The sequence below is a fragment of the Lactuca saligna genome, chromosome 4 (genome assembly GCF_052625555.1).
Source record: "Lactuca saligna cultivar CGN05327 chromosome 4, ASM5262555v1, whole genome shotgun sequence".
Classification (NCBI taxonomy): Eukaryota; Viridiplantae; Streptophyta; class Magnoliopsida; order Asterales; family Asteraceae; genus Lactuca; species Lactuca saligna.
This window is the reverse complement of record NC_136420.1, coordinates 79,479,751-79,546,417: the sequence shown is the minus strand read 5'-3', so window position 1 is coordinate 79,546,417 and position 66,667 is coordinate 79,479,751. Positions and strand designations below refer to the sequence as shown.

The window sequence follows — 66,667 nt, the reverse complement described above, 5'->3', positions numbered from 1 at the left end:
ATATATATATATATATATGTGGATATAAGTATCCTAAATTATAAAGCTCATGAGTATTTCCCATCGCAAAATGTGCCACAAAACATTTTTATGGATTGTGACAAATCAACAAGTATCGTTAAAATCTTGAAATGTGTAACTAAATGTAGCATCAATGCTTGAATCAAATTAGCCTTTATTGGGACAAAATATGTGCCACAAATAACTTTTTTCTATTGTGGCAAATGAAAAAATGCTACTAAAAACTGCAGCGGCAAAAACAAAAAGTGTCACTACAAGCTTTTAGTGGGAGCATTTCTAGTGGCACTTATTATGTGTGCCGCAGAATCTCTGAAAAGCCTTTAGGGGCATTTTTTTAGAGTTTTAGTGGTACTTTTTGTGTGCCACTAAATGACATATATTTTGTAGTGAGGATGCTATCAGAATTAAATTCTAGCTCTATTTTAAAAGGTTGAATCCAATCAAGTTTTGATCTGTATGATATCTCTTTGACTTTTTCTCCTATCTGTTTACCTGCAAATTAGACCTGTCTTCTTCTTCCTTACATTTCACCAGAACATCAGATGCAGATGAAAAAGAAACACCCAAAACATAATATAAGTAAATCAATATGGTGATGGCAATTTACATCGGTGGAAGACTCAAACACCCAAATCAAAAAATGTAAATCAACAAAAATCAGTTGCAATGGTGATTGTTGTTGTAGTAGTGGTGGTGTTCGATGCTTCGTGGACACGATGATTTAGGTCATTTCCAGTGGTTGAGGAAGAACCCAAATCAAAACTGAAGTTGTAGGTGGTTGAGGAAGAAGATGACTAGGTATTTCAATTTGTTGAACTCATCAGTGGCATCAACTTAGATTCACCGTAAATCCCCAACTCGTCAATGGTTGTTGGAATTGTTTTGTGTCTTGAGGAAAAACAAATGGATGAAGTTGGTTCCAATTGTCCGCTAAAACTTCTCTTAATTAAGTCAAACCCCTTTGAGGAAAAGAAAGTTCAAAATGAATCTTTGAAGGGGTAGTGTTAAAATTTTAAATTATAGAGTTGAGAGAACAATGGAAGCAATAAGGGAAAATCAAGAGAGGTGGGTGGTATGATATTGAAATGGGTGGGAGATAGAAGGAGGTGGAAACATGAGGGTTTGGTGAAAGGAAGTGTGTGAAGTATGTGTTGGATTTTAGTTGCGGAGGACGAGGGAGAAAGAGAGAACGAAGAAGATGAAGAGAAAGAGAGAAAGGGATAGACACTTTTTATTTTTTCTATTTTATAAATAATCAATAAATATTAAAATAATATGAAAAAGAAATTAAAAGGGCAAAATAATCCTTTCAGTTTTTTCAGGGACCAAAACCACAAAAAGTTTCTGATTTTGAACTGATTGTACAAATTCAAAAGATTTTGAACTATATCCAATTTTTTTACTAACTACATGGACCACATTTACACTTTAGTCTTCGTCACATATATTACGAAAATAAAACTAAAACATTAAAAATGATTTTCTTCTATAATGAGGTAGACTTAAATTAAAACATCATTAATGTTAAATCCGTCTTATTACTTAATAAAAATTGGAAGACTTATCATTAAATTAATTTTAATCTTTAATTATATTATATTTTCGATACTAAAATTGTCATAATATCCTTTTAAAAAAAATAATTAATATATCATCATCTATTTAAAATGTTATATACCAATGATTTATTATTTTATTTAATCGTTTTTTAAATATATATTATATGTAAAATATCACAAACAAAAACATGTATACACACACACATATATATATATATATATATATATATATATATATATATATATATATATTAACAAACAAACAAAATGAATCATTAGATGATTCAAAAGTAAGAAAATTCACAACAAAAATTTTTATAAAAAAACACCTTCATTATTCATTTTTATGTAAATTAAGAAAAAATCAATTTTATGACAATTTTAGTGAGTATTAACAAAATTATGGTAAAAATGAATCATCGAAAAGTTTTTTCAAGATTTTTTTTTGTGAATCATGTTATTTGTTATTCTTCTAATGGTTCACTTGTTTTATTCATCAAAAAATATTTCGAAAAAAAACTTCTTACTTTCCAATCAAAATATTTTTTTTACCTATATATATATATATATATATATATATATATATATATATATATATATATATATATATATATATATATATATATATATATATATATATATAGGGCTATAAAAGAACTGAACGTTCGGCGAACCGTTCGTGAACTGTTCGGCGGGAAGTTCGTTTATGTTCGTTTATTTAATAAATGAACGAACATGAACAAAAATTATCGTTCGTTTAGTTAAATGAACGAACATAAACAATGGTCTCGTTCGTTCATTTATGTTCGTGAACGTTCGTTTATGATGTTCATTTACGTTCGTTTATGTTCATTCGTTTAAGTTTATTTATATTCATCTATATTCAATTATTTTTTATTATATTGCTATAATATATGTTCGTTTATGTTCATATATGTTCAATTGTGTTTTATTATCTTTGTTCATTTATGTTTGTTCGTTTATGTTCGTTTAGCATGTTCACGAACATAAATGAACGAACATGAACAAAGTAATTTATTAAACGAACGAACATGAACAAGAAAATCTCGTTTGTTTATCCGTTCGTGTTCGTTTATTGTTCGGCTAACTTAAACGAACGAACTCGAACAAGACCTTGTTCGTGTTCGTTTGGTTCGTTTACAGCCCTATATATATATATATATATATATATATATATATATATATATATATATATATATATATATATATATATATATATATATATATATATATATATATATATATATATATATATATATGGGAGAGTTCATGCGAAAATGCAAATAATTTGCGAAAACAAGAAAACAAAAAAAAGCAATGATATTGTATCACCTCAACATTATATTTTGGAAAATAATTCATCCAAACTTTGAAATATATGATGATAATCAATGATAGATGATAAATTGTTTCATATTAGCAAAGTATGATTTTTAACATTTTTATTAAGAAAACATGGATTTAAAAATGATTAAGGACGTAAAAAAATATAATTATCAAAACCGTCTTTAAATCTATATTACCATAACACCGTCCAATGTAAACTTACTATATTTAATTTATTGCTAATAAATTTATTTTTTTATAGTACATGTGCTTGATTTTCACAAGATAAAATCTGTTTTCGCGTTTTCGCAAGATATTTATATTTTTGCATGAACCTACTTCTATATATATATATATATATATATATATATATATATATATATATATATAGGGTAAAGTGAATATACCTAACAACCTTATATAAGCTTAGGTACCTAACTCCATAATACTATATCGGTTTGTACCATATTTACATTGTAATTGCCTAAGGTTCTTAAACTTCAACCCCATAACTTGATTACTTCCAAAATCTTTGGACTTTTACCAATATCTTTCTTTTACATCACGTCTTTTTATCGAATACCACCTGATGAGCTTCATATCCTACCGCTACAAATGAAAGGATGTAGGAGAAATATAATGATGAATTTCCTAAATTGTTTGAAGTAAATCAAGTTTAGGGATGAAGTTTAAGAACCTTGGATGATTGCAATGAAAATTTAAAGCAAAATGATGTAGTTTGATGAGATTAAGTACCTAAGCTTATATAAGGTTGTTAGGTATATTCACTTTACCCATATATATATATATATATATATATATATATATATATATATATATATATATATATATATATATATATATATATATATATATATATATATATATATATAAAGGGATTGAAAATATTATATAATTACTAAAAATATATTTTATAAATAATCTATCATTAAATATTTAATAGAAATAATTAATTAGTTTATAAATAACAAATATGTAATACGATAATCAAATTAAGTGGGTAAAATGAAATATTATTAAAGAATGAAGAGTTAATTGTACCATTGTAAAAGTATATTAACCACGTAATATAATAAAAAAATAATTAAGATATATATGTTCCAATGGTTTTAAATAGTTCATAAAAAAGGTAATTTAAAATAATAATAATAATAATAATAATAATAATAATAATAATAATAATAATAAAAATCTGTCATTTGAAATGATCTTATTAATGAGAGGTTATAGTTGTGGTTAAATTATCCAAATAGGTTATGAGCTTTACTGTAGAGTGCAAAACATGTCATTTATGATTAAGAAATTAGTAGTTGTGTTTGCATTATGTACAGTTGCTAAAGCTGTGTTTTTATATGGACTTCTTGTATAATTAGTTTCAATTTTGAAACCTTCTTGTTTGATGTATCAGTTTAATTATTTTATATCTTTAGAGCAATTTTCTCTGATTGAGCTTGAATATGTCTACATTTTCAGGTTCTAAACTTGTTGTGGAACCAATGACTACAAAAAGTACTTCACAACCTGGAAAATCTGCAAAACCATCATCACCATCTCGCATCCTATGTAGAAAGTTATATTCTCTTTATCCCATCGGCTCTTTTTTCTTCTATGGCTATATCTTGTTTACTAAACTTGTTTCTTTAATGTATAGAAAGAACCAAATGTTTGATTCTATAATTGTATGCCATGTACCTCTTTACCCAATTTCATTAAATGTAAAAAAATATGGGTTTACTACAAGAGTTGAGGGGACATCAACTTTAAGTTTAACTCGACAGAAAATGAGATAATTCAAAAAAAATAAAAAAATTGTCAATGCTATGGTGATATATACTCGCTTGTTGATACATTTTACGGCAAAATTTTGGTTGTTATCAAATAAATGTTGTATCGTTAATATTCGTCTAAATGTGTAGAGTAAACCGGGGGAATAATTAATACACTTTTTGTTCTACAAAATATATATTGTTTTAATTAATTGTTATAAGATCCTACATATATTCTAATATTTAAAGTTTTAAAGTAATATTAATGAAAAAAAATTTAAGAACATGTTAAGTACATACATATATTCCAATATTTGAAGAACACTTACTCGAAGAAGATGACGACGATTCTAGATTATGATTCTTTTATTTCATGTAATGATGTCTTATTAATCGAATTTAATGGATTAAATTACACACTTGGTAGTGGTGCCCTAATATATGTGTATAATGTATCGGTTACACCTTAGAGAAAATTTTAAAACCATATTCATTTGGTCCCTTAAATTAAGAAAAATGTCATATTTATGATACTATAAATAATTAATTCTAAGGACCTTATACATTATTATGCAAATGTTATGGTATCTAATATAAATATATTCTATACATAAATTATTAACAAACTAACAATTTATTTTCCAACAATTAGCTCTTCCTTCGGCCTCTATCAAAAAGAGCAAATACCAACTAAATGCAAGACTATAAACTTACAAAATGGTATATACCTTTTGCGTTTAAAGAACTATAAACACCACTGGCTACAAACAACAAAATATGCAAAGATTAAAGCATATATTTCAATGCACGTTTCAAATTGTAGAAAAAAAATTAAAAAATAATGTCACATCAAATGTAGCAATTCCAACCATTGTTTGAGGACCCTATATTATTTTCATTACAAAGTTTGTACCTAAAAGTAAAAGGTTTGCAAATTGATACATCAATAAGGAAGAAGAATACATCCAGGATCGAGTTCCTGTGAACAACAATGCTTTATTTTTAACTTAATAGATTTAATGGGTAACAAATAATGTTGACCAGAAATGTAGGTATTAGTGTATTTAAAAATGAAAAAAAAAAGTGTATTTAAAAAAAATTATATTAATAAATGAAAATGGACGCAAAAAAAACGAAAAATAAAAATAAAAATAAATCAAAAAACAAAGATTCTGCAGAGTTATAGAGGATCCGCAGAGCCTTCAATGAAGTTTATTTCAAAGTATTTTTATTATGAAGGTTGTATGTTTATGTTTTCTAAAGTATGTTTTGTAATTTACTTAAAGTACGTTTATTATTCAGAATATTAGTGTTTGTAATTTTATAAAAAACATCAAATATTTATATAATTTTTATTAAACACATAGTTTTTATAAACGGGCAATTAAATAAGAAAAAAGAAAATTGAAAAGAATTTTTTTACATAATAATCATATAATACCTTATGTGATTAAAAAAATATATTAATAAACGAAAACAAAAAAAATGAAAAAAAATAAAAAAACCAAAATCCGCAGAGGTATTCACATTCCGCAGAAGTGTCTATGGTACCGCGGAACCCCTCTACGGAACATGTGGTCATTTTCTGAAATCTTCAATTTTTTTGTCATTTTTTTCAAAACTTACCCAAAAAAAATAAAAAAATAAAAAAATAAAAAAATCTCGTGTTTACCCTTTACAATAAATACCCCGTCCCATCACAAGCCACCAGTTATAACTTATCAAGCCCAAAAGTTTTGGGTTCATTTTTTCATGTCTAGATTAGGCTATTTTTGTTTATTATATGATAATATTGATAAATAGCAAATGATATGACATTATCTTCACACTTTTATTATTTTTGTTATCTAATGAGTTAGAATTGTCCGTTTAAATTCTTCAAGGATCGTATCTAACAAAAAGAAAAACATAAGACAAAATCTAAATAAATGGTCTCTTAGATTTTGGTTTTCGTCCTTCACTATTTTTTTTCTTTTTTTGTGATATATGGATGGTCCTCATGTTTATAATTTTCGCGTGGTTGATTGTTATGATTCATTTTGTTACATATTTTATCTAAAGTTATTATTTTACCCATAATTAATATTTTATTAGTATTATTGTTCATATTTTAGTTTAAATTAATAAAAAAAACCATATTTATTTAAATCAAATAAACCTTACTAAACCTAAAATCCCATGTGCGTCCACTGACTACCACACCATTGACTTAATCTTCCACCATGTCTCCTTCTGTCAGAATAGACCCCATAACCACCAACAACCACCAAAAGATTAGGAGGGGTTTTATCCGCACCCAAAATTTACATAATTAACCTACTGATTATTTGACACGTTGATTATTTTTATATTATTTTAAAATCTATTCTACCGATATGAGGATATTATATTATATATTCACAATTTTCTCCTTTAGTTTATTATATTTACAATAACATCTTTTTATTTTATATTAAAATAAATGAATTGACAGGTGATTTAAACTTCATCTTTTATTCGCACCTAAATTTTTATAAATATCTCCGATTATACCATATAAATAGTTTTAAATTAAATGTTTTTAGCCTTTCTTTTTATTATATACACATTCACGTATTAAAATAGTTTCAAATTACACCCTATTTGTTTTCAAATTTTGTATTAATATTTGTATTATTAGTTTATCTAAAAATTAGGCAAAAACTCGGAATCAAGTATATGCCGAGGCGGTTATCTAATAATCGGGGGAAAAAACATAGAATCGGTCAAATTTGGGTCCAATTCAGAGAAAATTAGTCAAACTCGGTCCAACTCGATCAACTCGGAAAAAATCGATCAAACTCAAAAAAACTCAGTCAAATCATTCAAAATTGAAGTTTTATTTATTTTTTTAATAAAAAACTATAATTGCTGTTGTTATTCATCTATTTTTCTATAATATTTAATAAATTTTTTATATTTGTTATATATAATTTTCTCAATTTTATTTCTATATAATTTACTCAATTCGAGTACTCCCGAGGTACTCACTTCTCGCTATTCGCTATTCGACTGACCTAGAAAATCTAACAACTTTTGCAATGTGTGTGTATATATATATATATATATATATATATATATATATATATATATATATATATATATATATATATATATATATATATATATATATATATATATATAATGTGATTGTTTATCAACTTATTAATTTGAAACTTTTTTAAATTGAAAGGTAGTAAAATAAAAATTAATATATAAGTAAAGGGTCAGTAATGTATTTTATGGTTTTAACATTTATTTATAGGTAAGAATTAGTAACAACACCCAAAGATTAGCCTTCCTCCACCTCCTACCGATCATTTCTACCACTTCATCTCCAACCTTAAATTTAAACATTCTACTGAGATGAATGTATAACAATATTAATAAATCGTTGTAAATATCGAACTTGAGTCGAATAACAATAATATAACCCAAGTGACATTCATAAATGATAATAAGCCCATAATATTTCATTGGTACGTAGTACCGAAATTAGATGGCTATATGCCTTAAAAGCAAACAAACAATAATTTAAAATCCAAGAACACAGAAAACATCTAAACAAAGCATCATTGAGTTGTACAGTACAACTCCACCACTACACCGATAAAATATAAAGCATACGATGTGGTGTGTACAACACTACAAGTTTACTTAGAAAGAATTAAACCGATAAACACGACGATTAGGGCTGGAATCCCATGTAACTGGGGTGCAGATGATGGGGTGGGTGGAGCAGCAGGGTAGTCACGTGGCGCGTTCACGTGTACAGGCAACTTCAAACCATTTTTGCATTTCTCGTACGATGAACTTGCGAAGTAGCGGATCCCTTCCTTGTCTAGGGGCACTTTGTTTACATGTTCGGTGTACATCTTTATGGGGTTAGTTAGATCACACGAATAGTATTCTTCGATGCTTGCAAGCTCCACGATTGTGTCTTGTGGTGACAAGTACCTGAACACTGCTCGCATGATATTTAAAATAAGTTCGTTGCGTTTTTTCAGTTTTTCATCTATCTATTATAATTTATAAGCTTAATGGTGAACAATAATAGACAAAAAAAAAATATACATGCAACAAAAAAGTTCTTTAAAGTTTAAATGCTGCGAAATTATTTTTTATATACTACAAAATTGTGTTTCATATACTATAAAGATATTCATATTATCGTGAAATTCATAATTTTTATCAACATTTTTTTTTTTTTTTTTGTGGGAGCTTTAAAATTAATTTTGCAGAAAAAAATTATATTGCAAAATAGTGTTTGGCTGAGAATTGTTATTAAAAACAAAACATAGGTGCAAAATCTTGAAAAAAAGTTATAAAAGTGTTTTTATACAAGAGATATAATTTTTTAAAGCTTGGAATTAGGTAGGACCTACTACAAATTGGTGGCGACTTTTTTCTTAATTTATTATTTGAAAAATACAAGAATTAACAGATTGTACAACTTAATTGAAAAATATATTAAGAACCTAATTTCAATAAAATAAATAAGATCTCTATTAACTTATTCATAATTACTTTCATTATATACAACCCCAAAAAATGTACATGTTTGCAGTAACGATTTAAACTTCAATAACAACAAAATTTTGTAGGATAATGATGCACTAACTGAAACATCCAAAACTACATATAGAATTTAAAAATATCATTGTTAAACTACTAATAGATAATTTTCAATTTAATTTTATTATATATAAATACCATTTAACATATAAATCTTTTTAATATTATAAAACAAGAAGATGAACTAATAATAATAATAATAATAATAATAATAATAATAATAATAATAATAATATTTTTATTTGTACCTACTTTCATAGTTTATTAAATCTTCAACAAACTATTTTGTACGTGACTTTAACTTGGGTACATTTACTTATTTCTGATGAACATAAAGCCACAGAGGACGCCCACGTACAGTTTACACGAATTCGACATTAATTGTTTTCTTTCTTTATGTGTGTCTATTTTCTGACCGTGTTTCCAAAGACACGTAAATTTGTTAATATTTAATTAAAAATACAACTTATTTGAGTTTAATCGTGTAGTACAATTTTGTAGTCATCTTCGTTTGTCCTACTAAACATTTCTTCAATCAACAAGTTGTTTCCTCAATAGTACTTATCATATACTATTTGTTTCATAGTTTAATATATTTTTGACCAAATGACGTAAATGCTTTTAAGTTTAATACAAATATACGTATTTATCTTTTATTAAAGCCATATATATATATATATATATATATATATATATATATATATATATATATATATATATATATATATATATATATATATATATATATATATATATTAAGGTTGTAAAAATCGCTCGACGTTAGCTAGGTGGTGGACTGAAGTTAACAGATTAATCGGCTAGGCGGAAATTAATCGAAGACCATTAAATGCTAATTTCTTAGATTTTAAAAAATTAAATAGGACTAATATTATATAAAAGTTCATAAATACCACTAATATCATAACAAAATAGGTTAATATGATAAATACAATACTAATCATATATCAAATAGTTTCTATTGAGATATAATTTCTACACAGTGTTAAAATTTCATCGGGTTTTATTGTTTCAATCATTTTGTATGCATGTATTAATCGCTAGGCGTTCTCTAAGGTCGAGTGGCGCCTAGGGATTAATTGGGACATAATCGGAAGTTTTACAACATTGATATATATATATATATATATATATATATATATATATATATATATATATATATATATATATATATATATATATATATATATATTTTCAGTTTTACCATTTTGTGTAGTTTTGATCTATTAAAACCCTTAGTTCGGCAGAAATATTCGTTTTTTTTTTTGCTGGTTTATTAAAATCATTTAGTAAATGTTAATTTATTTTTTTTGTGGTTCATTGAAATCCTTAAGTTTGAGAGAAATATTTAGTTTTATTGGATAAACCTGAAAAAAGAATTAAAAAGAAAGTTGCAAACTAATAGCTTTAATGAAATTAAAATACACGTAAAAATATAGCCACATATTTCTACTAAACTGTCAGAGTTAATAGCTTTTAGGTCATTTATCCATATAGTTTTTTAAAAGAACTTACATCATATGCCTTTATACTTTACTCCTAAAGTATTTTTTGACAAATAAATTGGTAGCTGATAAAAACATAAAAGAAAAAAATGATGCTTACAAAGATGGTCTCCAACTCGGTAAATGCGGCCGGAGGACCAAGAGCCGACATCTGTGGTCATATCTGAAGTCCGGTCACCAGAAAGCACATGGTGTACTAACTGAGCTCCGGCAGTATTTCCGCCGGCAACCACCGTGGCAATGAAAAGCGCCACCACCAACTTCATTGAAGCCATCTTGTTATCTGTGAAGATGAGAAAGAAAATGGAGGCGGGAAGTCGAGGTTTTATAAAGCCCAAAGGTAGCACGTGATCTTCAATTAAACTACTTCATCGTCACGTGAATGGCATTTATTGATTTAAAATAGAAATGGCTTCTAAAGCTAACTAACACCATATTCGTACATTGTGCTTCCTTCAATGCATAAATTAAAAATTCGCCATATATAAGTTTGGTGCCGATAACGTTTACGCATGGAATTCCAACTAAAATTTAATGAAATTGTGTAGGTTAATAATGAAGTAGTAGACACATTAGAAAAGCAAAATTTAGGACAGATGACAAAATACTAAAGCAAAGCTTGGCATCGAACATGGGCGAACCTAACACTTTTGATCGAGATATTCCCTTTCATTCTCTATCATTCTATAAAACCTAGAAAATTATCATATTTTATTTCCCTTCATATTTTATTTTATCTTTCAAAATATATTTTAGACTAATATTATTGTTTTTGTAGAGAATAGAAAAACATAAATTTTAATATAATTTTTAAAAAAATTTAGTATATATATATATATATATATATATATATATATATATATATATATATATATATGTATGTATGCGTCACAACTAGAACTTTCCTAGAATAAACTAGGTCTGAACTTCAAACCATGTACCATTAGATTCACAGTGTAACTTGATCTAATAGGATTTTGACTTCATGAACCATACTTATATAAGTTATATTTAAGTATATGTGTTGAAAACTCATATTAGTTTAAGTTATAATAAGCTAATACAAGTTAACAAAGCATTAATAAGTAAAAAATAAAGGTCAATAATAATCGAAGAGTTACATTGTTTTAGTGAATTCAACTTTTGGCAATCTACCCTTGTGGTCACATGGGACCAAAAACAACCCCCTAAACTCCATAACCTTTGGGATTGAAATCCTGCCCATTAGGTCTGAAATCATCAATTGTAAGTAATTTTGGATGATTTCGGTCATGGTTGGCAGCAAACACTTCCTTTTGGCCGCAAACACCTTCAAATAGGCAGTAAACCTCCATAAATATATTAATATCTTATCTTGATTCAGTTTTCCAATTTGATAATCCCATTTACCAACGTAAATTTCACATCACCTCCTCATAAATTACTTCCTATTTAAGATACTACTTTAAGATCATATCCTATTTCACACATCCAGTAAACGAAAACATTCTCATTTCTCTCTCAAATAGCAAGCCATATTCCTTCCATTCTCACACATTATTATGTGTTTAAAACCATTAGGATTACAATATCATTCCCGTATTCTAGCTCAAACCCACCGTTTCTATCTCGTTAACAAAACCGCTATCACACTCGATGTGAGTTCATAGCTCTACATTTTCATAATTTTTTCTATGTTTTAAGGAGGAGGGAAGGGGGGGGGGGGGGATACAAGTAAAATACAAGAAAATTTGTGTTAATATACAAATCATTGTTTAAGTTTTCTTACATTTTATGTATCTATTATATGAAAACATCAAATATGTGAAACAATGTTACTATCAAATTTGAAAACATTTACATGCAAAACACGTTAAAATGAAACGGTTATCATTTTCGATGAAACATACATTTTAAACTATAATAGGTATAGTTTGGGAAACATTCAAATTATTTTACCTTTTCAGGGCAAAGAACGATTATATAAAAGTACAATTATTTTTATATATTATAAACATAACGAAAGGAGTAACAATTTTATGTAAGAACATTTTCCTTACAAAAACACGTATCTCGTTGGAAATTTGTGAGTCACTCGTCTTCATCGTACCTACCAAAGGTATACATGGAATTCATGTTTTATAACCAGAGTCTCCTCCCGGAGAGCGTGATACTTGTCTTCATCGTTGGAAATTTGTGAGTCGCTGGTCATGAATCGCGGGGCAACGCCGACTCAACTCGTCGAGTTCCCATATGGACTCGACGAGTTCCTTCCATGGCAACACCCAAATGACCTTCTGAGGTCAGATTTGTTTCTCTAACCTATAGATTTGACCTTACCATACTCAATAATTACGTAAAGGTCCGATCTTTACACTCATGCAACGTCTATAATGCTTCTTTTGGTGAAATAGCTTCTAAAATGGCAACCTAGGTTTATATCTACAATGGAACAACATAACGCAGGATGGTTGGGACTCTCTGGACCTCTCAAGGTCCAGATCTAAGAAGCATTCCACCTTGGGACCTCTTATGCTTTGAATCCAAGCTAAAGAAGGAGTAAGAAAACCCTAGATTCAAGTAGTCACCATAAACACGAGATTGAGCATAGATCTATACCTCTAGCAGCCTCTTCTGATCAAATGGTGGTAGATCTGAGCTCCTCAACCCTCCTAGCTTTGCCCTCCTTCCTTCTTTCTTGCAAAAACACACTTAAAATGATGAAAATGGCTTATTCTCTATCTCTCTCTCTCTCTCTCTCTCTCTCTCTCTATATATATATATATATATATATATATATATATATATATATATATATATATATATATATATATATATATATCTCATAATGCTCTCAGGTGCTCTGGTGCTCTCAAGGGTGAAGGTGGCCGCAAATGAGGGCCATCGACTCGTCGAGTCCGTTCATTAATCCAGTCAACAAATTGCGATCCTACTCGACGAGTCTAGGCGTTAACTCGTCGAGTCCTTCCTCATAACTCAAAATAAACAATTTAAATATGGTACCTGGAAACCCGTATGTTACAAAATCATCAACTCTTAACTAATGATCAGAGCATCTAGTATAAATACTAGTCTAACCTAACTGATTTTCATAAAGATAGGAGACAAAAATTTCTACAAATTCTCCAGATCTTCCATTTAAATCAAATCCCTGAGTTGTTAGGATTAAATCTTCTAAGATAAATTTAAATATGGTAAATAAGGAACATATCATATAAGATGTTTAGAATACTTCTTCACCAAATAATTCTGATTTGCTATAGATTCGGAAATCAGCACCAGGTTGTCATTTACTAATCAAGGCATCAAAATCAATATAAGGAAGTCATCCGCTGATCAGCTTCAGCTTCAACTCAGGCATTTTCAACATCAACATATAATGTATGGTCATCAATGTATCAGGTCATCGGCGTATCTTATCATCAGTGTGTGATCAATGTAAGAACTACAACGCATGGACATATTGATCAATCATCAGTACCAGCGGATCAGGTATTCAGTGAACGGATAGTCTTTGTGCGGATAATGCCTTCACTGTCTTTTAGTTATCATGGGATGATCTTTAACACCACCATAAACATGATAGCTTCAGAGATTAGTTACAGATCCGATCGGCTAAGGCAACTCAGGTTTGGTCTTTAGTCTTCAACATCTGAACTTCAGTGTTTTGTAGAACAATAACATATATGCCCAATACAAATCTTTAGAAACATCAACATATCTTCAGATTAATTAAATAAACAAACTCTGTCAGATCAATTTGTCTAAGTTGTATTATTTACACTTGCTTAGACAAAACTGACTGTCTACAGTGAGTAGTAAAACTATAACTATAAGGTATATATTTTGCATCATCAAATCTATACAAATATATACCCACAGATGTTAAGATACATTGTGCAATTGTCGGCAGAGGACGGAGATGGTCCGAAAGAAGTGGATGACGGAGATCGCTAGAGGGCAGCTACAACATGTCTTCCATCTTAAAGCTCCATGGACCTAAATATGTAATTTTGTTTATTTATGTTTTTTTTTCACTTCTCGTTGATTCTTTTAATTTAAAAGATCAAAATCCTAAATGTATATATTGTGATCATTTGCATTATACATAAAAGATTGAAAGGATTTGTTTATTTTTGTTAGCTAAAGTCTACTAATTTAATTTCTTCTTTTTCAAAAAAATTTGGGATCAAAATAACATATCAAATCAATAAAGACTTGTACCATACATGAAAGATTGAAAAAAGTTCTTTTTTTTTAACCAACGTCAATTAATTTTAAATTTTCTTTTTCATAATTGTTTTTGGGATCAAAAGAACATCTCAAAACAGTAAAGACTATTGGATTTTTTTTGTTGTTTGCACTGATCTTGTTTTCGTTCCTATGTTGATACTAAATTTACAAGGGTATCCAACCCAAAAATTATATATAATCTACGAAAAATATTTGAAGACACCGTGTATTCATGAACATTTGTAAGATTAATGTATAATCGCCCTTGGTAAATGATCCGTTTGAAAGGATTTTGAAAAAACTTAATAAACCCATTAAAATGCATGTTTGAATAGTTTTTTATATTTTAAAATAGTAGCGTCCAAGTTATTTTTTATAGTTTTCTAAATATCACAACCTAGAAAATCGAAAAAAAAACTTAATTTATAAGTTATCAATGACATGTCAAAGATAGTTTGATACATCACTATAGTTTTTCAACTATAGTTTATAACTTATAAACTATGTTATTTTAAAGATTTTTTAGGTTGTTATCTTTGACGAGTTAAAAATTAATTTATAATCTAACATTTTAAAATTTTAAAGATTTTTTAGGTTGTAACGTTTGACGAGTTAAAAATTAATTTATAATCTAAACTTTTTAAAATTTACTCACTATAGTTTTTCAACTTGATTATAAAATTTTCTTTTCATATATATCATTTATTAATGAGTAAATTATGGAAATGGGCATCATGGTTTGGTGGAATTCGTATTTTTGATCCTTATGTTTAAAATTTGATTGGTTACAAGTTTGTGAATATTGCAATGCATGTCTTTACTTTATATCAAAAGACCAAATTACATTTTCTTTCTATTATCATTTTCTTTTAACAATTTATTATATATATATATATATATATATATATATATATATATATATATATATATATATATATAATAATAATAATAATAATAATAATAATAATAATAATAATAAATTGTTATATATATATATATATATATATATATATATATATATATATATATATATATATAATTTAGTTGAAAAATTGATAGTTATCTAGGTTATTGTTTTAATTTGTTTATTCGAAAAAATGTTAAAAAAATCATTATATAATTTAAACGAAAAAAACATCAAAAAAAAAAAAAAACAACAATAAATAATATATTCAAATAAAAAATCAATAAATATTAAAAGATTTTTAAACCACAAAAACAAAGATAAATAAATAAAGCAATATAAATAAATAAATATAACAATAATAATAATAACACTAATAATAATAATAATAAACTATATATTATTGGATGGTTTTTCAATGTTTTGTTTATTTACAAAATATATATATATATATATATATATATATATATATATATATATATATATATATATATATATATATATATATATATATATATATATATATATATATATATATATATATATATATATATATTTTGTTTGAATAAACAAATTGAAATAATAAAGTCGATATTTTTAACGTTTTATTTGAACATATTATTTGATGATGTTTTTCTTATGTTTTTTCCGTTTACATTATATAATGATGTTTTTTATGTTTTCTTTGAATAAAAAAATTAAATAATAGACTACATAACTATAAATCGACCAATCTAATTATTTAATGTTGTTTTTATGTGTTTTTTTGTTTACATCTTTCACTTATGTATTAGTATTTGTTTTTTTATTCACTTTTAAGATGCTTTACGGGTTTGTGTGTTTTTCATTTACATCATTCGTTTATATGTTAATACTACTTCATTTATTGCCTAAATAAATTTATTTTTTGTATAACTATTTATAAAAAAACAAAAAAACCAAAGTAGTTGAAAGAAAAAAAAATAAGAATTAAATAATTTAATTGGAAGATTGATAGTTATCCGATTATTTTTTAATTTGTTTATTTGAAAAAAAAAAAGGTGAAAAAAATCATTATATAAAATTTAAACGAATAAAATAAAAAAAACAACATTAAATAATATATTCAAATAAAGCGTCAAAAATATTAAAAAAAATTTAAACACAAAAACAAAGATAAATAAATAAAAGCTAAAAATAAATAATAATAATAATAATAATAATAATAATAATAATAATAATATGATTTTAGATAATTTAGATAATTGATTTATAAAAATAAAAATAAAAAACAATAGCATATATATATATATATATATATATATATATATATATATATATATATATATATATATATATATATATATATATATATATATATATGGATTATTTCAGTAATTTGTTCAACCGTAAATTATAGAAATGATCCTTGTGGTTTTATCGAATTCGTAGTTTTGGTCCCTAATTATCTTTCTTTTTTTCTTTTAACAATTTATTATTTATATATATATATATATATATATATATATATATATATATATATATATATATATATATATATAATTGTTAAAAGAAAAAAAGAAAGATAATTAGGGACCAAAACTACGAATTCGATAAAACCACAAGGATCATTTCTATAATTTACCGTTGAACAAATTACTGAAATAGTCCATGTAGTTTGGCTAAAGTTTTGCGTTTTTTCCCTATCTTTTGTTTTGCACTCGGATCATCCTCGCGTTTTATTTTTATTACCCACCTGGTCCTTGGATCCGTTAGTCATCAATTCCAAACGTTAAGTCCCCCCACGTGTTTCGCACATGAAGGGTATTTTTGTCATTTTATATAAAAAATCTATTAGAACACCCCTAAACCTTGATTATCTCTATTTTCAAATACACCCTTTCTTCGTCTCTTTCATTTCCTCTTCTGTGAAGAGTTGATTGACCCTAATAGAAAAAACCTGCAAGTGTGGTCAAGTTGGTGTAATACGAAGATCGACTACCAAGAAAGACCTTGGAAGACTTTTCTATTGTTGTATTGGGAAGGTAAGGGCAATTTCTTCTTAAGTATATCTATATATCACATACCTTTAACGCTCAACAAATTACTCAAAATGCAAGGAGCAAAGTGTGGTTTCATAGATTGGGTTGATGTGGAAAACTTTAATGGTGAAAAAAATTAAAAAAGTATCTCCCTGATTTGCAAAAGTCATTGGATGAGCTTCAACATGAGAATATGGCCTTAAGGCTGTTATTAGTGTTTAGTTGGGTTTTTTTTGTGTCAATTTTAATTTACAAGGTTTAATTTATGCTATCAATGTACTTATCTTTTGTTTCATCAAGGTACTAATGTAATAGAATGGCAATGTATGAATGGCTATTGGAATAGAATTGTCTGTTGGAATGCAATATTCTTTTAGAATGGAATTGATTGTTTTATAATGGAATAGAATTTAGTGGTTTGTAATGGAATGGAATTGAGTGGTTTGTACTGGAATGCAATTAACTGTTTTATAATGGAATGGAATATAACTGATTGTTTTATAATGGAAGGGAATTGATTGGTTTGTAATGTAATGCAATTGACTGATTTTCTATTGGAATGGAGTTGAATTGAATTGAATGACTGAATAGAATTGAATGGTATTGAATTAGAATGGAATTGAACTGAATGATTGGTGGAATTGAATTGAATGATTGAATAGAATTGAATTAAATGGAATGGAATTAAAACAAAAACATAATTGTTCACACAATAATTGAAAATAGAGATACATTAAAAGTCATACTATACATAGACAACAAGTCCCAAAAGTCATATCATAATTATTCATAACACAGGCACAAAATGTAATGACAAATATAACAAACACAAAAGATCATAACACCATAATTGGTTCGTAACACAAACACAAAATATGAAAACACAGTCATAACTTAAGCAATACTCTTCCCTTTCTTCTTAGCCTTCCTTGTTCTGCTTGAAATTCCATCACATGAACTTTGAGTTCCACTTTGGCTACCACCACCTGCACTTTGAGCTTTCTTCCCAACATTCCTTTTTCTTGCTTGAACTACCATCACCTACACTTTGATTGAACTAACATCACTTACACTTTTAGCTTTCTTCCCAGCCATCCCTTTCTTGCTTGGACTATCATCACATGCAATTTGACCTTTGCAAATTCTTTTATTATGAACAAGCTTTTTGCATTTCGAACATGTCACACTCTTGTCCTTACATGATGCCCTACCACCTTCACCATATCTTCTAATTCAACAGCTGACTTCCTTCTTTTCTTCCTTGGTCTTCCAATGGGGACATGATGATTGGGAGGAAGCAAAGTGGTTGGACATGGAAGCTTTTCCCACATTCTTCTTCCATTAATTGGTTCAATCTTGAAAGAATACATTTCCTTCCAAGTTTTTAACCAGTAAGTAGAATGAACCCATTCTTCACGTACGCCAACATTCTGCTTATTTTTTTTCGCATATCCCATATAGCAACAAGGGCATGTTTATAGGGTATACTAGTAAGTTCGCATCTTCTACAAGAACATGTGTGTTGAACCATGTCTACCACACATTGGTCCATCCATGGACCACTCACCTGATATTTTCCATTCCCACAGAACTTACCCACACGTTGAGCTACATCATATTTGTTTTTTTTCAAGCACACTTGTTGCAGTTGGAGTTAAGGGTCCAACAACCTTATCAATTACCTTTTGGACACTCACAATCCTTAACATAAGGTACTCTCTAATGAACTCAAGGCATGTGATAATTGGTTGGTCGCGTGCTTTCTTAATTTGATTATTTATGGTCTCACACAAGTTATTCAGAAGCCCATAACAATGAGCCCTCCCTACAATATAAATAAAAACTTATGTGAGAAAGTGAATCATTTGGTAACAGTTAACCCAACAAAATAAAATAAACCTGTGAAGTGTGCCCTAGACTAATGTTGAGGTGGAATAGTTTTGACCCATTTGTAGCAGTCATTATTTAGCTTTCTTAACTCTTCCATAGCATGGTTGAATTCTTGTATTGTTGTTGTACTTGCACGGTTCCACAACATGTCCTGAAACACCTTTCGCCTCCATATTTTCTTCATGTTTCATGTTTTCATGAATGTGTCACAGACAAAACTCATGTGCTGCACATGGATACAATGTACCATTTGCTTGTAACAAGCCATGTGCAAAAATAAATAACATTAAATGTATGTATATAATGTACAATAAGAACCAAGTCCATTGAAATTACTAACTTCTCTCTCTTAGATATAAAGGTAAAGTTGGAATTAGATTGCAAATCAATGTCATCACCCAAGCACCTTAAGAAAATTTTTGGTGCCTTGTAACTACAACACTTATGTCAACTATGAATCAAAAACATGAAAGAATGCATGATGCTTACTCTATGACAACAGAATTTCAACCAAACACTTCATACAAGCACTACAAATAGTCAACAAATAATTGGAAACCCTAGAAGTCCTTGTTTAAGTCCATTTTGGACTAGGACTTCCTTATTGGGCCCAATGGACCAATAAGCTTCCAATTGGAATATCATGGGCTCTAATTGGACCCACTTTCATTTATTTTAATATTTTGGGCCATATTGGGCCTAGAATGAAACAAAATATTTAAATGAACCTCATTGGGCCATAACTAACCTAATTAGCCCTAATGGACCATAAAAATCATTGCTTGATTTATTTCGGGCGAATAGTTATCTAAATTAGCTATGATTTGGACTTACGCATTTAAAGGCCTAATTCCTTCCTTTTTCTCTCCAAATCTCGGCCCAAGCCCAAGAGAAAGGGAAGAGTCGACTTATTGCATGCCACATTATTTTTGTATGGGGGATAACTAGGCATTACACTTCAAGCATCCATGCACTTCTCATCTTTCCATGCAAGCTCACTCTCTCCTTTTCTCCCTCACTTCCTCTCGGCCGAATCCAAACAAAAACACACACACACTTCACTCACAATTCTCTCAAGAAAACTCTCTCCACTCCTCTCCATATTTTCGAGATTAAGGAAGCTTTCAAGGAGATTTAACCGATAAACACATCATCTAATGTAAGTCGATGTTAGATACATAATCTAGCTATTTCCTTTCACTCAAGAATCATCTCTTAATTCATTCAAACTCATGATCTTGCACCTTAGAAGCATCCAAGTTCGAGATCCTCCAAGAAAGGATGCTAGGATCGAATTCTTCTTCATCTTTTCCTTCCAAAACCGAAACCACACCCAAGGTGAGTTTCATACCCCTTCCTTTTTGGTTTTTATGAGTTTTATGAGGGAGAATACAAGTAAATGTGTAGATCTATGTGTAAATGTATGCTATGTGTGATTTGATGCATGTATGTGTGTGATATCATGTGTTTTGTGATGAATATGTTATCAAAAAGTGTGTAAAAACCACGATCTAAGGCATAAGTAAGGAAATAAACATATCTTAAGTTATTATACACTAATCAAGTCAACAAAAATAGTTTATGAGGTTAGGATGAACATATCCTAACAAAAAAACACATTTTAGGGCTTAAAATGTCAAAAATACAAAACTTTGGGTACAAACCGACAAATTTATAGTTTCTGGAGGGTCAAAAGGTTCCAAACAGTTTCTATAATAATTTTTCTAAACAACAACATTTTTAAGGGACTTAAAGTGTAAATTCTGAACCTAATGGGCTACCGACGATACGGAAAAACAAATACACTCTCAACAACAAATATCGTTACAAAACGAATTGATTCGGTCTCGAATCAATAACAAAACAAAAATCAATAAACCAAAGTATTTCAATAAACACGCAATAACTATGATGAGTCAACATTCAAACTTTGGGCTTGAAAGTTTCAAATCATGCTTGCTGGGACTTGCTAGCCCAATAACCTGATCTTTGGGCCCGAAGGGAACGCGCTTACATGTTAATGGGCCTCCTATGACCCAATTCTATGTAAAAGGACTTTCAATAGCTCTATTGTGCTATTGGGCCCTAATGGTCCATTAGTACTGCTAGTGAGGTCGATAAGTCAAATGCGATTTGGGCCAAGTGCCTTTCGCATTCCCGATAGCCTTGAATAACTTATGGAAATAAAGGGGGATTCGTACCCTCATTTCTCCTCGGTTGACCGGCTTATGAGAATTCGAGTAAACAGATTCGTGGCGTTAATCAAGAGAAGTCAGGGTGGTTGGATTATGTGAGTAGTACGGACGACACCTTAAAGATCGTTCGTAACCTGTAGTTATAAACTAGTCATTTTCATTAATGCGTGATTGTAACAACTCACAAACCCTAGTTAATCCAATGTCACCTGGGTAATCAAAAACATTTGTCGTATCGGTATAACAATAAACAAGTCATGTAATTTGCGTATTGGGAAAACATCGGGTTTTCCCAGAAAGTTCAACATTTTCACCTATGTGATGTATACAAAGTTCAACAATTATACATGTTTTCAAAATCGACAAGCATATTTACGGATCTTCACACTTTTTATAAACAAATACTCTTTTCAGAAATATCGGATTTTCTGGGTTTTTCAAACTTCACAAAAATGATTTTTCCATAACATTACTTATGAACTCACCAACATTTCATATGTTGACGTTTTTCCAAAATAACTTGTATTCTCAGGTAACAGGTAAGCCGAAGAATAAGTATCAGGAAATGTCATGGTGTTTTGCTTAAATTATCTATCAGACAATCTATGTTATGGAATTGTAATGTTTAAAACAATGTACTAAATGTAAACAATATCAGTTGTAATATTCCAATGCATGGTGATGATTTGTGTTATGATTCATGTATATTCATTGTGATGGGATTTAATTTGATTCACAAGAGCCCTCGGACGTTTCCGCCGTTTGGTTCGAGGGTGTGACAAGAACCAAGTCCATGAATTTATATTCTCAGCTTCTACGACAACATATGCCAAAGGATATGTACAGTTATTTCATCACGACCCTAAACATAGTGAAGGAGTTAGTAATTTAAATAAAATGGAATAAAATGACACAAGATATTGTTGGATTAGTGTCTAAGCCCGTAACTATATTTGATAAGTATTTGACTCGGCTGTGCATGGTCCTTTTGGGTTGCCTTCACCAAAGCAACTAGATAGGATGATTTATGAAGAAAGAGGTTACTATGATTTATTAATATATTATGAGAATAATATATTAAAAGAGAAATCATATAGTTTAATTAATATTAGACAAAAATTAATAAAGAAGTTAATTTTGTGGCTAAAAGGGATTAACACCCCGTTTATTTAATGAATAAATAAATAAATAAATAGCAGCCTTAAAAACAATAATAATTGAGCAATGTGTGGGTTTTCGGGAGCCAAATGTTACAATTTTAGAAGTCGGGGGTAAAAGTGTAAGTTTCAGATTGGTTTCGTAAATAATTATGAAGGCAGAGACTACTTGATAAATTTTTGGGACTTAAGTTGAAAAGAATTTGTGGAGGAGGGGCTGTTTGGTAACTATTAGGATTAAATTGAAAACGTTTTGGATGGTTGGGGGTCGAATGGTAATTATTAGAGAGGATATGAAAGGAATTTATGGGATAGGGGACTGATTTTGTAAAAATGGAATAAAGTTTAGATGAACTCGGGGTTTAAACCCGTCACCACCTTTCCCTCACCCCTCATCGCATACATTAACCCTAACCCTAGATTGGATGCTCTAGCCGCAACCTCTTCAACCGATGCCGCCTAGCCTAGATTGACCGACTCAACCGTTGTCGATGATGCGTTAAATAGTCGAGCATTTGTTTGCGATGCTACTGCCAACGAAGCTGGAAGCCTGGAGTTGAATCTTTTCCGATGTCGTCGCCTGGGAGCAATTACGACGACCGTCGGGGCTAAAGGATGGACCTAGTTCGCAGCTGCGTGGTCATGAGCGATCAAAAATCCTCGAGTAAGACCATCCGATATCTCTCTCTCCTCTCCTTTTCTCTTCTCGTGGATTGATGTTACAAACGATAGTTGTTGACGCCGGTGTACCTACGGTCGCCATTTCTGCTTGTTCCATCCTTCTCAGTCGCCTAGTCGGTGGTTGAGAGTTGTGATTTCGTGCCTTGGATTTATGGGTGTTGTTGTGGAACTGAGAAGTGCTTGTGGGTGTTTGATTGTCCCAAAAACCCGAGGAAAAACCACCATGGTTGCCAACCATGGTGGCTGCCGCCATGTCATCCTCTTCCGGAACCACTAGCCACCATGAGGAGGTGGCTGTGTGCGTGATTTAGTGGGTGTACGAATGTATTGCATAAGTTTAATGTTGTATCAATTTTTCTTGGCCAGGAATCGAAGGAAATTCACAACCACCACTGTGAGGTGGTGCCGCCACCTTCTGGATGTTTTCTTATACTGTTAGTTTTATAATAACTTAATTAAAAATAAAATTTTGGCCCGTATTTTTTTGGATGTTACAAAGAGATTAATTAAACTTGGGGGACTAATATTGTAATTATAAGATAATTGCATTGTGGGCTATGGGTTCTTAAAGGGAAGGAGATTGGATGAAAACTATGAGAAGCCCATAGGATTTTCGTCCAAGGGCCTTCTAGAAAGGTTTCTGTTGGAATAGTGTCTAAGGTTGCAACTATATTAGGCAAATATTTGATCCGGTTGTGCATGGTCCTTTTGGGTTGCCTTCACCAGAGCAACTTGATGGATGATTTGTAAAGAGAGAGTAAATATTATAAGGAATAATATTTGGTTATTTGATTAATATAAGTCATAGATTAATTGGAATTAATTTGGTGACTTAAAGAGATTAATTAAATAAGAGGGTATAAACTGTCAATTGTTTGATAGTTACACTTTAGACTATAAATCCTTATCCAAGATAGATTGGACGATTTCTAGGGCTTGGATAAGCCAAAATCGTGCATAGGGTTATCAAGGAAAGGATATGGATCAACTTAAAGTCTAAGTTATCCAATTAGGGTTAAAGCTGTAATCCTTAAGGAGTCTACAAGTATAAATAGACCCTAGGGGGTGAGGGAATTCGACACACCATCTAAAGTAGAGATACTCTGGTCGAATTCCTCCCCTCTCCTCTCTCCTAAATCATCTTTCTTGCTAGTGGTGTTTGTAAGCCATTAGAGGAGTGACATTTGTAACTCTAGAAGCTCCAAGACAACAAGATCAACAAGGAATCCAAAGGTATGATTCTAGATCTATTTCAATGTTGTTATTTAATCTAATTAGCCATTAGAAGTCTTAGATTCAAAGCATGTTTAATTAGAAAGCCTAGATCCAAGCATTAGGGTTTTGCATGCGCACATAGGAAAGTTCTTAAGGCTAAAACCCATCAGTGGTATCAGAGCCAGGTTTGGTTTTCTTTATATTGTTGCTTGATTAACTAAAACAAACCTGCAAAATTCGATTTTTGGGTTTTTGAGTCATGGACTCGGCGAGTTCCAAAGTGGACTCGGCGAGTAGGCCTGACTCGCCGAGTCCCTTTGTGTACTCGGCGAGTCCGGGCGTCAGGATTAGGCAAAACCGGGGTTTTTTCATGTTTATCTTATGGAAACTTACCTTAATCATATTAGATCAACCCTAATCCATTTGTTTTGATATATATGACTATAATCTTGATCTAATTAAAGATACTTATCATCTAATAAAATATTTAATTTACTTATATGATAATTGATTAATTATTTTGATAATTATCTTAAAAGAAATCTTGGATAAATCAAATAAAGATAATTAGGATATTAATTGTTAATTGGAATTATTTGTTATTTGATCCTCTATGTTTTAAATGTTTAAAACTTACCCTCAAGTTTTGAAATTTATATTTGTGATTAAAAGGTTTTAATTTAGACAACTTAAATTTCAAACCCTACGTTTTAAAAAGTTTAAAACACAACCTTATACTAATATGATATTACTAGAATAATATATATATATATATATATATATATATATATATATATATATATGTATAACTAAATGCTAGTCTTACCGTTAGTAGGCCTCATTCACGAAGCCGATCTATAAGGTGGGTATAAGGTTGCGGCATATAAAATGGCGCTTAATGGGTGTACATTCACACCCACCGCTTGCTTGATTGGTGGAGGGTCGTTAGCCGAACGGGTAGGATAGGGCAACCTCATCCTCTCATTAAAAGTATAATAAGAAATACAAAGTAACTACACGTTTTAAAAATTTCCCAATCTTAGTTACTTTAGGAAAAGTGAATTGATGCAATCCCATGAAATTAGACTTTGCACCCCTGCTAAGAAGTTAGTGGAGCGTGTGTGGTTTACCGGCACACTAATTGGCTCTAAGCAAAGGTGGCAAAGGGTGATTCATTGTTTATCATAGTTCGATGGAGCGTGTGTGGTTTACCGGCACATCGAATAGGTGATCGTTACAATGAAGGCACCATGTGAATTTGCATGGTAATTCACACCCGCTTTGTAATCCTCGGCATCCCAGTCACAAACAAGAGGGGCATATCGAGATTTAAACATGCCATTGAATAGTTTCAATGAATCTCATCCGAACCTAGGAATTCTCAATACACTTAGGACTAATAGTCTAGGTTTTGTAATGGAGAATTAGTGAATCGTCATTCACTTACCTTCAATTTATTTTCATGTTAGATTACGGCATCCCTTTTCTAATATGTAAATGTTATTGTTGGATCCTAACCCTAATTTTTATTATTGGGTGATAATTAGGGATTCTTATTCTAATCTATCTTTGTCCTTTCTATAGATGTCGAACACAAACAACGCTGCTACTAGTTCTTTCACGTTGATGAGCCTTTGCCAAAAGGTCACCTTCGATGGAACGAACTTTAGCGAATGGATAAGATACATTCGCACCATTGCTCGCTATGAGGATAAGGAGTATGTCCTCGATGAAAAGCTTGAGAAGATCAACCCCGAAATCGCCACTCCGGCCGAAATCACCGCTTTTGAGACTCATGAGCGAGATGCAACGAAGGTACATTGCATCATGATTGCCACCATGAACTCCGAATTCCAAAAGTCCTACGAGGACATGTATCCATACGAGATGCATTAAGAATTATTGGAGAGATACCACCAAAACGCGAGACAAGAGCGTTATGAGATTTTCACTAACATGATCTCCGCTAAGATGGGTCATGGACAATCTCTTACCGTGCACCTGCAAAAGATGCAAAGGTATGTCGATCGCCTTCGCAAGTTAAATGTTGACTTTGGGGAAGACTTGGCGATCGACATGGTGCTTCACTCTTTGCCTCCGATGTACAATCAATTTAGGATGACCTACCACATGAACAAAGAGGAGGTCACCCTAAGCAAACTCCAAGGTCTTTTGAGAGTCGCTGAGAGCAACTTCAAAGACAAGTCTGTTGCACCTACTCCCAATCCGTCTGATGCTCCTGTCTTGGCAATTGGTCAAGGAAAGGGAAAGAAGAGGAAGGCTTCATCAAAGAACTATCGCAAGGTTAAAGCCCGAGATGGTGCCTCTTCTAGTGGGACCAAAGTTGATCCCTCTAAGCCCTATCCAAACCCGAAGGAGGCAGAGTGCCACCACTGCCACAAGATAGGACATTGGAAAAGAAGCTGCCCAGAATACCTGCAAGCAATCAAAGAAGGAAAGATCAAGCCATCTTTCGCAGGTATATACACAATTAAATCTAACGATTCTAATCATGCTATTTCTTGGGTTCTTGACACCGGGTGTGGTTATCACATTTGTTCAAATGTGCAGGGACTAAGAAGAAGTAGGGATGTGGAGAAAGGAAGGATCAATCTAATCATGGGGAACAGAAGATCGTCGCCTGTTACCAAGATTGGAGTGTATTCTTTAGTGCTTAGGAATAATTTATGTTTAGATTTGAACAATTGTTGCTATTCGCCAGAAATGGCTAGAAACATCATTTCATTTCATGGTTTATATAGACAAGGATTTAGATTTTCTTTTAATAATGAGAATGGTTCTATTATGGCTTATCTAAATAGTATCTTTTACTTTGAAGCTATACCATGTAATGGAATATATGAAACTGTTATGATTGTTGATAACTTAGGAAATGATGTTTTGAATATTGATTCTTCCACTAGTATGGATAAAGCATCCTTGTGGCATTGCCGTCTTGGACATGTCAACAAGAAACGCATAGCCCAACTCCAAAAGGATGGAGTGTTGGAGTTATTAGACCTTATGGAAGATGACACATGCGAGTCTTGTTTACTTGGAAAGATGACTAAGTCACCCTTCACAAATACTTGTGAAAGGGGTGAGGGACTATTGGACCTAATACATACCGATGTATGTGGACCCTTTAGATCAACCACGAAGGATGGGAACCGCTTCTATGTGACTTTTACCGATGATTATAGTAGATATGGGTATATCTAATTAATCAAGCAAAAGTCAGAAACTTTTGAAAGGTTCAAAGAGTTCAAGAATGAAGTGGAGAATCAATTGGGCAGGAAAATCAAGATGCTTCGATCCGATCGAGGAGGAGAGTACCTAAGTCTTGAATTCCACGATTATCTCAAGGAGTGTGGAATAGTTTCGCAATTGACGCCTCCTAGGACACCGCAGTTGAATGGTGTGACAGAAAGGCGTAATCGAACCTTATTGGATATGGTTCACTCTATGATGAGTCGTGCTTCACTACCTATCTTCTTTTGGGGGTATGCCTTAGAGACTGCCGCCCATATCCTTAACCGAGTCCCTACTAAGAAGGTTGCCAAAACACCTCACGAGATGTGGACGGGGAAAGCTCCCTCGTTGGCACATATAAAGGTTTGGGGTTGTGAGGCTTTCGTAAGATGAGATACTCACGACAAGCTTGAACCTCGAAGTGAGTGATGTATTTTCATCGGCTACCCGCATACATCCTTTGGATATCTCTTCTATAGACCGAAAGACAATGTTGTCTTTGTTGCGATGAGAGGAGTTTTCTGAGAGCGAGAACTCATAAGCCAAGGAGACAGTGGGAGGCAAATCGAACTTGAAGAGATTCAAGATTCGATAGATGAAGGAACCTCTATCGCTGGCATTCAACCCGAGGAGGAAACTCCGGTTGAACCGATTGACGAATCCTTACCTCTTAGACGTTCCGATAGAGTTAGAGTTCATCCCCAGTTTTATGGTTTTCATATTACTACCGAAGGGGACAAGTATATTAGTGATGGTACACTAGTAAATCTTGATGAACCTAATAGCTATAAGGAAGCCATGGCAGGCCCGGAGTCTGCGAAATGGAAAGAGGCAATGGATAGCGAGATCCAATCCATGTACGATAACCAAGTTTGGAATTTGGTTGACTATGTGTCCGGACGTAAGACCGTTGGGTGCAAGTGGATCTTCAAGAAGAAGACCGACATGGATGGGAAAGTACACACGTATAAAGCGCGATTGGTTGCGAAGGGCTTTACTCAAACTCCAGGAGTTGACTAGCAATTTCCGCATTTCATGATTATGAAATTTGGCAAATGGATGTCAAAACCGCCTTCCTTAACGGAAAGTTGGCTGAGGATGTTTACATGGCTCAGCCAGAGGGGTTTGTGGATCCGAAGCATCCAAATAGAGTGTGTAAGCTTGAGAAGTCCATTTATGGACTTAAGCAAGCGTCTCGCAGATGGAATCTTTGCTTCGGTGAGAAAGTCAAAGAGTTTGGATTTGTACGAAGCGAAGACGAATCTTGTGTATATCTTAAAGCCAGTGGGAGTATAGTAAGCTTCCTCGTTCTATATGTCGATGACATATTACTCATAGGAAACGACATCTCGACTCTGCAGGAAGTCAAGTCCTGGCTCGGGAAGTGTTTCGCTATGAAGGACCTCGGAGAGGCTTCTTACATTTTGGGAATAAGGATAGTAAGAGAAAGAAGTAAGAGACTAATTGGACTTAGTCAGAATACTTACTTAGAGAAGGTACTAAAACGTTTTAGTATGGAAAACTCAAAGAAGGGAGAACTACCGATACAAGGAAATGCCAAGTTGAGTAAGACTCAAAGTCCGAGTACTGAAGCTGAAATAGCAGAAATGAGCCGAATACCATATGCTTGCGCAGTTGGCTCAATCATGTACGCTATGACTTGTACTCGCCCTGATGTAGCCTTCGCTTTGAGCATGGTTAGCAGATATCAAGGGAACCCTGGCAAAGCACATTGGATTGCGGTGAAGAACATCCTTAAGTACCTTCGGAGGACGAAAGAATGGTTCTTAGTCCTTGGAGGGAGTGATGACTTGAAGGTGCGAGGGTATAGTGATGCCAATTTTCAGACCGATAGAGACAACTACAGTTCGCAGTCGGGTTGGGTCTTTACCCTAAACGGAGGAGCAGTAACTTGGAAGAGTTCCAAGCAAGAAACTGTAGCTGATTCAACGTGCGAATCAGAGTACATCGCAGCGAGCGAAGCGTCGAAGGAGGCGATATGGCTAAAGAACTTCATTGGTGATCTTGGAGTTGTGCCTACCATAAAGGAGCCCATGGAGATTTTCTGTGATAACGAAGGTGCTGTTGCCTTGACCAAGGAACCGAGGGATCATGGTAGATCTCGGAATATCGACAGAAAATATCACTTCATTAGACATTGTGTAGAAGAAGGACAACTCATAGTTAAGAGGATATCATCAGAAGATAACCCAGCAGATCCGCTTACGAAGGGACTGAGTAGGGTTAAGCACTTGCAGCATGCTAGGAGTATTGGGCTGAAGGATGATATTAGTATAGATTAGATAGCATTTAGAAACGTATAATAGATAAATGTAATTAACATTTGATGATTAAATAAAGGAGTTTTATTTATAAGTAAAGTTACTGTCATATGTTAATTGTTTAACTATTGTTTCACTTTGCATGTTTTGACTTTCAGAATAATTGAATTTATTAGGAATAATCGAATTATTCAAATTGTCCACAATCGTCATATGTTGGAAGTAGATATGAATGAAGATTGTCATGAATTGGTGTGTAGATTGTCTAAATGGTGTTAGACATAGCAAAGGGTTGCTGCAACGTTCATGAGTGCTTATGAACTGGTTTTGAGCATTGGAACAAACCCGCGCTTGCTGGAATCACCTTATGGAATACGATATTAAAGGTGATCGCAAGACGATAATATCATATAGTCTTAAAATCTAGATATATGGTTTATTATTTGTTAATTGATTGTACATTGATAATGCGAAAACACATCAGTAACTTGGTGTTATAAAACGCATTGTTGTGTATAGTTGGTTAATGAATAAGTAAATGCATATAAGTCGAAGTTTATCTGTAAATTTTATCCTAAGAGGGTAGAAGAGATATCTTGGCCACTCAATGATTTGATTTGACTTATGTGCCGGGCCCGGTCAGAACTGAATTGATGTGTTTGATTAAGTTCTATGTCGAATAAATCGGAGATTGAGAAATCAAATGCTAGACTAACCATTCCATAGGATTGTCAGCATGATATCTAACAGAGGACTGTACGATCCCTTATCTAAAGGACAAGATTGATTAGATCAGAGTTTGATAGCGTCTTTGAGAGCTACGATTGCAAACCGAATTGTACTTGTATAGTTACTAGACTTAACCAAGTGGGAGACTGTTGGAATAGTGTCTAAGGCTACAGGCAAGTATTTGATCCGGTTGTGCATGGTCCTTTTGGGTTGCCTTCACCAGAGCAACTTGATGGATGATTTGTAAAGAGAGAGTAAATATTATAAGGAATAATATTTGGTTATTTGATTAATATAAGTCATAGATTAATTGGAATTAATTTGGTGACTTAAAGAGATTAATTAAATAAGAGGGTATAAACTGTCAATTGTTTGATAGTTACACTTTAGACTATAAATCCTTATCCAAGATAGGTTGGACGATTTCTAGGGCTTGGATAAGCCAAAATCGTCCATAGGGTTATCAAGGAAAGGATATGGATCAACTTAAAGTCTAAGTTATCCAATTAGGGTTAAAGCTGTAATCCTTAAGGAGTCTACAAGTATAAATAGACCCTAGGGGTGAGGGAATTCGACACACCATCTAAAGTAGAGATACTCTGGTCGAATTCCTCCCCTCTCCTCTCTCCTAAATCATCCTTCTTGCTAGTGGTGTTTGTAAGCCATTAAAAGAGTGATATTTGTGACTCTAGAAGCTCCAAGACAACAAGATCAACAAGGAATCCAAACGTATGATTCTAGATCTATTTCAATGTTGTTATTTAATCTAATTAGCCATTAGAAGTCTTGGATTCAAAGCATGTTTAATTAGAAAGCCTAGATCCAAGCATTAGGGTTTTGCATGCGCACATAGGAAAGTTCTTATGGCTAAAACCCATTAGTTTCATGGGTTGCTTAAGGCCTAAGCAGAGTATGAGGGTTTCTTCTGAAACCCTAGCAGCCCACACAAGTATAAATAGACCCCTAGGGCTCCCAAAAACGTGGCTAAGTGTTCTTTAGCAGATCTTGGGTGGTTTTAGTTCTCCTCCCCTCTTTCCAATATCATCCTCTTGCTTGTGGTGTTTGTAATCCATTAGAGGAGTGACATTTGTGACTCTAAGCTCCAGGGAAATAAGATTCAAGCATTCTTGAAGAGATTCAAGCCATTCTTGAAGAGGTAATCATCTAGATCTTTTTTTATATGTTAATCTCGAAATATGTATGTTAGATCTAGGGTTCATAAGTCTTGGATGAATTGTATGTACAATAGAGAAACCTAGATCCAAGCTTTAGGATTTATATGAGCACATAAGATGTTTTGTCGTATAAAACCCATTAGATATGTATTTACATCTTACCAATGCTGTGAGTATCATTCCAGGATAAGGCCCTTTCATAAAAGTCCCATCCAAACCAAGGTAATATGTTTTACCAGCTAGAAAACCTTTCTTTAATGGCCCTAGATAGATGTAGATCCGTTTGAAAGTTCTAGTCTCAGAAGCTAGGTTTGGCTCACTTTTGACCTTTATCTTAACTGTTGTCCCTGGGTTTCGAGTGCGAAGTTCTTGAACATAGTATCTTAGTGTAGTATATTGCCTTGCATAATCGTCCCTTACTTGATTCAATGCTTCTGTTTTAGCCTTAAATACCTTCATCTTTGAAATATCTACTTGGTATTCACGTTGAATTTGTTCTTGTAAATCTTGTGTAGGGACTGTAGGATTACTTTCAATCTGCTGCACTATTTTCTTTGCTAAGGACTTGTAGGTACAAGCTTTCACATTTCTTGTTTGTAGACATATATGCTCTTTTTCGTAGGTCTTGATCTCCCAGTCAACATCTTGTTCCCACTTGCTAGCATAAAGTACCCATGGACACTTCTTTTCTTCACTTTCTTTATTGCTTTGACTAGGCCCACATGGGTCAAGTTGACCAAGGTCTGGGATAGTACCTTTACAAATAGCTCTCACTATGTTCTTCTCATTTTTATGAAGTCTAGTTCCCTCATTGTTTCCACAACATGTTTTCTTATTGCATCTTTCAATTCTTCAGATGAGGTGAATTTTTGGTACACATAGAATGCATCACTAACTCTTGCTTCACTGTTTTCCATTGGCCTCCGAATTGCCTTAATTAACTTGCTTCTCCTGTTGCTCCCACCTTCATTAGATGATGACCCATATAAGAATACCTCATTGTTTACAACCTCAATATCATCAATTTCCCTTGTTTCTGTTTCCTTGACATTTGACCCTCCAAGATCACCCACCCACTCTATATCTTCATTCAATATTTAACAAAAACTCATTCATGTCTATATCAGGTTCATCTAGGAGGTTATCTAAGTCTACTAAGAACTCACTATCATCACTATCATCACTATCATCACTATCATCAACATCATCTCTAATGTCACTTTCATGAGTAATCCCTCTAGGTTCTTCATTTAGAATTTCATCAAATTCATCAAATATACCTTGTGTTTCACATTGGGCATCGATTTGGTCACTTTCAGTTTATTTTGTTGGCACAACATCTGATTTACTTGATCCAATACAATCCCCTATTTCAGTTTCCTTCTATTCCAAAAATAGTCTTCTACTACACGAAGGTTGATCAACGATTTCTTATATCCTAACTTTACTAGGGTAGATGGCGTTGTTTGTGTATGCAACAATTTTTTACCATGTTCAACATCAACTTCAATCAGTTTATGTTTACCCAAATGGTTAATATCACTCTCACTAGCCAATGCAAACAACCCAAAGTCCAAATTTGAAAGGGTCTTTTGAAGTGGTAATAAAGCAACTTACCCTCCTCAACACAGCCTAGAGTCTCCATCATCTCATCAATATTGTGCACACAAAACTCATCAATGTCCAATAGATCAGCGTATCTTTCTTTTCCCTTGATGTACCTCTTCCAGGAAACTTCATAAACTCTCCACCATAGAATAATTTGATGAAGATAGTTGGATGACCAGCTGTAAAAGAGAAAGCTTCAACTTATTAGCTTCAAAGTTTTAAGTGATAAATTTAACTTTTGAAATAAAGGGTTAACGTAATGTTTTTCAACGACTATTTCTTTCATGTTTGCTCTAATCCTCCAACCCACCATTATTGCTTCGATGATTCTTGCAGAATTTTGTTTAGTTAGGGTTTCTACTCGATTTTGATGAGTTACAAATTAAGTGTGTGTGTGAGAGAGATAGAGAGAGAGAGAGAGAGAGAGAGAAAGAGGGATGTGATCGTAAAATGATCGTAATAAAGAAACGATTGACATTGCATTTAGGCGCCATGTATAAAATGATGAAAATAACCCTCATGTGCGAAGCACGTGGGGGACTTAACATTTGGAATTGATGACTAACGGACTCAGGGACCAGGCGGGTAATAAAAAGAAAACGTGAGGATGGTCTGAGTACAAAACAAAAAATAGGGACCAAACACACAACGTTAGCCAAACCATAGGGACTATTTCAGTAATTTATTATTTTATATTTTTCTACATATGTCATTTCTATTTTTTATCTAGTTTATGAACTAATTTTTATTAAATATTATTTTTTAACAGTTAGTTTTTCAACTATTAAATAGATTTTTGACAAAATTGCAAGAATGGTCATTGGGGTATGTCCAAAATTGATACTTTTGGCCAAACAAGTTTGGACTAGCACTAATAGTCCAAAAGTTTTCATTTTGCTACGGTTTTGGTCCAAATCAGTTTAAAAAATCTAAAAATGACGGCTTTGCTCCTTAACATTTGTTTTTTGATTTTTCTTTTTGTTAGTTAATTATTTTCTAACTAAAAAATAAAATAATATAAAATTTCTCTCTCTCTCTCTCTCTCTCTCTCTCTCTCTCTCCCCCTCCCTGCCTGCTTGCCTCTCTCTCTCCTCTCCTCTCTCTCTCTCTCTCTCTCTCTCTCTCTCTCTCTTTCTTTTTCTCTCTCTATCTCAACTTCTACAACCTCTTCTTATTCTAACTCCTCTTCACATTCTACCACCTCCATCAAATGAGTTCAAAGAACAAGGGATTTTCCAGCAACCACTAGCACCAGTCGGATTTTTCGGTAACCACCAACACCAGCCGGATTTTCCGGCAACCACCACCATAGTCTGCCACCACCACCTTTCGCCACCACCCACAGATGAACAAAAATACACGAAATCAAATGAACACACAAACACATGAAATCTGAAGAAAACATAAACAAATCAACACAAACATTCATCGATTTTTCAACAGATCCAACACAGACACACAAAACCCAAAAAGTTTCTCCCTCCCCCTCTCTCTCGCACGGATCTGAAATGCCATTTTTCTTCTTCTTATTCTTCTCTCTCATAGAACAGAACGGCCGCCTCTTGAGAACGACAAGATGAACATAACATAATCCCTAGCACTGCCAGAGTTCATGGGTAACGAGGGTTTGCAAACGATGGTTTCAGTTATGTTTACAAAACTCAAGCCCTACCACCATTTCAAACCGTCCCCACTGTTTCTCGATACTCCTGGCTCCATCAAACAACCCTCAGGTGAGCTTCAATCAAGTTTGAAGAAGGAAATAATGAGACCCTGAGGTTTTCAGAGGCTGCCACCATTCTCGTTTTTTTTGAAACCCTAGGGTATTCAGAGGTTGCTGTTGTTATAATCCCTAGCTTCGATCTGTGTGTCGTAGCCTGAAACTTTTAGGGTTAAGGTTTCGCTGCCATAACTTCGATCTCGTGGCGTTCATCTTTTATGCCGGTGGTGTTTAATATATCTGGTGAGAGGGAAGCTTGGGGGAAAAAGTGAGGGTGGTGGCGTTCTCATAGCTGGAGAGAGAGAGAAAGAGAGAGAGAGAGAGAGAGAGAGAGAGATAAAGAAAGAAAGAGAGAGGGAGAGAGAGAGGGGGGAGGGCGGGAGAGAGAGTGAGAGAGAGATTCTCTTCTTTTTTTATTTTTATTTTTTAGTTAGGAAAACAATTAAATAAAAAAAGAAAAGCAAAAAACAAATAGAAAGGGGTAAAATCGTCATTTTATAAAAAATCAAACCAAAATTGACCAAACTTGCAACAAAATGAAACGTTATTGACCTTTAGTGCTAATCCAAACCTGTTTGACCCAAAATAACAATTTTCGATATACCACAGGGACCATTCTTGCAATTTTGTCTAGACTTTTCAACTTTTAAACTAATATGCTTAAACATAATCTAAATTAAAAAATTATTATGAACATTTTAATGAACCAAATTGATGATGATTACTCCAAAATGATAGTATGTTTTTAATTAATAAACAAATATTCTAGTCCCTCCATCTCAATATTATTGTATACAGACAAAAAAACATATAAATTAAGAAAAATATTAATTATCACTAACTTTATAAAATAAAATGACAGTTTTGTCTCTATTTTGCATTTAACGTTTCATTAAATGCTTAGTTGGTTAAGTAATAATAATGAAGTATTTTGGTAAAAATGTTATTTATTTTTAGAAATGAACTATTATCTTGGGATAAATCAAAAAGGAAAAATAAACTATAATTTGAAACAGAGGAAATATATCATGATGAAAATAATATTGTCGATATACACGGTTATAATTATATAGAAAGTTCAAAGAAAAACTAAAATAAATAATCGACGTGGAAACAAATTTCGACCAAATAACTTTTATATCCAAGGGAGAGAATTTTTTTTTTTTTTTTCATTTAAAACTTTTAATATTTTATTTTATCAAAAAAATATATTCAAAATTATGAATATTTATTCTCATAATATACAAATATAGACATCTACTTTTATGTTGTTTTTATATTAATAAATTGTTTTATATTTTTTTTACATTACTTTTTTTCATATATATTATTCATATACAAATAATTCTTTCATATTATAATTACAACTCAAATATTATTCGTATTTAAATAAATTATGTATCTGTATTTAACTATTTATTATGATACAATCAGCATTTATGAAATAAGTATAGTATTTTAAAAGTTTAATAAACAAAAAAAAGTTGTATTTTATAACGCGTAATCTTATGTTTTTAATTTTTGTTTTCATTTTTATTTGAGCATAATTCTATAGTTATATTAATAATTAGTTGTGAGACTTATGTATTATATAAGTTAATTTTAAAAAAAAGTTAAATATAAATATTAAAATATTTAAAAACTTAGAATTTATAAGAAAATAAGAAAAATAATGAATTATTATAATAGAAATGTTTTTTATTTTTTAAATTTAAACAAATAATTTAAATAAAGAAAAAAACTAATGAACTTTAATTTTGGAAATTTTTAAATTAAAATGTGAGTTTATAAATGAAATTAATATCCATTTATTACTATGTTTATTACAATTATTATATTAAAATATTTGTGGAATTTAATAAAATGGAAAAACTCATAAAATAACATGCGGAAAAAAAATTAAATCAAAATAATCACTAAATGACATTTGACAAATTGAATCAGAGTGTGACAAGTGGCAAGAAAAATGTTCATTTATTAAAAACTAGGTTATAACCTGTAGAAACTACGGTTGTTATATTTAAAATTTCTATAAAAATAAAAAAGAATAAATATAAAAAAAAACCCAAGATATTATCGATTGTAAGTAATTATGAATTAATTTGTTAAGCAAAATAAACATAATAATGTTATTAGGATAAAATTTTGTATTTTCAAAATTTGAATTGAATTTGATTTGTTACAAAAAAAGAAAATCATAAAAATCATAAAAAAAAATGTTACATGTCCAATATACATTCTAAAAAACTAACACATACCATTTTTAAGTTTGATTTATTAGAAGAGATAGATGATATAAGTATATGAGGTGTCTATCACTTAAGAAAATGATGTAATTCGATATTTAATCAGAAAATGATATAATTCGATATTTAATCGATTAATTGAAGATACAATTTCGTTGCCATTTTTCAAACTAGTATAAAGAGGTAAACTACAATATTGTTGGAACGAGTGAAATAATGTGCAAGTTTGAACACAAAACTTAAGTTGTAGATTTCTATATGGTAATTAACCCGAGACAATAATAATAATAATAATAATAATAATAATAATAATAATATCACCCAAGACAAATAAGGTTCCTTTAATTTATTCCAATTCGATTAAAGTTAATTTTTAGAAATTTTTATTTACAAAGTTAGTTTGTTTCTAATTATTAAAAAAAGGGCCAATAGGTTATGTATTCTTTTGTTTGAGGTCGAGATTGGTTACAAAAACGTTCTAACCATGTATTATTTTAATTAAGAAAAATTGTCATAAATACCTTTATATTTATAAATAAACGTTCGGTTTTATTTTAATTCTAGTTTTATGTTCATTAATACATTTACATGAAAAAATGTTCGTTTTCACTCTTTTACTTATAATAATAGGTTTTCAAGTTACTATCATATTAAATTTGGAAGAAAAAACGCTAAAATATGTCAAAAAATTATTTGGTTTTACCCTTTTATGTTTTTAACTTAAGTATTTTTTTATGTATATTATATGTGTTCATGTAGAAAAAAAAACGTATTTATATATGAAAAAATGTTTAATTTATGTTCTTTTTAAATGTTATTCCATTATATATGTGTTTTTGTGTGGTTATACTGTTTAAAGCATAAAATTATGTTTTTAAAAGTATAAATATTTATTTTATAGATAAAAAATATATAAAAGTATGTTTTTTAATAGCATAAAAGTATCTTTTTATAAGTATAAATATATATGTTTTTTAAAAGCATAAAAGTATGTTTTTATAAGTATAAATATATAATTTTATATTTTTACAGAAATATTTATATGTCTCTATACTTCTAAATATGTAAAAATATGTATTTATACTTTTAAAAAATGTTTATACTTCTATAAATATATTTATACATTTAGAAAAATATGAAAAATACATATTTACATTTTTAAAATACACATTAATATTTCTAAAAATATATTTGTACTTTTAAAAAACATAAAAATATGTCTTTATATAAGAAAAAACTCATAATTTACATGTGATATAAAAAAAATTTAGCATAAAAATATAAAATGTTAAAAATGAACATTTTTGGCAAATATGAAGGTTTTTTATGAATTTAATATCGTAGTAATCTGAAAAATCTGTTATCGCAGGTAAAATGGTAAAACTTAATATTTTTTGCAAATATGAGAGGATTAAAGAACATAAAAATGGAGTTAAGATAAATACGAACATTTGTGACAAATATGAAGGTTTTTATAGCAATTCCTTTTTGATTAATAACAAAATTCATACACTTGTAACTAGAAATTTATAAAGATTTATTGATAAGTTATTGTATCGATAACAATGATAACAAGGAGTAAAAATAAAAATGTTGTAACAGGATGATAAATAAATTAAGTTCAAGAGAATTGAATAACGCACTTAAATTCTCCATACATAAAAATGATCTAATCGATTACAACAATAACTCACGGAGAGTAAAATTGCATATTAGGATATTTTCAGAGAAGAGGTAAACTCTTAGCCTCTTAATTCTATTAGGATGGACAATATACAGAGGATCAATCACAATTAGTCACGACAGTGGAAGCATTGCATTTGTCTAAGGGGCAACACACCATTTCACATGCCTTCCTGATGGTAGAATGTTATTGTGAAACATGATGTTTGTGTTTGATTATCACAAAAATTACACTTAAAAGCTTTTTCTTATCTTTGAAATGAAGTTGTAGTTTTATTTCAGATTCTTAACTATCATTGACAAGTGCGTTCCTCAATTAAATCTTATATGCGTGTTATTTATGACCGATCAAAAGATCTAATTGTAACTATTAAAGGTTGTTAGAAAGTTGTTATTGTTAGTTGTGTAAGTTAACAGTTCAGGGGTAAATTAGTATTTCTACTAATATGTTAGTTAGCATCTTAGATGTTAGTTGGCTTGGTTAGATTTTTGTATAAAGGTAGAAGATGTAATTCATCTTCTGTTAGTTCAATTCAATGAGAAGATTTCTTTTCTCCATTTCATCTTTACTATGTAATATGGTATCAGAGCACAATTTGCTCGTTCTTCCACAAGTTTGAAGATCACTCTTTTTCTTTAATTTTTTGTTCAATTCATTCATTCAATATTGTTTTTGTTTACAATCTTGTCTTCACTTATTCGTTTCTCTCTTGTATTCATATCAATTCTTATCCTTATTTTTTTTTTTTAAATTAAGATCATGTGTGTATCTAGTTCACAAAGTTCTGGGTTTATTGTATCTGTTATGATGATCATCTACATCCTTATTATTTGAACCACTCATACAATCCTAGATGTGTTCTTGTTTCTCAGCCTCTTGTTGGTGAAAATTATTCTTGATGGAGTCAAACGATGTTAATTACACTGTCTGTAAAGAATAAATCCATATTTGTCGATGGAACCTTAGAAAAGTCAAGTTCATCTGAATTTAACACGTGCAACTCGTGGATGCGTAATAACAATCTCATTATCTCATGGATTCTTAATTCAGTTTCGAAAGAGATCTCTGCTAGCATAATGCTTCTAGATAATGCTCATGAGATATGGATTGATCTAAAGGAATGTTTTTGTCAAAGCAATAGACCTCAAAAATTTTAGACTATGAGAGAGATAACTCATTTGAACCAAAATCAAGACTCGATTAGTGTTTACTTCACAAAATCAAGTTATTTTGGGAAGAATTGTATAATTTTCGTCCTCCTTGTTCATGTGGAAAGTGTGAATGAAATGGAGTGAAAGAAATTGAGAAATTCTTTCAAACTGAGCATGTGATGATTTTTTAATGGGGTTAATGAGTCATTTTCATCCACAAGAGGTTAGATCTTTTTATGGATCCTTAACCTATAATCAATTATGTATTTTCTTTAGTTGGTTAAGATGAGAAACAAAAGTTTGAGAATTCAATCAGTATGACATTTTTTGCTAAGTCGAATGTTCAAAAGTTTCCTGTTACCAATTCCAATTCCAACAATCAATGTCGTGATCGACCTTTCTGTTCTCATTGCAAACTCCAAGGTCACATAATTGAAAAATGCTACAAGCTCCATGGATATCCACTTGGATATAAATCAAAGGCTAAAGTTAATTACACTGCAGCTGCTGTTAACACCATGGAAGTCAATGACAATCGTCCTAATAACTCTCTCAATGATGTATTTCAAGGTTTCACTTTAGATCAATGTCAACATTTAATGTCTGCTCTTTCTAATCAAATGATTTCTGTCAATGCAAATGAATAAACTACAATCGATAAGCTTTTCTCTTTATCTGTCTATAATGGTGATCATTCACATGTTTGGATCATAGATTCAGGAGCTACACAACATATTTGTCATGACATTGATATGTTTTCCAACAAAAAGAAAGTTAACAATCATACAGTAACCCTACCTAATAAGATGGTTTTGCATGTTCACATAGTTGGTGATGTGAAAATTGATCACTTATTTACCTTGAAAGGAGTTCTATATGTTCCGTAATTTTATCTCAATCTAATATCAGTAGGATCTCTTACAAAGCCACAAAATTTGATGATTCAATTTACTTGTGACCATGTATTTATTCAGGATAACCACCTCAAGAGGACGATTGGCAAGGCTGATAAAGTAAATGATTTGTATGTTGTAAATTAAGTGGGAGCTTATACAAATCATCATGTTCATGCTGTTTCTTTTGATGTTTGGCATAAGAGGCTTGGTCACCCATCAAATAAGAGAATCTTATCTATTAAAGATCAGTTATGATCTTTCATTTCTAAAGATTCTTCATCTTTCCATTGCTCTTTATGTCCAGTTGCTAAACAAAGGAAGATGCCATTTGTTTTTATGAACAATATGTGTAATGAGCAATTTGATTTGATTCATTGTGATATATAAGGACTATTTCATGTTGTTAGTACTCAAGGGTTTAGATATTTTGTGACTATTGTTGATGATTGGAGTAGATATACATGGATACTTTTAATAAGAAATAAGTCATATGTTTTGATGGTTGTGCCTTGTTTCTACAATATGGTTCTTAATTAAGTCAACAAAAAGATTAAGAAATTCAGATCACACAATGCTAAAGAATTGGATTTTTCCAATTTCTTTCATGATATGGGCATTCTAAATCAACGATCATATGTTTCAAGGCCTGAACAAAATGAAGTTGTAGAATGCAAACACAACATTTAATTAATGTAGCAAGGATATTAATGTTTCAAGCTGTTATCATGTAAAATTTTGGATTGAATGTGTCATTACTGCTACTTATCTTATCAATTCTGTGCCATCAAAATTACTTCAAATTCAGTTTCCTTATTTCTAGTTATATGGTAAGAATCCTGATTACTTACATTTGAGAACATTTGCTTGCTTGGCATATATGTCCACACTGTTTGCAAACAGAACCAAATTCAGTCCAAGAGCAAGTGCATGTGTCATTTTAGGCTATCCACCTGAAATGAAGGCTTACAAGTTCTTAGTTTCGTCTTCAAATAAGATCTTGTATTCAAGAGATGTCAAGTTTCATGAAAACATCTTTCCATTTCAAGAAAACATCTTTCCATTTCAAGAAAACAATGGATTTGTTTTTCATATAATGTTCTTCCTTTAACATTTTCAGATGACAATTTTGTCTCTTTTCATATTCAACACCAGGGCCGACCCTTAACATATGCCGGGTGTGCGACCGCACAGGGCCCGCATTGTTTGGGGGGCCTGATATTTATATAATTATATATATATATATATATATATATATATATATATATATATATATATATATATATATATATATATATATGAGATGTCGAAATTAAAGTAAACAAAAAATTGGTGGTTGACATGGTAAAGGCGCTTGACATTTATCAGTTAGTCCCAAGATCGAAACTTGGCACAAGCAGTTTTGTTTTTTATTTTTATTATAATAGTTCAACATATCCTTTTAATTCAAACGTAACAAACACATCTATCACATAAGGAATTATCTATGTCAAATACATCTTTAATTAAATTAATATATAAGTCCAATTAAACTAAGTATATCACATAGAGTTAGTATCTAACACAAACACGCATTTAATTACTATATATAAGTCCTTAGCCTCTTTTATTTATTTGTTGAGTTTGGGCAATTCGGCAGCAAAGGAAGACATAAGAAAAGGTTCGTTTTTTTTTTTCTCTAATGGTAATATTTATAATTCATCATTATTAGTATTTTTTATAATCATTAGTATTTTTTTTCTAGTTTACATTGTTATTGGTATTGCTCATTCAACGTTTTGATATATTCAATTAGATTTCTAGAGTTCTTTTATCATAGTTTTAATTTTTATCGAGTATTTGGTTGATTATTGTTATTTTATTTTCAGAAATAATGCCTCCTAAGTATTTATCTGGTAGTCAAAAACGTAAAAAGAGAAAAAGAATTGAAGAATCAACAAAGGCTAACAGTGGTTCTCTAGATAAGTTTTTCCAAAAAAAAACCTAAAGTTCCTTCTCAAAATCAAAATTATGATGATATTCCTGATAATTTGGGTGTTGATGTCGAAGGAGATCAAATTAATGATGTTAATGTTGATAATGTTAATTTCGATGGAGATCGTGTTGATGTTGATGATGGTAATGACGATGGTGATAACATTGAAGATGATGGTGATGATGATGATGATGATGTTGTTGTTGATGATGATGATGATGTTAATGTTAATAGTAATAATGTTGATATATTCGATCCAAGAAATTGGGATGGACTAAGCACAGACATGGTGAAACGTTTGGTAGAGAAAGGTCCTAAAAGAGATAATACTATTGATAAGGGCCCACCTGATAGATTTTCTAGACGGTTTTCTGCAACTATGTATACTAGAACTCTGCCAAATAAACAGACATGTAACAGAGAATGGCTAGTATACTCGAAAGAGCTTGATAAAGTTTTTTTGTTTTTGCTGTAAAATATTTAGAAAAGGGATCCCGAAAGGTCAATTAGATAGTGAAGGTTATGCAGATTGGCAACATCTTAGTACAAGACTTAAAGAGCATGAAGTTGGTTTAGATCATCTCACAAATTTAGCTACTTGGTTTGAAATGCGTGAAAGATTGAAAGTTAATGAAACAATTGATAAAGTGGTGTATGATCAATTTAAGAAAGAAAGGGAGCATTGGAAACAAGTACTATTGAGGATTATTGCACTAGTGAAATATTTGGCTAAATATAATTTAGCATTTCATGGAACAAATGAAAAATTATATCAAAAGAGTAATGGAAACTTTCTTGGAGCGATTGAGATGTTTGAAGAGTTTGACCTGGTTATGAAAGAGCATGTGCGTCGTATCAAAAATGATGAGATCCATGTACATTATCTTGGCCACAAGATCCAAAATGAGGTGATACTTTTACTAGCTGATGAAATTAAACGAGAAATCATTAAAAAAGTAAAGGAAGCAAAATATTACTCCATCATACTTGATTGTACCCCTGATACAAGTCACCAAGAACAAATGTCTTTGATAGTGAGGTATGTAAATTTCTCCTCCAATGATGTTACTGTTGAAGAATCCTTTTTAGGTTTTTTGAATGTTAATGATACCACTGGTAAAGGGCTCTTTGATATTACACACGATGCATTAAAATCTCTTGGTCTTGATATTGATGATATGCGGGTGCAAGGGTATGACAATGGATCAAACATGAGAGGAAAACATCAAGGAGTTCAAAAGAGATTTTTGGACATAAATTCTAGAGGATTTTATACTCCATGTGGTTTTCATAGTCTTAATCTTGCACTGTGTGACATGGTTAACAGTTGTAGTAAAGCTAGAGATTTTTTTGGAGTCATACAACGAGTATATACAATATTTTCCAATTCTACTAAGAGGTGGCAAATTTTGAAAGAGAATATCAAAGGTTTGACTCCAAAGTCATTGTCTGCCACTCGGTGGGAAAGTCGTGTTGATAGTGTGAAGGCTATTAGACAACAACTTCCGGATTTAAGAGAAGCTTTACTTGAAGTTGCAGAAAAAGACAACGATGCTAAAATCCAAAGTGAAGCTAAATCGCTAGCAAATAATGAGCTTGGTGGATTTGAGTTTTTGGTATCCATAGTCATTTGGTATCAAATATTGTACATGGTGAACTTAGTTAGCAAAAAATTACAATCAAAAGATATGCTTCTCGATATTCCTATTAACGAAGTGAATATGCTAATTGAGTACTTCAAAGAGTTTAGAGAAACAGGGTTCTCCAAGGCAATTGATGATGCGAAGGAACTTTCCGTTGAAATGAATATTGATCCGGTATTCTCTCAAAAGCGGCCGGTTAGTAGAAAAAAACAATTTCATGAGAATTCAAGTGATCAAGATGTTGTATTTTCAGCCGAGGAGAATTTTAAAGTTAATTACTTTTTATATATTGTTGATCAAGCGAGTGCTTCTCTTAAAACAAGATTTCAACAATACAAAGCGTATGAAAATATTTTTGGTTTTTTGTTTCCATAAAAAATGAAGGAATTTGATGACAAAGATCTCAAGTCATGTTGTCGCCGTCTTAAAGCCGCACTTAAGTCTGGTGAACAATCATATATCGATTCTCATGAACTTTATATGGAGTTAAAGCTGCTTGACATGTTCTTACCGAGTGAAATTACGAGCCCTATTGATGTTTTAAAGTATATGAAAAAAGTCGATTGTTTTCCTAATGCAATTATTGCCTACAAAATCTTGTTGACTATTCCCGTAACGGTCGCGTCTGCAGAAAGAAGTTTTTCAAAGCTAAAGTTGTTGAAGTCCTACCTAAGGTCCACAATGTCACAAGAAAAACTTAATGGATTGGCGATAATAGCTATTGAGAACGTTATATTGGAGGCTATTGATTATGAAGAGTTGGTGAACAATTTTGCTTCCAAGAATGTTAGGAGAGTCTCGCGATTCATGTAGTTGTCTAAGATTATCTATTGTATGATCGTTCTTTTCTTTTGCTTCATATTATAACAATTATGAAATAATTAATGAATTTTTGATATAAGTAAAAAATAAATATATATTTAGGGGTCCATTTTTTAGTTTCGCACCGGGCCCCTAAAATCAACGGACCGACCCTGTTCAACACTCTGTTTCTGAACACATCTCTGTTGACAATCATCATGATGATCATCACAGTGATGAAAATCCAAACCCTCCCAATGTTAGACTATCCAGACAACGTAATACACCCTCTTACTTGCGTGATTTTTCATTGCTATTCAACACAAACTAATATCACTCATTAGTGTTCTTATCCATTGGAAGACTATGTTTCATATGAAAAGGTTTCATCACAACATAAGGCTTTTGTTATGGCTGTTTTTGCTAATTTTGAACCAAAGAGTTATGCTCAAGCAAGTAAATTTCAAAAATGGAATGATGTTATGGTGTTTTTGAATTGGATGCTATGAAGTGTAATAACACATTGACCATTTTACCCCTCTCTCCTAGAAATAATACAGTTGGATATCGTTGGGGAACATAATACAAGCCAAAAATTAGTGTGCAAATTGAATAAATCCATTTATGGATTAAAATAGTCCTCACGATAGTGGTTTGAGAAATTTTCAAATTTTATAATTCAAATGAGATTCATTCAATCAAAATCCAATTACTCTTTGTTTCACAAAGGTCACCATGAGAATTATGTGGCTTTATTAGTCTATATGGATGACATCATCAGGGGCATCTAAGTCAGAAATTGCAAAGATAAAATTATAATTGAGCAATGCTTTCAAACTCAAGGACTTAGGAAATTTGGGTTATTTTCTTGGATTAGAAGTGGAAAAAAATCTAAAGAGGGTATTTTCTTATCACAAAGAAATTATGCATTACAATTGGTTGATGATGCTAGTTTGTTAGATTCTAAACCAATTAACACACCTATGGATGCAAGAAAAGTGTTGAATGATTTTACTGGTGATTTACTAGAAGACCCAAATCAATACAAATGATTAGTTAGTAGAATTCTATATCTCAACATCATTGGGCCTGACCTGGCTTTTTTTGTTCAACAACTCTTACAGTTTATGTCTCAACCTCGTACTCTTTATATGATGGCATCAAAACATTTGTTAAGATACTTAAAACAAAGTCCAAGCCTAGGAGTATTCTTTTCAAGAAAGCCTAATATACATCTAAAAACATTTTGTGACTCAGATTGGGGTAGATGTTTTGATATAAGGCGTTCTATTTCTGGTTTTTGCATCTTCTTAGGCGATGCATTGGTGTCTTGGAGATCAAAGAAGCAAGCCACTGTTGCCCGATCCTCTGTTGAAGCTTAATATAGGGCAATGACATCTACAACTTATGAGATCACTTGGTTAAAGCAGCTTCTCAAAGACGTTGATGTCATTCATAAAGTATAGTACCAACATTAATGTTTTATGACAATGATGTTGCTATCAAAATCGCCACAAATCCTACCTTCCACGAACGAACTAAACATATCGAGATCAATTTCCATTTTGTTCGTGAAAAGGTGCTTGATCACACTGTCAAACTTATGCCCATTCGATTTGCATTTTAGTTAGCAGATATGTTCACCAAGCCTTTGCCATCTACAAAGATTGAGCCTTTTATGTCCAAGATGCATCTGAAGAACATATATTCTTCAAATACATCTTGAGGGGGGAATATTAGAGGTTGTTAGAAAAGTTGTTACTGTTGGTTGTGTAAGTTAACAGTTCAGGGGTAAAATTAGTCTTTCTACTAATATGTTAGTTAGCATCTTAGTTGTTAGTTGGCTTGGTTAGATTCATGTATAAAGGTAGAAGATGTAATTCATTTTCAGTTATTTCAATTCAATGTGAAGATTTCTTTTCTCCATCTCATCTTTACTATGTAATAGTAACATGTGTTAATCGGAAAGGGGGAAACCTTAGCATTTTGGAAAGGCTAATTTCAATTCTACATGTTTCTGTGAACTGTGTTTTATGTTGTTGTATCCCATATCAATGCAACACGGTCTTATAAGTGATTATATATGTTAGAATCCCCCTTCTATTCACAATGACTCTTTTGGAGAGATAATCTTGGGCTCCATATATATTTACATGGTATCAGAGTCTGTGTCCCGCACCCCCGTGGTTCAGCACATTCTTGTCTATTCTCATCAAGCCTCCGACTTTGAAGGGGAGTGTTACTATATCACACATCCATGTGACACGATATTATAGGTGACTATATATGTCAGAATCTTCATTCTCTCCACAAGGGCTTTTTTAGAAAGACAATCTTGGGCTTAACATATATTTACATTTTCTGCTAAGTAGTCTAGAGACAATTTTTTTTAATGATACTAAGGCTACAAGAATTTTGTTTTCGTGCTAAGAAGTATATACATAAATAATTTATCAATGATAATAATGAAACTTAATTAAAGTTTGAAAAATAAAGTATGATTTGTGGGGAACTTGCAAACATCTTCTTGTGGTGCTTGATATTTATTGACTTTGGTATATGATTATTCTGGAGTTGTTTGGGTTCATTTATGTTTGATGAAGTCATTAAACTGAAGTTTTTCAAGTGTTTGTTCTTTGTTGCAATAATTTAAGGCACTTTTTGCAAAAAGATTAAAATTGTTTAAAGCGATAATGGAACCGAATTTAAACGTTTGCTTGATTATTATTTTTCTACAAATAGCACTTTTCAAACTTTTTGCAAAAAGACTAAAAATGCTTAAAGCGATAAAGGAAATGAATTTAAACGTTTGCTCGATTATTTTTCTACAAATAGCATTGTTTTTCAAACTTCATGTGGACTCCTCATCAAAATGGAAGGCTTTAAAGAAAACTTTAACATATTATGAATGTAGGAGGAGCACTATTATTTGTGGCAAAGTTGGTTCTCGATTTTTGCGGAAAAATGATTTTTATTGCTGTTTTTTTAATAAATCGCACTATATCTTGTTTGTTGACCAATAAAAGTCCTTACAAAATTTTTATTTGGCAATATGCCTTCCTACGCGACAATTAGAACATTTGGTTGTTTATGTTTCGTGCATAATTAAAATGCAAGAGATAACTTTGGTAGTAGTAGTAGAAAAAGTCTTTTTACGATTATCTGTTTGATCTGGACACCAAAAAAATTTGGTCTCATATGTAATCTTTCTTTCACTGATACGAATATAGTGCCGAATAATATTGTACCTACAATTGATGAGGATGACACAAATACTCCTACAATCTACGAAGAATCATCAGAAAGGGGTTTCTCCTCTCCTATTGTAGTCATGAACCAGAGAAGAACAACTTTAAACCATTATTTGAGTTATCCATGCATGAAAACACTCCCTCAGCTACTTTTTATAAAACTTAAATGTACCCGACATATATTAATAGTGTTGCTAAAAAAACCATGTTTTTGAGAAGAGAGGTGATCCGTACACAACAAAATTTTTCTATACATAGCAATTGATACTTTAAAATGTTGTATTGTACAACTACATAATGCATGAATTGTTGTGTATTGCAAAAAATTGTATACAAAATATCAAAATATAAAAGTTTACATAAAGAGCCATTAACGATACATGATACAAAATATCAAAATATAAAAGTTTACATTAGAGAAAGACACTGATTGCTCCAATCTAGACTTGATAAACTTGCCCGGTTCTTAAACCAAATATAAGTGTTCGACTTTATTTGTTCGATGATTCAAGATTTGGAAGGTTGCCGGTCGTTGAAAACTCAGTAGTTTCTGGAACGCCGAATAAACCAACACGTAGAAATAGATATAGCTAAAGATGATATTATGATAATTATATAAATTATAAGCCGCTGATATTATGATTTATCTTGCCTTTGTTTGCAATAAATTTAATCGATGATGACATCTAGAAATAATGTACATTGTTTTACTACAAAGCGAAGTAGATTGTTTAATGATGATATTTGATTTCCTTTTTCCACACAAGTGCTTAATGTACCTAACGTGGTGTGGTTCTTCCTTCTAGATTTTATCTTTCATTATTTTTTTATCACTAGTCAAACAATGTGTTCTAGTAACAAGGATCAATGCCAACTCTACCTATTATATAAATAAACAAAGCATTGAATGCTAAACTTTTAGCACCAAGTTTCAGTTTTTCACAACATAAATGTTCATTGAACTAAAAAAACATATATTCAATAATTTTGTAATAAAATGACTTTTTATTATCAAATCTATTTTATTTAAACATAACAATTACATTATATAATTAGTTATGTTTAAACTTGTAATGATATTCTATTTACAAATTAACTATAATATTTATACAAGGAATACAGATATTTAATGAAAATACTGTAAATACAAATATCTCAAAACACATGTCACTTTGTATTAAATGATTGATATGTGCCAAAAAAAAATGCTAAAATTACATTTAGTTATTTCCAAAAGCACTAATATATATCATCACATTTACCAATTTGCATATAAATACTAAAAATTAGACATCATTATCATCCATAAAAAAAACAATAAGATCTACTCAATATATTCTCGCTCTTCTTCTTCTTCCTGATATTTTTCTTCATTTCTCGATATACAATACTCATAACTACTCTCGCTTTGAGGATACCATCATTTTCTTCATCATGAAATTCACCTTATTCATTAATGTTATTTTCATCACTTGAACAATTTATTGACATGTATTGATCGTCATTGTAGTCTGCATCTATAGTTGGTATAATGATTTCATTTGATACAACTTCATCCTTTTGGAAAGCAACATCTTTTTTATGATCATTTGACATACATCGGTCCAACTACAATGTTTACATTTAAATACAACTAACCAGTCTGAATTGTTTTTTTTTTTTTGAAACTTGGGTAAGGAATGAAACACACCTGAGAGGCTTGCATGGCTAAAAAAAACGACTTGAACTTGTTGAACTTTCTTTAGATGTTTGTTTCGACCAAGTTATATTATTTGTGAACCTTAATACCTATGTTAGGTGTTGGATCATACCAATGATATTTAAACAAAACTCTGGTTTTCCTTGGGTAACCAAGGTACTTGACTTCTAAAATTTCTACTACCTTGCCATAATAATCAACCCTAAGCTACTAATACACACTTCACTATTCATTGTTGATTTGTGTAGTCTACAAGGTTCCGTGTGATACTTGTAACCATTGACAAAATATACATTATATAATATGACTGTTTCAATGGATTTCTGGAAAGGTAAAATGTATACTTGTTCTTTATCTCGTTCTTACGTGCTTATATAACAAATAGTGAAGCACTTAAGAATATTAACCATAACAAAAATAATGAAAACAAAAAACCAAAAATTAACACCCACATAATTTTCAAATCATGCTGCAATGTTCTTATCCACTTCAGTTGCAAGCTCCTGTTGGTCCATATCCCCCATAAGATCTTTCAAGTGATTTTCAAATATTTTGTATTACAATTGAAATTACATGTTCAAAGTTACTATGATGTAATAAAAAAATCATGTAAATGTTATTCGGAGATATTAAACAACAAATGAATATTATTGTTGATCTTAAAAGTGAAGTATATATTACCCGATGTAATGTTTAATCTTATCTTCGTTCAGGAGTATGTAAGAGCAGACAACATTAAATTCCTCATCATACAACATCCTAGTCTTCAATTTTCCATAATGACGAGAAGGATATGAAATTATATCTAAAGTTTTGTAGTCATCATGAGGTTGTTCATCTCCTCACCCATCATCATTTCGAGGCACCTTTCTATTATGTTTGGGAACACCAATCTCGAAATAATGAGAGCAAAATATTTATGCTTCACGAAGCAAGTACGCGTTACAATGGACCCTTCTACTCGAGATTTAATTTTCACATCTTTTTTCAACTGATTAAGATATATATAGTAAAATAGATGTAAATTAAGTTAGAGTTACGACTTACAAAAATAACAACATACATTTTGAATTAACAGGCAAATCTTACAAATTAATACATACAACGATATTGGATGGGACTGACAATCTTCGCTTTGCATGAAAAATGTACCGGTAAATGTTCCACAGAGTTAAAAATACCAGGAACAAAAATGGTCTAATTTACATAGAATTATTGGGATTTCAGCTTGAATCCTTTCTGTATCTTATGTAGTGATTGATGTTGCAGTTAAAGTTTTAAAAAACAGACTAAAATCTATTAATGCTTCCCACACATATTTTGGTAACATCTCACTAATGCAATTGGCATCGATCTTTGCATAAAAACATGACAATCGTGGCTTTTCATTTTGAAAAGTTTATACGCGGTCAAATCTATACACCTCCCTAAATTAGAAAGATAACCATCGGGGAAATACAATTTCTACTCCCATTAGCTTTCTTGTAATTATTGTCTAGAGCATAATATGCTCTTTGTTATTCTTCGACTCCTTTTCTCATCCTACAATAGAGTTTCAGGTATTTTCTCGCTGATACACTGTCCTTTGTCTTCATTTTGACATCCATTATAGTGTAATAAAAAACAAATTCTCAGATAAAATTTTCCCAATATGCATAACATCAAAATTATGTCTAATGACATTTTGTTTTCTAATATGTTAAATCACATAATATGCTTTTCTTTTTTCCAACCATGATTGCCACATGAACTGTTTACATCATCAAAATTTGGTTTAGTCTCTTTTAACAAACCTAATTGTTCAATTTTCGTTAAATTTTCTTCATCATTCTTACTTGGAGGAAAACCTTCCGTCTCTACACGATTCTTCTTGAATTTATTCTTAGACTTTCAATATGGGTTATTAGCTTGGAGGAATCTTCTATGATAGCCAAACCATGATGCCTTATTTCTATTGTTTAGCCTGAATGCTTTTGTATATTTCCTAGAATGTGGATACGTTAGCTTACCTGCTGTAGACCATCCTGACAACATTGCATCAGTTGGAAAATTTCTAATTGTCCACATCAAATCTTCTCGTAATTAAAAATTTTGTTTTAATGATATATCATATGTTAGTATGCTTTCTTCCCGTAACCGCTCAGATTCTGCAACACCCGCTTGCAAAAATGAAGGAGCGGTTTCCTTGACCAAGGAACCAAGGGATCATGGCAGATCTTGACATATCGACAGGAAATATCACTTTATTCAACACCGGGTAGAAGAAGGACTCCTCGTAGTGAAAAGGCTATCGTCGGAGGATAACCTAGCGGGCCCTCTTACGTATGGACCGAGTAGGGTTAAGCACTTGCAGCATGCTAGGAGCATTGGGTTGTAGGAAGATATTAGTTTAGATTAGATAGTTTAGAAACGTGTAATAGATAAATTGTAATTAACATCCGATGATTAAAGAATTGGGTATTATATATGAGTAAAGTTACTATCTTATGTTAATTTTTTACCTATTTTTTCATTTTGCATGTTTTGACTTCCTGAATAATAAAATCATTCGAACGGTCCACATTCGTTCATATGTTGGAAGTAGGTATGAATGAAGACTGTCATGAACTGGTGTGTAGATTGTCTAAAGTGTATTAGACATAGCAAAAGTTTGCTACAACGTTCACGAGTGCTTATGAATAAGATTTGAGCATTGGAATAAATCTACACTTGCTGGAATCACTTCATGGAATTTATCATGAGTGATCCCAAAATGATAATATCATATGGTCTTAAAACCTAGATATATGGTTTATTGTTGGCTAATTGTTATGCATTGATAATGCGTAAACGGATCAGTAACTTGATGTTATAAATCGCATTGTTGTGTATGATTTGATTAATGAATAGTAAATGCATATAAGTCAAAGTTTATCTGTTCCTTTTACCTTAAGAGGGTAAAAGCGATATCAGGGCCCCTCGATGATTTGGTTTGACTTATGTGTCGGGCCCAATCAGGACTGAATTGATGAGTTCAATTAAGTTCTATTTAAGACAAAATCAGAGATCGAGAAACAAACTGTTGGATAATAAGCATGACTATGTTCAATGTGATTGTTTGCACGATATCTAGAATGGATGACTATACGATCCCTTTTCTAAAGGACATGCTACTAATAAGATCAAAGTTCGACAGCGTCTTTGAGAGCTACGATTGCTTATCCAAGTGTGAGACTGTTGGATTAGTATCTAAGCCTGTAACTATATTTGGTATGTATTTGACCCGGTTGTGCATGGTCCTTTTGGGTTGCCTTCACCAAAGCAACTTGACAGGGTGATTTATGAATAAAGGGGTTAATATGGTTTATTAATATAGTATATGAATAATATATTAAATGAGAAATCATATGCTTTAATTAATATTAGACAAGAATTAATTAAGAATTAATTATGTGGCTAAAAGACATTAATTAAATAAAGGGGACTTAAACTATCGAATGTGTGATAGTTGAATATTGGGCTGAGGAGCCTCTTGGACTAGGAATGGAGGAAATTATGGATGTGTCCATGTAATTTCAGCCATAAGGGCCTTATTCCAGAAGCTTCCTTGGTCTGGTTAAGGCCTAAGCTATCCATTAGGGGTTTGACTGAAACCCTAGCAGCACCAGTATAAATAAGACCCTAAGGCATCTAGCTTTTGGCCAATAGAACCCTAAGAGCTTTCATAGCCAAAATTGTGTATCTCACCTCTCTCCAATATCATCCTCTTGCTTGTGTGGTGTTTCTAAGCCATTAGAGGAGTGAGATTTGTCACTCTAAGCTCCACGATAAGAAGATTTAAGCCATTGTTCAAGAGGTAATCATCTAGATCTGTTTTCTTATGAAAATTTTGAAATATGTATACTAGATCTTGGTTTTGTAAGTCTTGGATGAATTGCATGTACAATAGAGAAACCTAGATCCGAGTTTTAGGGTTTGCATGTGCACATAGGATATTATTTTGTGTAAAACCCATTAGATATATTTTCATATTTGAATCTTTCTTCCAAATCTGTTGTATGTTTTTGTTGTTACTCATTGATTTGTACACGAAAATCGCCACATCTACATCATACCTGAAAGATTTGTGAAGAAACATTCTACATCTCAAGGGTTGTGTGAAGAGTTTTGAAAAATGTTTTTCTAGATCTGAGGTTTTGGTGGAGAATAATTAAGATCGATATTTTATCACGTTAGATCTACACTCATTCTCTTTGAAATCTGTTTTACTAAATTATTTTATTTAGATATGAGTTTTATCATGAGTTTAGTATGTAGTTGTCCATATTTTTATCAAGAAAGTCATTCAAATCTTTTTTAAGAGATACGGTATCCTGAAAGATGTCATCATATCTCTCCACATATAACATATAATGCGCCAGATTTATATAGTGCAATGATGGTAGCATGGGTTAATTATGATACAAAGGTATCATATTATAAAAATACTTTGATTATCATTCTATAAATAACAATTATTTATTGATGTCTAATCTAACATAAATCAAAGATATAGAAGAAAAAGAGAATGAAAAAGATGTGATTGTTGGTTTAGTTATAAATGAAGTCCCTTAAGTAAAAATGGTTCATAAATCCCTAGAAATGGAGAAAGAAAGATGTTGCTGATGATCCATGTTCTTTGAAAGTTTTTGAAGATCCTTGTACCAAAGTTATTGATCTTATACCTGAAAAGAAAGAAGATATTGTTAAGGCTCTTCATAATGGTAATGCCTTAAGGAAAAAGTCTCCTGATATTTCATCCAAATCAAGTAATTCTTTTGATGGGATGAAACCCTACAGAAAACCGGCGTTTTATGAAGAAAAAAATGTACAAAAAGCTTTACAAATGGGTATCAAAAAGAGATGAAAACCACTTTATAAAGCCTTATGTGTCACACCCCGGCCGTCGACGGAAACACTGGGTGGTGTAACGTCATTCCTTGTATCACAGTTATATAACATACATTGAACAATACTAAAGAATTTTATAAAATACATACCTTTATTGATGGTTGAAATTTACATTATTGTTTTTGTATTACTTATTACATAATATCCGACTACTGTATACTTCTTAATGAAAAGAAAGGGTAATAGTAAAACTTCTCCTGTTCGAATAACATACCAACTTTATCAAGTTCCTGAAAACACATGCATTTTGAAAATACGTCAACATAAAGTTGGCGAGTCCACAGGTTTTGACTACATATAAAAATAATACATTTTCCAAGTTCAAAAGTATAGTGTTGAAAGTATCATTTTGTCTCTCCACCATTTAATGGATATATTAGGTATAATAGTTTACTTATCAAATAAGTGATATACCTAAACATTCCATGTACCCAGGGTATAAATATGGGGAAACTTATACTTAGCATTAATACTTTTATAACGACAAAGTATAATGTTTCTAACAATTTGCTACCATGAGTCTGTAATCGCTGTTATGACATACAAAGCCTCTGATAGATCCCACTCATGCATTTCATGGAGATAGTCCACTCATGATTTTCATGAGGATTTCCACAACATATACACAATACCGTACGCTTCATCGATGCTGGAACAATAAATAAATAAAAAGACATTCGTCACTCACTTATGTTGGGTTGTAGCAAGAAACCATGAGGAGGGTTGTCAACCTATATATTATTCATACACGTCTTCCTCGCTCGCACGGGATTAACATTTACAGGTCAGAGGACTTTCACTAAGATCCCCAATCTTAGTTGATGAATACAATAAGTCATGTAGACTTTGTCGGCTTCCTGTAGCTCTAACAACAAAACATATTCGTGTCTAAAACCCTAAGTTACTAGACTATGCTTTTAAACATTACTCCTAAGTTCATAATACTTTATGCAGTACAACAGCTATAACTTGAGGAAAAATCAGGTTTTATCTTAACATAAAACCAATAATAACAACATATAATATACGAGGTTTTATCTTGACATAAAACCAATAATAACAACATATAACATACGAGGTTTTATCTTGACATAAAACCACTAATAACAACATGTCACATCCTAGTTTTATCTTGACATAAAACCAACAATCACAACATATCAATTAACAAATATAGAACTTCCGAGTATAAATCTGGAACTATATCGCACACAACATATATATATATATATATATATATATATATATATATATATATATATATATATATATATATAATATTAAGTATAACTTAAGATCTACATTAGTATACTACTATAATAATAGTATGCTAACATGTTTACGATAGTTGTGTAGATACAAAATAATTATATCTCGATTAACGAACATACTATCATATCAATATAGGATTAACTTGTATTCAATATTTAGCATGCATTTTTCCCCGAAAACATTAAAAAGTGGGGCCATGAAACTCACACTAGTATCGTGATTTTATGTAATCTAACTAGAAACGGTCAACGATTCGTGATCGTCAAGCTTAGGATGCGAAATGGCCTCAAAAAGCGAGATAGAAGGAATAGATTTAGGTGTAATAAGCCTTGGGGTGGAAATGGCTATTTATAGGATTTTTGGCCTCTCACGACATGAACCAAGCATGCTCACTTCATGATCTCGATCCTACTCACTTCATAGACCTGCCATTTGGTCCCTACCTTCGGATGGTGTCCCTTTGAGTCCTCACAACGTGGGAAAAATCCTTGCTGACGTCGTGAGCTTTTGACTTATTACTCCGTAGACTTGTCATGCGTCTTCTACCTCCGAAATGTAGCATTTTGAATTCTTAAGTCGTGAGTATCGATGCTCATGTTGTGAGCTCAGTCAGATTAGGGTTTCTGACACATGTCACGCTCTCAGACAGCTGTATCTTCGGAAAGTCATAACATTTGCATACGAACTCCATTTTTGACGTTCTTTATATATACGCATAGTTATTTACGAGTACTACAACTATATTTTAGACTCGAATAGATAATTGTAAGTCTATTTTATATTCCTCTTATTATAGAGATTTATGGTGTTAGGGTTTATCCTAACTTCTTTATGCGAAGTCAGATTTAGACATTCTCTCTATTTTTTTTTGGAATCATATGGACGTATACTTTGAGTTGTATCATTAAGTAGGTGTGAAAGTTCATAGTTGTATTAGAATTTATCATTAAGTATATCCTTACTTACAAAATAAGTAAACAACAATTAATTTCATATTAATTAAAGGTAAGATTTGTTTAATCAATAATTTATATTTTTTTTTATATATTATTAGTGTTGTTTTACCTCTTCATATATCTAGAAGTGTTAGAGTTCTGATAGACTTCGATGAATTTCATTTATCTATGGGAGTTGACGCGTTGGTTAGTGGTAGAATACTAATCAATTTGGGTAAGATAAAAGCTACTAGGAAGCAATGGTGCCCCTTGAGGGCAGCCAATAAAAAGAGTTAAGGATAAAGAAATTTAGTCCATGAAGGATAACCAAGTTTGAAATTTGTTGATTTGAAACCTAGTCTTATGACAGTGGGTTGCAATTAGATCTACAATGTGAAGACTAACATAGATAGGAATGTACACACATTCGAAGCTAGCATGGTGGAAAAGGGTTTCCCTCAGACTTAAGAAATTGATTATCTAGAAACATTATCACTAGTAGCTGACAAAAAATATATTTGGTTATTTGTTACCATTGTTGCTATCTTTGATTTAAAGATGTGGTAAAGTGTATGTTTAAATGATTTTCCTAAATAGGAAACTTTTGAGGGATGTATGACATAAACTGAAAGAATTTAAATACAAAGTGTCCAAATACAATTTGTAAACTTGAGAAGTATATTTATAGATTTAGACAAGCATTGTGTGGGAAGGAATTTGTGCTTCTGTGAGAAGAGTCAAAGAGTATTGTTTTTCTAGAAGTCCAAATGAGTCTTGAGTAGATGTCAAAGCTAATGGTAGTGTCGTTTTCTTCATTGTTGCATATTGATGACATATGAAACATTGTCCCTAAGTTGCAAAAGGAAAAATCTAGGTAACTATTTCGCTATGATGGACATAAGGGAATTGAAATTAATACTTGCTTAGTGGATCTAAAAGTATTGATTGAAATGTTCAATACGATTCAGTCAAAGAACAATTTCTTGAAATGTTTCAACATAGGAAATTCTAAGAAAGGAATTGCTCATATGCATCGTATCAAGGAGTTGAGTGAAACTCAAAGTTTTGTTCTGGTCATGAAAATGATAGGATAATTCAAGTCCTGTATGCTTTGGATATAGGATCGATCAACGATGTTATGGCTTGTGTTTATTCTGATTTCTTAGATGTTTTGAGCATCGTGAAATTATGTTAGAAATTTTCTCGCTTGAATCGCTAGACCACTGTCAAGGACATTCTAAGGTATTTGAGAAATACCTAGGACTGACTTCTTTTAGAGAGTAGAGAATATGATTAAGAAAATCTATGTAACATGAATTTTTAGGGATGAATGAGAGTCATAGTATAAAGCTATGACTTGTGCTTATTCTGTTGGCTCGGATGTTTTATATGCATCGTGGGATTGTGTCATAAACTTGATCGACTGAATCGATAGGCAAGTGTCAGAACATTCTAAAGTATTTGAGAAATACTAGAGACTGGTTTTTTGTAGAGAGTAGAGAACATGATTAAGAAAAGCTATGTAACATGAAGTTTTAGGTATGAGTGTGAGTCATACTATAAATCTATGATTTGTGCTTATTCTGATGTCTCAAATGTTTTGAGCATCGTGAGATCGTGTTATAAATTTGCTCGACTGACTCATTAGACAACTATCAAGGAAGGTATTTGAGAAATACCAAGGACTAGTTTCTTGTATACAGTGGAGAACATGATTAAGAAAAGATATGTAACATGTATTTTTAGGGATGGTTGTAAGTCATAGTATAAATGGGCATTCATTTTGAATTGTAGTGCAGTAACATGAAAGGTTTCATCTTGGAAATGGTGGTAGACTAAAAATATATGATAAGAATTGTGTTAGTACAAGTGAAGTATCCGAAGAGTATACCTACACTATAAGACTTCATAGTTGACCTAAAGGTTGTTTTGAGTAACAAATTTTCATTAGAAATATTATGTGAAGGTGCAGTCGCATTGACTAATGATCATTAATACCACAAAATGTCAATGCATTGGAGGAGGAAATTACACTACATCCAAGAATATGGATGATGATGGAGATCTAATTATGACGTGAGTGTCTTCCTAGTGATTCATTCCTAATAGTGATGACCAAAGTAAATTGATATGCATGCTAAGAGCATTGGCATGAGAAATGTTGACTAGTTTAGTTGTTAAGTTGATTACTATGAAACATTCATACAATGAATTATTATATAGTTGTATGGTGATTAAATAATGGAGATTGATTTATATTTAGGCTTATGATACCATACATAATTAGTTTATTATTGTTTTTCTTTTTATGTGTTTCTTCTTGACTATCTAATACTCGAAACTCCACAATCATTCATACTTTTGGGAAGTAAGTAATGATTTAAGGTTGTCATAGAGTATTAGTAGATTGTCCATTGTGCTTAGACATGACATAGAGACTCTTTCTATACTCATGAGTGTTTAATGTAGATTTTAAGTATTGGATAAAATTGCGCTTATAGATTACTTCATGAATTTAATCACGAGTAATTCTAAGATAATAATATCTTCTAGTCTTCAAATGAAGATATATAAGTTATTGTTTGAAATTCTGTTATGCATTGGTTTTATATAAATGCATCTGTAACTAGATGTTATAAAATATGATTCTATGTTGGCATGATGAGTAAAAATTATGATTATATAATCGTAGTTTATTCGTTTCTTTTGCTTTAATAGGAAAAGCGATAACTTCGGTCAACTTAGTGATTTGATTTTGACTTCCATGTGTAAGGCCTTGCCCGAGCTAAATTGATGTGTGCAATTATTATTTTGAATCCAGTCATCATAATTCGAAAATCAAGAAATGGAATCTTGGACCATAAGATTGATTTATATTCATGTCTCATATCCATATTATATCTTGAAGAACAGAGGAACAAGTGATAACTTATCTTAGGGGTGATGTCTAATTTAATCAGAGTTTGGAAATGGCTTTAGAAAGCAGTCTTTACTAGTTTTTTAATGTCTATACTTGCATATGTAGTTGATGAGTTATCCAAGTGGGAGTCTTTTGGATTAAGGTGTCTAAGGTCTTATCTAAATTTGTATAATCTTAGTGACTAAAAGTATAGTTGTTTTTGGGTTGCCCTGAATAACTAGAAATTTCTAAAAATGACTGGAGGAGAGAGATTAAATGATTTGTTAATTTACTATATGATAATATGATCAAAAAATTAATTAGAGGTTAAAAGGTTAAATTGTAATTATTCAACTATTGAGCAAGGAAGGCATTTTAGAACCTTCCATCATGGGACAGTTTTAGAGGAGTTCTGGAAGGATTCCAGAAGTCTCTAGGTTTTTTATATGGTAAGGATTTGAATAAATAAAATCTCATTATTTTATTATTTGATTAAATCCATATCTTAGATATTCACCAACTATAAATAATACCCCTTGGCATGCATTTTTCGTGATGAATCATACCTAGAAGGTAAAATACAAATTTTACTTCTTTCTCCTCTTTCATTTCGATTTCTAGGGTTATAGGGTATTGGGTGTGAGTCATTAGAGGTGTTCACATTATTCATGCTTCCTTTCCATAAGTTGTTGGAGTAGAAGTGGTTAGTATATTTGACTATACTAAAAGGTATGGATCCTAATGTAGTTGATATAATATTATAGTAGATTAGATCAGTTGTTTCATAGTATGTTGCTATAATGAGAAATTGACATATATCTCTAGGTTGCATGTGCCCATAAATTATTTTATGTAAATTCCGCTTTGCAAAGTTTTAATGTGACCTAGGAAACCCATCAAAAATATCTTTGGAAGCTTCTACAATTTCCATATATTTAACTTCTTTCAGTGATAGAGCAACATTCTTATCCAGACGATAGTTGTACCTTAATTGTCAGCACATTACCTACTTTGCTTTTCCTCGAGTTTGCATAACCTTCCAAATCTGCAGCAACAAATCCTTCTAATACTATCTTCTTTCTTTTGAAATATAAGGCACATTCAGAATTTCCCTTCATATATTAGCAGCCATTTGAGTCCTTCACAATGTTTTCTTCCAAGATTTGACCTGATTCTAGTGATAAATCTCATTGCTTGATCAATATCTGGCCAAGTGCATACCATAACACATATCAAACTACCAACAACCCTGAAAAAATGGAATTTATCTATATCTTCCTTGTCTTTATCGTTCTTTAGGAATTATTTCTTTAAGAGTCTTTAATCAATCCCTAGAGGCATGATCCTCGACTTAACATCTATCATGCTGAATTTCTCTTATACTTTGTTCAAGATATTTTATAGATAATGTGTTGGACAATTGAGGCATATATGGCCTCATTTGAGAAGATTCAAATCTAAGGTATGAGCCAAATTCATGGAGGTGCATATTTGTTTGCTAATTTATGATGTATATTTAACCATGTCGCTTTTCACAAATCTATGGGTCGGATGATTATAAAATGTCGTAGAAGGGGAGCTATGCCAGCCATTTGTAGTTTGGTTTTGTTATTGACGAGTCTTAACATCTGACAATGTTTAGGTGGGTAGAAGGACCTAATGTTGTGATGGAAGCCCAAATAACCCAATACAGTGAATTTGGTAGATAGGTGGTAGGCCCAAGGATACTAGAGATATGCACCCATGTTGTCGAACGGTTTTCTATTATCCAAAACTACCATCATGACAACTAAGTCCAAGTCTGTCGCCATGACTATTTATGTTGTTTCCATGATAGTTTTCGGTGGTGTTATTGCAATGCTAAATAGCTAGATTTGTCTATGTGAGTGAGAGTGACCTTGATTCATACAATGTTGTTCAAGTAAAGCATAAATCTTATCTTTGTGAACGAGGGAAGAGACCATGATGATGGAGCAAGCTCTCTATATAATCAAACTAGAAAGATTGTTCATTAACTGTGTATGTGACAAGATTCTTGTTAGTAAATCAACTTTAATGTTTTTAAGGATGCCACCTATCAGCTTGATTTAGATTCTATACTCTATGATTGTTGAATCAATCCATAACAATAGTCCGAAGCCCGTTGTCAATTTGAATAACTTTAGTAACCTTGTTGTCACAAATAAGTGTTTCGAGGTTCTTCCATACTTGTTTAGCCCTCATGTTTTTATCTAAAACCATTTGTGATAGAGGCTATGATATTGTCCCATAAATCTACATGTTGATGATAGAGTCAATCTGACTCCATTTTGCTTTGTCGGATGTGGAAAGTGCCTTTTCATTCAGTTTGAAAAGATGATTCGAAGCATCAAAACCATTGCATTGCAATGGTTTTTAAATAAATCTCGTCATGTATCGTAACGCAGACTTTCCAGATCCAAAATGAGTGAAATGTACATTTAATGTTCGTAATTCTATATGGTTTTTTTTATGTAGTAATAATAGAGAAAGGATAAAGAAAAGAAGATAAAGGGAGCGATGGCTGGTGGGAGAGAGATTCCGGTGACAAAGATGTAGTTGGTGGCTACAGTATATCTGCGGAGCACAATAAAGAGGAAGAGATAGAATGTGTCAATGTGAGACACATTAAGAAGAGATAATTAGTTTTCATACTGTAATCAAAGTATTTTTCTCAACATAATCTCCATTCCTTAATATTAATATATATAGATAATACAAAAAAATATGTGTTGTTTTGAGAATCCAATACATGAAGGACATGGAGCAAATTACATACCATAATGTAACACTCGCATTTCTCACTAGACATTAATAAAACTATATACTAGTAATGATAAACAATTGTAACATTTATATGTAGTAAATAAAGGGAATTGTTAAGTAATATGTGTTTTATATGTAGTTATATATAGTGTATAAGCTTAAAGCGATATAATAAAATAGAAATAAAATGCACATCTTAAATTGAATAAAAAGTAGGCTGAGTAAACTTGATGAAAGAAGAAGTAGTCATGATGATGATTATGGGGATATAAGGAACGCTTAAATATGACTTCATATGAAGAAGTTATGATCATTTGCAGTTTCGCATTCAACACAATTCGACATCGCGTTTCGTAAATAGTAAATCGGAGATAGATTGCCCATTAACCTAAGTGATCTAAATGAAAGTCATAGTAATCATAAAAATAAGAGCGGGCGTATAGAGAACATCTAAATTTAAATTTATATGAGGATGTTATGATTTTTCAAAGTTTCAGCACGACAGTGTTGACATAAAAATCAAATTTTAGATCGGTCGTATTTTAGCCAAAACAATCTAAATGAGAGTTGAAGATCTCATTAATAGATGCCCAACAATATAACAACAGTTGAAAACAGAGTCCATATGTAAAAGTTATGAATTTTACATAGTCGTTAACAATGTAATCTTCATATATAGCTAAACATAAGATCAGCTTATAATTAGCTGATGAGCTCTAAATAAAACTTGTAGTACTCAGAAATACCTACGTGTGGATATAGAGAACGTCGAAAATAGAGTTCATATGGCTGATATATGAGTTTTTGAAGTTCCAGCTCGTACCTAACCCCTTGCAACGTAGCACCAGTTGGCAGCAGACACGTGTCCAGTTTCTGTAGGCTGTGAGTGTCGACCGAGCTTGGGTGTGGCAATCCTCCAATCTGAGTGTGGCATGCCTATCCTATATTTTCCCTATAAACTCAGATCCTAACGCATTCATCCTTCACATCATTCTTAAACTTCTCTCTCTCTCTCTCTCTCTCTCTCTCTCTCTCTCTCTCTCCCCCCCCCTCTCTCTCTCTCTGTCGTTTATAGCCCAACCTATGATGTGATCATAACTGGTTTGTCCTTACATGATATAGACCTTGGGATTGTTGAGAAATATAGACTACCATTAGTCATAAAAAATAATCTAAGACGTATTGATAATTTGATCTAGGTCACATCAAAGGAAAAACTAAGTGTTGAAGTGAAGCACTGCCTAACTTTCCAGTTATCCACTTTAACAAGTGAGTGCATAGTTACTTTTAGCTTACACATAGATATAAAATATCCAGATGATGACCAAAAACTATTCTTTTTGTTAAAATAAATGTATGATTTTTATTTTATTTAATCATATATATATATATATATATATATATATATATATATATATATATATATATATATATATATTAGTTTGATTTAATCATATATGTATTTTCATATATTTATATAAAATATATTAGTAAGTGATGGGTGATGAAAATGATGAGATGATGAGGAGTGGACTTGACTATTGATGAACCATTCGTCTTGCAAAGTATAGGTGATGACCACAAACTATTCTAGACAATTTAGTGTAAACGCCCATAGGCTCGCAACCTGTAGGTGTTAATGAACCATCTATTCATTTGATATACTCTATCGCCTATGGTTTCCTTACTAACATATATTGCTAAAGGAATCCCCCAAGTAGTATTGTCTACCTGTTGATGATAATGATCATTAGGACTGGTCCCTTGAAATCAGTATTTTCTGATCAATAAGCGAGAATAACCGCAATGGGTAATCGTGTAAATTGCTTGATGTAAATTATATAATTAAAGAACTTAATTATTGTGGGTTGAAGACCCTATGTGCTCCCTAATCCTGACCCACTCAGTTTCTTTTTAACATAAGAAACGGTACTAAGGCACATGGATGATGAGTGATTTAAGGAGCCTGTAGGCCATTAGTATAAACAAATGTTATAAGGCATGTAAGACAATGTTTATGATCATGTATTTGTACTGGCGATGAAATCCAACGTTTTTTTTAATATAAATGAAATAAATTTCTTTGGAAATGCTTTGATAAATGTTATTATCACGTTTTGGAAACAAATTACACATTAATTTTATACTTTGAAATAAATAAAGCATAAATAAAAAATTAATATTTTTTTTGTAAAAATTGGGATATCACACTTAGTATCAAAGAATTACTTTAAGCGAACTAGGAATATTTGAGGATTTGTAGACATAAACATAGAAAGGTAAGCGACGATCGTGAGATGTGTGTCTATCATAATTTTGGTAATATACGTTAATTGATGCAAGCACTAGTGTACTTTATTGAAGATGTCTAAATTGCTTTTATGTGCTAAATGAATTGTATTATAACATGCTTTAGATTAGTTCCTAGGATGCTATTATTTGAATATATCGATGGTCTTGTGCTGACCTAGATTTATGATTTTTATGTGTTCAAGATTGTAAACATTTAATTATGATATTAGAATTGCCATATAACATTTTGGAGTTATACGGATAATTATGGGTGTAAACCTTCATTATCAAGATTCTCATCTCGATACAATGAACGTCTGC

The 66,667-nt window shown here is 31.5% G+C and overlaps 1 protein-coding gene and 1 pseudogene across 1 annotated transcript; one reads left to right on the top strand and one right to left on the bottom strand.

The window, feature by feature from the left end:
- Positions 1-8,385: 8,385 nt before the first annotated feature.
- LOC145039789 (early nodulin-like protein 14) lies at positions 8,386-11,105 on the bottom strand. Its single transcript, XM_078987798.1, has 3 exons — positions 10,931-11,105; positions 9,354-9,367; positions 8,386-8,751 (listed from the first exon to the last, which is right to left on the bottom strand). The coding sequence occupies exons 1-3, from the start codon at positions 11,103-11,105 to the stop codon at positions 8,386-8,388; spliced, it is 555 nt and encodes a 184-aa protein (XP_078843924.1).
- Positions 11,106-41,290: 30,185 nt separating this feature from the next.
- Positions 41,291-46,297, top strand: LOC145039788 (uncharacterized; annotated as a pseudogene).
- The last annotated feature ends 20,370 nt before the right edge of the window (positions 46,298-66,667 follow it).

Coding starts and splice junctions, on each gene's coding strand:
- LOC145039789 (XM_078987798.1), bottom strand. CDS start 11,105: ATGGCTTCAATGAAGTTGGTGGTGGCGCTTTTCATTGCCACGGTGGTT.